Source organism: Danio rerio, chromosome 4, assembly GCF_052040795.2.
Source record: "Danio rerio strain M-AB ecotype USA chromosome 4, GRCz13ab, whole genome shotgun sequence".
Lineage (NCBI taxonomy): Eukaryota > Metazoa > Chordata > Actinopteri > Cypriniformes > Danionidae > Danio > Danio rerio.
The window spans coordinates 74,479,038-74,551,126 of record NC_141024.2 but is presented as its reverse complement, the minus strand read 5'-3'; the positions used below and the strand labels follow the sequence as shown (position 1 = coordinate 74,551,126).

The following is a 72,089-nucleotide window of genomic DNA, read 5'->3' as shown; positions in this document are numbered from 1 at the left end:
AGACAGGCACGTGCACACATAGGGCTCAACCTGTGCAGTGCACATGCCCTTTTTAGTCTTGGATAGAAAGTGCCCTTCCAAAATGATCAAAAGTGCCCCCGCGACGCGGCACACCCTCGGTCCCGCCCTTCAGTAGGCGCGCAACAACACCGCTCTTGACAACACCACGTCAACACCGCTCTTCAGTACTCGCGCAACAACAACCCCCAACCCCTAAATAGCCTAGGCAACAAATAAATAGTAGTCTAATAATAACAAAAAATGCCCTTTTCATTTTCATACAGTAGGCCTATGTGTGGGTTTTGACAATATGTGTTTAATTAAGCTATAAAGATCAGATGAAATGCATAGTGAAATATGAAATAAATGTCTCTTTTGCTGAAAATTTAATTAATCTATATATTTATTATTTTAAAAATCAACTCATTTTTGACCAGAGAAAGAGGCGCGCGGCACTAGCGGACATGGGGTGCTTTTCCAAAAAAAGACGTACAGTAACTTGCGGCTGAACTATGCACAGTTTGGGGAAAAAAGGATATAGTGATGCATGTTTCCCAAAACCCCTAGTTTCTCTGTCGCAGATCCATCATTTGAATCACGTTATAAGTAAAACGCACATAATGATAAAGCACACCATCATCACGAGGGCAATTAAATAAAGACAACCTAAACATATTTTTAATTGTTTATTTATGTAATGTGAGTTTTTATAACTTTGTTCTTTAAATTATTTCAATATAACTTAGGCTATTCTATCGTGATGACACCATAAAAGGCCTTCAATGCATTGATATAGGTAATAGGGATACAATGAAAAGCCGATTTCACTATTGACCCTGTTTTTATTCATTGACGGCTTCCAAACGCCGCAATTCTGTTGCGCGAAAAAAGCTGCTGTAAATAAGCAAATTTATGACAATACACATTTAATAGTTTCATGAAAGTAGGCTAGTAGCTGGTGTGCTTCATCTGCGTGATTCTGATTTGACATTCTTCCGCTAAACTTGCTCTGTGTTGAGGTGTGAATGGGCTGTGCTCTTTGCTATTGAGGCTATAGACATCAAGGTGTAAATGAGCTATAGTTCTCTTTGCAACTTTCAATTTTGAGGTGGGGGAAGTGGGAAGAGGCAATTCAAATGTACCATCTCTAAAAATAAAAAGGTCGCTTACGCGGAATTTGTGTTTAAAGATTATTACCTTATTTTTATTTTATTATTATTAATTTATTCATTCATTCTTCATTCATTTTCTTTTCGGTTTAGTCCCTTTATTAGTCTGTGATCGCCACAGCGGAATGAACCGTCAACTTATCCAGCATATGTTTTACGCAGTGGATGGCAGGAGGGCCAGCTGGGGCTTCGGGACGGAGTGAAAGGAATTTGCCCCGAGTCTGGGAAAGATGGCTTGCCGTAATTACACTATAGTTTTCCTATCGCACACATGCGCCAAACAAATAAACAAATAAATAAAAAGGAAAATAAAACATCTAGACTTATAGGCTGAGGTCTTTTTGCTTAAAATCGCCCTTATGTTTCCGTTTTAAATGTAAGGCTGTTGCATAGAATAATACAATTTTAATTTATAAGTGATTTTGCTGCGTCCCCCTTGATGTTTCAATAACGCATAATAATCTACACACCATATTAAAGACACAGCAGACATAAAGGTTGTGTGTGAGAGACCGAGCAAAAGAGCGCTCTCTTCACAGCTCTGTGGATGCTGCTAGCGGCTTCTTTCTTTTTGTTATTTATTTTGCAGATAATACACCATATGAATACAACAGAAAGACATAACACTTTACAAATTACCTTTTGTAGACTCAAAACAAGTGTCATATCTTGATAAGCCTAAGCCACATTGAAATATAATTTAAAGAATTACATTATCGGATATAATAATATCGCATTAAATAAATAAACCAATATAAAACAAGCAAAAGCAAGCTATAACAGTTTAGGTAGGCCTATACATAAATAAAACCGTTAAAGCCAAATCAAACTTTTATTTTACAAGATATTTTCTTTTAAAAGATTTTAGATATTTTCTAAAAACAATAAACACCAGAGAAGGTTAAGAATATTATTTATAAAGTATTTGGATATGATGATAATAATCAAATCGTGCAAACAGAGCATTTTTGGGAACACGTTTCAGGTCTCTCCAGTGCATTTGGGCTGAATGTTTGACTGTGTCTAAATGAGGATGTTATAAAATACATTTTCTACCGAGTTATTAACGGATGCACGATGCCAACACTCGGGGGACGTTCTGGGGGCTGGGTTTGCGTTACGCGCTGCGAGCTATAGGCCGACAGTGGAAATGCGACATGACTTCGGTCTCGATGCCCATTAACACCTGAAAGACAAGCTTTTGGTTATGAGACGGGGGAAGGGGTATGTCTCCACCCTCAAGTGTTTTCCACAAACATGGTTACACAAAATCCAAAACTCCCGAGGACGGATGGCGTAACCGTAGCAAAACCTATGCGTTTTAAAACCAAACCGCAAATGGGGCCTTATGAAAATAAATGTTTCTATGCACAGCAACTTCTGGACTGAACTATACTTGTTATTTAAAATATCTCTATTACGCTCTAGCATTCGCCAAAACGAATTTGTACATACAAACACCGAACATAGCCTAGCTGAATAGGGTGTTGCCTGCTGAGCCATGACAGCAGCAGACAATTCCGCACGACCATAAAGCCTTCACCCGACAGTTTCTAATATTCACAACGCGAGCCACAACAATAGACATGCCATGCCCATCATCCTTACAGACAACTTCGCTTTAAACTGTATTAAGGTCCCATTTACACTGCACAGCAGTTTTATATAAAACGTTAATGATACATATAACAGGCTACATTTTGATGGTGAAATAACCTTTTAAACGATGGCTTTTTATTTCAGTATTCAAACATTAAATAACGAATGCATCAAGTGAAATAACGAATATGCAAAAACACATGTATATAAATATAAAGGACTATTATAATTAGCAAAATGCTGCTCTATAGACAAATACTGCTTGACATTTTAGAAAATGTTTTGCGTATACCCAGTACCGAGAACAAACAAACAAAAGCACATGGCTTGTTAATCAATTTAATCAAGCTCTAGCCATGAATAAAATAATAGACTATTTTATTATTTTAATATTTTAGACGACGGGTTAGTAATTATATTATAAATGGTTATGTTCAGATCAATGAAATAATAACTTTAATAATTCTGCTTTGCATTTTTCTATGCATTACTAACATCACTAAACCATACATTTGTTTTATAAGTTAACCAAATATTTGCAGAGATTCAGCGGTTTTTTTTTTCTGACGCGTCAAATTCAAATACAAAACATACTGAGCCATTAAGTAAAAAAACAAAACAAAACAACAGTTATAGCTACTTTAAAGGAGAACATTGACGTTTTGAAAAAAAAAACTGAACTGAAACTAAAGTATTAAAAAAACAAACCTGCTAGACTTAATTTATGTCCTGCGGCAAAAATATTTTTATTATAATCTGCTTAAAATAGGTCAAATTATTTTATTTTTTTCTGCTTTTGATGAAGCTGCATTCAACTTAAGCTCAATGTCGGCAATGTCTTTAAATAAATAATATATCTAGGCCTATTTTCATTATTCATTAATTTTCATTATTCGTTTATTATTATCTATAATTGTTGAGACATAAAATGAGATAGTAAACTATAATCAACAACGAAAATTTAAGTAAAAACAGAAATAAAAACATAAATGAAAATGTCTTGTCTTAGTCCTGTCAAAATAGCAAACACTGAACATCTCTCTATATTTAGGTTAAAAGACTGCTTTATTTATTTATTTATTTATTTATTTATTTATTTATTTATTTATTTATTTAAGACTACTTATTTGTACTGAATGTTTATGCTTTCATTTTAGTTGCAAAAAGATCAGAAATTGATCTCGCACGCGCAGGGAAAAAAGGCAATTATGCCACACATGACTTGCATCGCTCTCATGCCAAGTTTTGAGGATAAATTCGCATTTAGATGCTGCTTGAAATAAAATAAAACTATCAAAAAGCACATTAAAAACTTTAATAAAAAAATTAAAACATTCATAAAGGAGTATCTTATGGAAAAACACTATGGGCCCTGCTTTCGGTTTTAAAAGAATCAAGCAGCTTTAAAAAATATCTAATTTGCTGAAGAGAAATGACACGAAAAAAAAAATAAAATAAAAAGATTAAACATATCGGGACTGTTAAAAGAAAATTCCTCTTTGATATATTCTTTCGACTCCGATACATCAGCTAAGATTATGAATGACGGAGTGTCTCTCCTGCTTCAGCAGCGTGTCCCGCTGGTTAAACGATGAGGCGGAGAGAATGCGCTGCTTAGTGAACCTAACGCGCCATTATTTTAATTCTATATTCGTGAAGAATGAGCCAACCGCATATGCTTAGTCCTGTTGGTCGGGACTCTGCTTTATAACTTAGTTTATTACAATAATCACACTTAGCTTTGCCATCGTTCTTCACATGTTGCCACTCGGCACATCTTGCGCTCCATCTTTAAACAAATGTTTACATTATTGAGGTGCTCTCCGGCGGCGAAGTTTCTGGCAGAGTAGCGAGTGAAAAAATGTGCTTGCAGAAATTGGAATCAAAATTTAAATTATATATAACAAGCATCGTATTCTTTCTAATCCTCGCCCAGTTTTAATACAAGTTGTTTTTATATTTGTGGCTGTGAAGTTTATTAAGAATATATATATATAGCCTACTTTATTTTTTTATACTTTAAGTGATCTGCTTGAGGTAGGTCACGTTTATCAATGGTAAGTTTTAGCCTAAGTTTACATCAATAACATAATGTGTATTGTCCTTTACCATACAAAAAAAAAAACAAGAAAAAAAAAACATTATTATACATAGTTGCCTGTAGCCTAAAGGCCGCAAATGCATTAAAAGGCAAGCGCATATCTTAGCCTTGAGTTTGTTCACACTCTGCCTGTATTAACATAAATGTTGTATTTTAATATAGCTTATTTTGATGAATTAGCTCTAACCTTCGACAGTTTTTTCTTCTTTTTCCGCGGTTATGCGGCATTATATTTCACACACATTTGCAAGGTGACTGAATATGAAGTTAAAATACAAAACATACTGAGCCATAAGTAAAAAAAAAAACAAAAAAAAAACAAAACAACAGTTATAGCTACTTTAAAGGAGAACATTGACGTTTTGAAAAAAAAATGAACAGAACTGAAACTAAATTATTAAAAATAAACCTGCAAGACTTAATTTATGTCCTGCGGCAAAAATAATTTTATTATACTTTTAGTGATCTGCTTAAGGTAGGTCAATTTATTTTTCTCAGTGTTTCACGTACTGTACGGCAATGTCTTTAAATAAATAATTTATTTAGGCCTATTTTCATTATTCATTTATTTTCATTATTCGTTTATTATTCGTTTATGTACAATTGTTGAGACATAAATAAGATAGTAAAATATAATCAACAACGAAAATGGAAATAAAAACAGAAATAAAACATAAATGAAAATGTCTTGTCTTAGTCCTATCAAAATAGCAAACACTGAACATCTTTCTATATTTAGGCTGCTTTATTTATTTATTTATTTATTTATTTATTTATTTATTTAAGACTACTTATTTGTACTAAATGTTTGTGCTTTCATTTTAGTTGTCTTTTACTTCTTCAATTCTATTTTCCAAAACGAATCCTCTTTGCACTTAAAAAGTTTACAATAAAGCGTGTTAACAAATTTTAAATGATTAATGAAGGAATTATAATGCTTTGACTTATTGTTTAATATCATTTACAAGCACAGTAGCTGTATGATCTATTTCTGTCCGTTCGCATCCCGTCCCTTTGCGCCCCCTGGCGGCTCATTCACAAACTGCGGTCATACACTAAAAACAGAGCGGCACCTATTTCAAACGGCGGCGGTACCAGCCGCGGCGTTAATAGCCACTTTGAACTCTCACCTACTGTAACATCAACATTTCAATCCCACATTCCACCCCATCATAGCTGATCCAACTTTGCAGGATGAAGAAACTCTGTCTTTCTTTATTGAGCAAACAGATCATTGACACAAGGGCATTCTATTTACCTGCCTAAAATACTGCCTTTTTCCTGCGCTGCTCCCCATCACAGGATACCTGTCTGCAAGACTACATTTCTAAGTGTCCTTTGTAAGTTTATTCTTTAAATAATTACTGTGAATACCGAGTGAGAGGATGATCACTTGCGCCAAAAGCTGCTGAAAAAAGATTTCATTATCGCATATGGATTAATCATCATTCTTTAAAATAACATTGCTCTAATATCAGAATACCAAAACTAACTCAGAATCGTATTATTATTAATCAATCTTTGTATATACTATTCCATATATTAATGATGTATTGTTTTTTTAACCAATTTAAGATGTTTGACAATGTTGAGATAATATGTTGCATTTTGGCATGATTTATGACTTATTTATAAACTATTTAAAGACATAAAGTTAAATAAAAAATATCCTGGGTTTGAAGAATATTGTGTTCCTGGACTTCACTGAGCTTAATAGTTTAATGTATAAAATTGTGAATGAACTTGACTGTTGATGTCGTAAATAATAATGTCAAATAACCAACATTTCTTAAAATGGAAATATCTCCTTTTGCAACTAAACTCTTCATTTACTAAATAAATAAATAAATAAATAAATCAGTAGATTTGCTATGTGTAAGTTTAACAGTTTGCAGAGTTTTATTCAGTGTACTGACTCTCACAAGTGTATCTCCAGTTATTTTGTGTGAATAATATATTTTAAATAAACATGCAAACAAAAAGTATATAAACTTTTCTCTGATTCCTTCTTGAAACTCTTCCCTCCTAGTCATATACCCGTCTGATGGCTCATTATTCAGCTCATTATGCAGGTCTTTGTCTTCTCAGGTGTGACTCACTGCATAGTAATGATAGTTCACGCCTTCTCGCATAAACCAATTTCACTTAAAAAGTGACTTAGAAATTTTAATTCATTATATTGTTTTCTGTGAGGAAGTGAACAAGATGATTCTCACATCATTTTGAAGCAAAAACACTAGACTACAAGATCCAGTTCTCAAAAGTCTTGTGCACAAATGTTCTCTGTGTGTTTCATGGCCTTTCAGTGACTTCAAAATTTTAGTTTTTCACTAACCACGCATAAATGTTTCTTTCTCAAAAACACAAACACATACAAACATGCTGCTTAGGTATTATTGTAGCCTAACTTGTGCTGTTTACAGTGTTATCACACTTTAGCCATTAATATGTTTTTAAGATACTGAAAACAACACAAATGTCAGTGCATGTCCAAACTTCTGCAGAGCCCAAAACCCCCTTAGACCCCAGAGGGTTAACCAATCAGAAGCTTCCTCTTGTGGGGGCGTGATTGTGACCTACTCCTCATGTTGGGAGTCCTGGGGGAAATCTTCCAGCCGACACTAAGAAAAAGTTCATCAAACTGGGCTCGGCTCAGTCAGTTTATGAGCTCACAGAGTTGGATACACCTCTGAAAGTACCTAGTGGACTCAGATACGGCCCTAAACGTATCAATGCTGTTTTCAGCCTTAATAAAACACATAAACACAAAGGGCTTTTACAACAACAAATCCAGACTCTGGGAAGGTAGTCATCCGATGCCTTCAAGACATACATACGTCTTAGCCAAAGGCACCTCAAAGAAGCCCAGATGACTCTCGCCAGCCATCAACCCACATCTACTCAAGGGAGAGGGCATGACCCAGCCACATTCCCTGCTCTTTTTCCTTACTTCTAGACTTTGTTTCTCCACCAGTCAAGTAGTTAATTGGAATTGCATCCAAGCCCCCTCGTCATCCCTCGCCACCCTTGGCTGTTTCCGCAGGAGTCTTCACGGCCCCCTCCCATCTATGGACTTTTGTTTATATATTTATATAGAGCGCTGTCATATATACACACACACACACACACACACACACACACACATGTATATACTCTCATATATATATATATATATATATATATATATATATATATATATATATATATATATATATATATATATATATAGAGCCCTGCCACTTCCCAGATCTATGTCCATCAGGAGTGTTCCTCGAGCATATTTTTGACTCTTAATGAGTAATTAATGAAATGAAATATTAAATAATAATCAATTATTCACAGTATTTTAAAGTGCCGACAATATCAATATTGTGTATGTTCATTAAAATTATGTATTGTATTATTTAATATCAGCTAATGTCTATTTCTTAGATGAAAGAAATAAGGACTTACAAGGCTCTTTTGGAGGTTTTGATGACTGCTGATAGTCTGATGAGACACTCGTCTGATCTCTGGAATTTGTGAAGCTCAAACTCCTCCAGCTCCTCCTCTGAGGTCAACAACACAAAGACCAGAGCAGACCACTGGGCAGGTGAAAGGCGAGCAGATGACAGACTTCCACTACTGAGGTGAGACTGAATCTCTTTCAGCAGAGTTTGATCGTTCAGTTCATTCAGACAGTAGAACAGATTGATGGATCTCTCTGGAGACAGATTCCCTTCAAGTTTCTGCTTGATGTAGGCAATTATTTTCTTTTTGCTCTGGTCTCTGTCATCCTGCTGTGTCAACAGGCCTCGTAAGAGTTGTCGATTGGACTGGAGTGACAGACTGAGAAGGAAGCGAAGGTAAAGGTCCAGATGTCCATTCTCACTTTCCAGAGCCTTGTCTACTGCTGTCTTCAGGAAATCGGTCACGCCTTTATTTTTGCTTATCTGTAAAAACAATCCATGCTTCTTGTCGCTGTCTAGAATCAGATGTTGATAAAGGGCTGCAATGAACTCCTGAATGCTCAAGTGAAGAAAGCAGTACATGGTACCAAGAATGATTCCCGTCTCCTCCTTAAAGATCTGGGTACACATGCCTGAGTACACCGATGCCTTATAGACGTCAATGCCACAGTCTTTCAGATCGCTCTCATAGAAGATCACATTGTTTCTGTCCAGCTGCTGGAAGGCCAGTTTACCCAGTGAAAGGATGAGCTTTGGATCCCAGGAGACATCTGCTGTGTTTTCTCCATCATACTTTCTTCTGCTCTGCTGGATCTGAAAGCGGAGAAAGTGTGTGTACATCTGTGTCAGAGTCTTGGGAGATTCCTGCAGTGTTTCAGCATGAGCCCTGTGTTTCAGTTTCAGTATGTTCTGGAGAACAGTGGCTGAAATCCAGCAGAAGACTGGGATGTGGCACATAATAAAGAGACTCTTTGACTGTTTAATGTGATCAATGATTTCTCTGGCCTGATTCTGATCTGTGAGTCTCTTTCTGAAGTACTCCTCCTTTTGGGCATCATTGAATCCTCGTATCTCTGTCAGCCGGTCGATACAGTCAGCAGGAATCTTACTGGCAGCTGCTGGTCTGCTGGTGATCCAGATGAGAGCAGAAGGAAGCAGATTTCCCTTGATGAGGTTCGTCAGGAGAACATCCAGAGAGACTGCTGAAGATACATCACCACACGTCTCATTACCAGCAAAGTTCAGAGGAAGACGACATTCATCCAATCCATCAAGGATGAACAGGACTTTGAATCGTGTGTTTCTTGTAAGGTTCAGTCCTTTAGTCTCAGGGAAAAACTGAGTTATGAGGTCTTTTAAACTTTGTCTTTCTTTCTCCTTTAAGTTCATCTCTCTGAATGGAAGAGGAAATATGAAGCTGATGTCTTGATTTTCTTTCCCTTCAGCCCAATCCAGAACAAACTTTTGCACAGAGACTGATTTCCCGATGCCAGCAACTCCTTTTGTCAGGACAGTTCTGATCCGCTCGTCTTGTTCAGCTGCTTCAAACAAATGTTTGCATTCAACCTGTATCTCTAGTGACTGATGACGTCTGGAAGCAGCTTCAATCTGTCTGATCTCATGTTCAGTGTTGACCTGTTCACTCGCACCCTGAGTGATATAGAGATCTGTGTAGATGTTATTCAGAAGTGTGGAGTCTCCTTGCTGAGCAATTCCTTCAAACACACTTTGATATTTCTTCTTCAGGCTACATTTAAGCTGATTATTGAAGAGCAGCTCGCCTAAACACAGGAGCAAAGAAACAGAGAGATTTAGTCTTGACTTTTCCAGCTATATTAGTAAGTATCAGTTTGACAGATGGCCATGAGTCTCCTACCCTGGAGAGTATCAGCAGCTTGATCTTGCTTCATCTCTCTCAGGAACAAGAGTGTGAGATCAAGAGCTGCTTCTGTGATAATGCTTCTGTTCTCATTAAACTCCTTCACAAACTCTTGTCTGTTTTCTTCTTTTAAGATTTTCTTAAATTTCTCCAATTCATTCTTCAGAAATCTGATCATTTTACTCTCAAGATTCTATGAGTGAAGAAAAGAGAACATGCACAAACAACTGAACAATTGAAAATACATTATACAACATTATACTACAGGACTGTGCTTTATAGGGTGTGCAGTTGTTTTCAGATGGAGTAGGTTCAGACAGGCATTGAGCACATTTATGAATGCTGAATGATGTTCATTATTTCACAGATACAGAATGACTACATGTGTGAAGTCTGTATAATCTTTGTATTGATGACTAGTCTAGATTTGGACTACTGTTAGATTTTCACCAAAAGCACAAACTCAGCCTTTAGTCAAGCCATCCTCATTTAGACATCAATTACATAAAAAATGACTTGGTGGGATTTGCAGAATAATTGACTAATCTGTTCATTTATTAGAAAATAATGCACACAGAGGTGTAACGGAGACTCCACGAGTATCACAGTTGTGCATTATTTTATAATAATTCAATGAACTGAAGTCAATTATTCCTTAATAAATTAATTGCTCGACATTTGAATTAAGCAGTATATTTGTAAATAACTGTTTTTATTTTATTTGTTTATAATAAATGAGTTTTTCCCACCTGGAAGATGGACTGGAGATTGTCTGTGAAGCTCTTGTGTCTCCTGTGAGTCTCGTCTCCTGAATCTGACTCATATTCAACACTGTTAACAGATAAAACTACTGTAATTACACATTTACAGGCAAACACATACAGATATATCTTACAAACACTGAAAATAATACATGTAGTGCTCATAATAAGGAGACAGTGGACAGATTTGTTACTTGAGTTTTCAGTTATATTTAGCTGAGAAATCACAGTCAATTGTCTCTGTCATTAGAAAGCCCTGTCAACCACAAAGTCATTATTAGAAAGTAGCTTTGAAAGTTTGATTTATAGTTCATTATTACACACATTTTTAGCCACAAAACAACACAGCTACATTTACCTTCAAAAGCTTCACCTTTATTTAGATATATTTACACAACAGTTTAGTTATAAACTTCTTCAAAACATCTTTCATGCTCCACAAATGAAATAATTGACAGAAATCTGATATTAATATTGACTGAAATATCCTCTGAATAAGACGCCAGGTGTCTGTAAATGTCTTCATGAATCTCTAAAGTCATTTGATTAATTTAAACAACTGATTTATTCAGAAATGACTCTCTCTACTGAATTGATGCTTTACACCATGTGTGAGCAATAATGTAAAACACACAATACCTTTGAGCAGATGATGCTCTTTCCCCACTGAACCCTGGTGGAGGATCTTTAGACCGGTCACTCTTCAGAGACACAGAGCTGGACACACATGATCCTGATCTCACACTGAACACACAAACACACCAGAGGAATATACTGCAGGAGAATCTTCAGTCTCCTTTACAAGAGTTTATCAGACAATATGAGTTTGTTCAGTTTAATTCAGCACAGACTAATAGTTGACTGAAGATCTGTCTGTTATCATGTTGAAATAATGGTGTAAAAACAGAGTCAATACCTGTGTTTCTCTGAGAGAGAGTCCTTTACTCGCTCCTCTGCCATACTGCAGCTAAAACACCAATGCAGACATTAGCAGAGCTTTCAGCAAACAATCATACACACACACACACACACACACACACACACATATATATATATATATATATATATATATATATATATATATATATATATATATATATATATATATATATATATATAGTCCTTAACATGAATGCAGTTGGTTTAACCCTGATCTGACATCTCAGCTGTTTCACATTTGATTTAAGGTAAATGCATGTTATATAGAGTTTATCAAGAGAAGTTCAGGTTCAGCCAATTGTTGATTTAGTGAGTATTAAAATGTCTCTCTACTAAAGAGGCTCTTTGGTTAATGAGTTACTCTGACAGTAAAGGGTTAAATGCAGTGTTGTTTAAGGATCGTCAGCTTGTTGTTTTCAGCAGCTTTTCTTCCTGTTCAACTGGAAGGTCTGCTTTAACTTTACTTTTGATTTGGTGACTCTGAATGTTTAGAGTTATATTTAATGCTGAATTATTGGACACTATTGAGTCAGTCTGATATAGAAGAGCACAAACACTGTAAAGGGATTAAAAATAAAGCTTTTAGACACAGTGTTTAAATGAGCGTGTTTGACTCAGTGTTTAATCTGTGTTGGAGGATTTGATCTTCAGGATCAGACATTTAAATCACACTCACACATATAAACCCTTCATCATCTCCACAAATCAGCGTAATGTAGAAGTGTTAAACTCACATGCAGAAGTACAGACGCTCTTGTGCAGCAGGAACACAATCTGAGCTCTTTCACTCTTTCACTTCACTAAAACACACCTGTGTGATCTACAGGTATATCCTGAAATATTATTGGCTGCACTGAGTGACACTGACATGAATATTCATGAGATTCTCCTGACTGTGGGCGTGTCCTGAAGACGACACACAAACCACTGGAGCTGAAGATATCTGTGCAGATTCTCTGAGCACGAGTGTGTTGAAGGAAGATTTATAAAAGGTAAACAACTTAGATGAAATCTGAGAGGTCTCTGAAGAATATTTACAGCAATGTTGAACCTATAAAATAAGATTAGAGATTCATATATAGGAGGAGTACAGATGGCAGCGTGAGAGGTCGGAAAGTTTTCTGCTCTGTGCATTTATTAGTATTAAATGACTTATTTGCACTTATTGAGTGAAGTGACTTGAAAATCCCATTTTCGATCGTTAAATCGAAGTAAACAACATGCTGAGATTCTAAAATTCTAAATCCTAAAAAAGCAGCTGATATTACCGAGGATGTGAGCAACACGCAGAGTGGTGACGGCGCCAGGTCGGACCAGGGAGATATCAGAGAACTCCTCGGCGGAATTAGATCTGAGGTAGCCGCGCTCAGAGTGGAAATCCTCCCTAAACTTAAATCATCCATCTCCGCGGTAAAAACATCACTATTAGAGCAAGAACAGACACTGAAGGATGTGGAAGAAAAACTTTCCGATGTTGACGGCCGCATTACTGCCCTGGAATCTATGTGTTCAGTGCTGTCGAAAGAAAATGAAAAATTAAAGGCATAACTTGATCACTTGGAGAAAAGATCCAGGAGGAACAACATACGTGTGATTGGCATTCCCGAAGGCACCGAGGGGACACATCCGTCTGCATTTATTGAAACTATGTTACTCGAGGTTTTCGAAGAGCAAAACTTTACCAGAAAACCGGAGGTGGATAGAGCCCATCGTTCTCTAGCACCCCCGCCGAAACCTAATTAAGCCAACAGGCCCTTCATCGTGCGAATGCATCACTACCAATCAGGGGAATTAATTGTTTGTTTGGCCAGGGAAAAGGGACATGTGTTGTACAAAGGAACGCGCATTCACTTTTACCCCGATGTCAGCGCTGAGGTAGCGAAATGGAGAGCGGTGTTTAACTCGGTCAAGGTTCAACTCAGAGGCGCGGGCACTGAATTCGGCTTGCTCTTCCCTGCACGGCTACGAATAAATCACAACGCAACGAGACATTTCTTTGACTGTCCGCAGCAGGATATGGGATTTGTTAAAGGAATTCTTCCCCCGTCACCAAATGAGTAGAGCCACATCGTGGTAGGAAATGGGTATTTATTTGTTTTTTACTCATTCAGTCTCAGCGGAGAGTTAAATATACCTAATCGTTCCAGAGGATGGAGAGCTGGAAAGACTAACTTTAAGTTCACTTAAATTTAGGTTTATTCTGTCACACACTCTGTATAAGTTCAAGTTCAAATGTCCCTTGTTTCTGTTATTTGTAAAAAATTAGTCCTATTGGAGCAGAAACACAAGCTGGTGAGTTATGGTTGTTTGTAGACCAGCAGACAGGTTTTGTTCAATGTGGGTTGTGACATGGGTGGGGGGAGGGGGGGTGTGGTTACACGGTGTTTTTCTCTCTTTTATTTGTACCTTGCACTGATCACATCATGAAAGTGTGACAGTAAACAAGACGTGGAACCCAAATGCAAGTAAAAAAGTCTTTATTGCTTGACTAAGCAAAACAGGGAAAATGGTGAGTGGTTGGAAGTGAGGAAACTGTAGTAGTAATTAAAGAGATGGTCCGTCTCGGCAACGCCGGATAAATGTTCATAAACTCATCAACAGAGTAGATCAAACATTCGTCGTAGAGAAACAGCAATGTCTCCGATGAAGTCATCAACAGAGCAGAAAAACACTCAGCGTAGCAGGAAGAGGGCTCATCAGAGACAGCAACAAGGAATCAACCAAACCACTCACCACCAGCGATCTCAACGGGAGGAGCCTGACAAAAACACAAAACACCGTGAACAAACAACGAACTGACAAAGTGAGACAGGAACGCTGATCATTTATAGGCACATAAAATGCGCTACACCTGTAGCGCGCTGATTATCAGCCGAGCGCGCTACGCAACAGTTCCGGTAACAAAAGATCATGTGACCGCTTAGCTGATGACATGAAAACAAACACCCACTGACAGCCACGCGACACCCACACAAACACAGAGAGAAAAAGCACACATACTTAAACACACATCATGATACTGAACTGTCACACAACGCAGACACTTCAAATAAGGAGCAGATGGATCCACAACCGTGACATTACCCTCTCCCCTAGGGACGCCTCCTGGCGTCCCCAGGCGAGCCTACCTGGCGATTGTAATCATCGATAAGAGAGTGGTCCAGTATGTCCCCGGCCGGAACCCAACTTCTCTCCTCCGGACCGTAACCTTCCCAGTCCACCAAGTACTGAAATCCTCGTCCCCTCCGTCTAGAGTCCAGAATGCGCTTAACCGAATAAGCAGTCTCCCCATCTACGAGACGCGGCGGGGGGGGAACTGGGGTGTGCGGATTAATTGCCGTATGAAAAACGGGCTTTACTTTGGATACATGGAACACGGGATGAATTCTCCTGTACGCTGGAGGTAATTTGAGGCGGATTGCCACAGGACTAATGATTCTAGTGACAAAAAAAGGGCCGATAAATTTAGGAGCTAACTTATTACAGACGGTGCGGAGCGGAATGTTCTTAGTAGAAAGCCACACTTTTTGACCGACAACGTAAACGGGAGGCTTAGACCGGTGGCGATCAGCTTTAGCCTTGGTGCGCTTCCCCACTTGGAGGAGGGTCTGTCTGGCCCTATTCCAAGTGCGGCGGCACCTCTGGACAAAGGCGTGAACGGAGGGAACCGCAACTTCGGATTCCAGACTGGGAAAAACTGGTGGCTGGTAACCTAGACTACACTGAAACGGAGAAAGGCCCGTGGCGGACACTGGTAACGAATTATGTGCGTACTCCACCCACGAAAGTTGTTGGCTCCAGGAGGAAGGATTCTGCGAGACCAAACATCGCAATGTACGCTCAAGATCTTGATTGGCTCTCTCAGTCTGGCCGTTACTCTGGGGATGAAAACCAGAAGAAAGACTAACAGTGGCCCCCAATAAACGACAGAATTCTCTCCAGAATTTAGAGACGAACTGTGGGCCCCTGTCAGAGACCACATCCCTCGGGAGGCCATGTATGCGAAAAACATGGTCAATGACAGCAACCGCTGTCTCTCTGGCTGATGGTAATTTGGGCAGAGAAATAAAATGAGCAGCCTTCGAGAACCTGTCCACCACGGTTAAAACTACCGTGTTACCGTTAGAGGATGGAAGACCCGTAACAAAATCTAGCGAGATGTGTGACCAGGGTCTCGAAGGCACTGACAGCGGTTGGAGGAGTCCAGCAGGGGGACGATTGGAAGACTTGGAAACTGCACAGACAGAGCAAGCCAAAACAAAATCGCGCACATCACGAGCCATAGCTGGCCACCAAAATCGTTGTTTGATAACAAATAATGTGCGACTCACCCCTGGGTGACAAGCTACCTTGGAGGAATGACCCCACCGGACAACGTCGGACCGTAATCCCTCTGGCACGAACAAACAACTCGGTGGGCATCCGATCGGGGGCGTTACCCCATCCAGGGCTGCACGGACCCTCGACTCAATCTCCCAGGAAATGTTCGCTATGATGATGTTCTGAGGGAGCACAGGATCAGGAGATGACTTGTGATCCGAAGGATCAAAAAGACGTGACAACGCATCAGGTTTGATGTTCTTGGAACCTGGTCTATACGAGATGGTAAAATTAAACCGTCCGAAAAATAATGCCCACCGAGCCTGCCTGGAGTTCAATCTTTTAGCGGATCTAATATATTCAAGATTTTTATGATCGGTCCAGACGATAAAAGGCACCCCCGAGCCTTCTAACCAGTGACGCCACTCCTCCAAAGCAAGCTTGACGGCCAACAACTCTCGATTACCAATGTCGTAGTTTCTTTCAGCAGGAGATAATCGATGAGAAAAATACGCGCAAGGATGGACCTTGCCATCCGAGGCGGAGCGCTGGGACAGAATGGCGCCGACCCCCACCTCCGACGCATCGACCTCCACCACAAACTGCCGGGAAGGATCAGGGGCAATGAGTATCGGAGCTGAAACGAAGCAGCTCTTTAGTTTGGAAAAGGCAGCTTCGGCTGCGCTGGTCCACCTGAACGGCGTCTTGGAGGAGGTCAAGGAAGTCAGAGGCGCGGCGAGCTGGCTGAAATTGCGAATAAAACGCCGGTAAAAATTGGCAAATCCCAGAAACCTCTGCAGGGCCTTACGGGAATCTGGGGTTGGCCAATCTACCACAGCCTGAATCTTCTCTGGATCCATACGCATCCCCTCGACTGACACGATATGTCCCAAGAACTGAACCGACTGTGCATGAAAAACGCATTTCTCCGCCTTGACATAAAGCCCATTCTCTAGCAACCTCTGCAACACTCGCCTGACATGTTGAATATGTTCCTGGAGAGAGTGAGAAAAAATCAGAATGTCATCCAGGTAGACATAAATAAACTGATCTATCATGTCTCTCAACACGTCATTGACGAGTGCCTGGAAAACAGCTGGAGCGTTGGAAAGGCCGAAGGGCAGAACGCAGTACTCAAAATGCCCTCTAGGGGTGTTAAACGCGGTTTTCCACTCATCCCTGGGTCTTATGCGAACCAAATGATAAGCATTGCGAAGATCTAATTTTGTGAAAAAGTTCGCCCCCTGCAGGCGCTCGAAGGCTGAAGACATCAACGGCAAAGGGTAAGTATTCTTAACCGTGATGCTGTTCAGCCCTCGATAGTCTATGCACGGACGAAGGGAACCATCCTTCTTTTTCACAAAAAAAAATCCCGCCCCCGCCGGTGAAGAAGACGGGCGGATGATCTTGGCTGCTAGAGAATCAGAAATATATTTCTCCATGGCCTCCCTCTCTGGAACAGACAGCGAATACAACTTGCCTTTAGGCGGAGACGTACCTGGCAATAAGTCTATAGCACAGTCATAGGGACGATGAGGAGGTAGAGAAGCAGCCCGGGACTTACTGAACACTCTCTTCAGGTCGTGGTACTCACGAGGCACGTTTGACAGATCCACCTGCTCCTCCTGAAACACAGAACAAGACACAGTGGAACAGGCAGACAATAAACAAGACTTATGACAGCTCTCACTCCAGGAAAAAACTGTGTTGTGACCCCAATTAATGTGAGGCTTGTGTAACACCAACCACGGGTGTCCCAGAATAACAGGATTTTTGACAGTGTTAGTTAGAAAGAAAGTAATAGTCTCAGTGTGGTTTCCTGAAGTAATGAGCCTAATAGGAGCTGTAATATGTGTAATAGTTGGGAGAGGTAGACCGCTAAGTGCGTGAACAGCTATGGGTGAAGAAAGGGGAAAACAGGGAATTTTTAACTTCTTAGCTAAATCAGAGTCAATAAAACTCCCCTCCGCTCCTGAATCAATGAGCGCATGACAGGGATGCAAGTTCGAATTGAATTCCAATTTAATGGGTAGGAAAGTGGAATCGGGAGAGTCCTTCCCTGTCATGACCTCACCCACCAAAAGACTCTTACCAGCGGATGATTTATTGTTCTTGGCCGGACATAAAGCCGCATAATGACCAGCAACCCCGCAGTACATGCACAAGCCCCCCGTTCGACGGCGTCGTCTCTCCTCCGATGAGAGGCGGAACCTTCCCACCTGCATGGGCTCGGGTTCCGGATCGGGGGGTGAAGCCTCTGGAAAACAGGTCTGTGAGCGAAACTCCCTGTGCATACCTCTGCGCTGCAAACGGTTGTCCACCCTTATGGCCAGGCTGATGAGAGCGTCCAACGTCTTAGGTAGCTCCAAAGCGTAAATCTCATCTTGTATATGATCCGCGAGTCCGTGAAAGAACATGTCCCACTGAGCTTCACTGTTCCAACCACACTCAGCCGCCAGGGTGCGGAAATCGATAGAATACTCCGCCACCGTGTGATCTCCCTGACGGAGCTCCGCGAGACGTCTAGATGCCTCTCTTCCTGAAGCGGACTGATCGAAAACGACCTTGAGCTCCTCTGTAAAGGACTTGAAAGTTTGACAGCAGGGCAGTTTCTTCTCCCACGCCGTGGTTCCCCATAAAGCCGCCTTGCCAGTCAAAAGGTTGATTAAAAACGCCACCTTGCTCTCCTCGGTGGGAAAAGACGATGGTTGTAGTGAGATGTATAGAGAACACTTGGCGATAAACGCTCTGCAAAGTTGGGGTTCACCTGCATAGGACTGTGGTGGAGGCAGTCGCGGTTCGGCGGTTCGGGGAATCTCATTGACAACCGGAGTGACTGGTGGTTCAACGGAGGGAGTCGGTAGAGTGGAACCGGCGCTGAGACCTGAGCTGAGTCTCTGGACTTGAGTTGTCAGCTCGGACACCTGATTTACCAGTGCTTGTATAGCCTGACTGGTCACCTTCATTTGTTGCTCCTGGTGGTCCATCCGGGCGACACTGCGTGACAGCACATCCTGTATCTCCGCCGCACTTGCTGGGTCCATGTTTGGTCAGTTCGTTCTGTGACAGTAAACAAGACGTGGAACCCAAATGCAAGTAAAAAAGTCTTTATTGCTTGACTAAGCAAAACAGGGAAAATGGTGAGTGGTTGGAAGTGAGGAAACTGTAGTAGTAATTAAAGAGATGGTCCGTCTCGGCAACGCCGGATAAATGTTCATAAACTCATCAACAGAGTAGATCAAACATTCGTCGTAGAGAAACAGCAATGTCTCCGATGAAGTCATCAACAGAGCAGAAAAACACTCAGCGTAGCAGGAAGAGGGCTCATCAGAGACAGCAACAAGGAATCAACCAAACCACTCACCACCAGCGATCTCAACGGGAGGAGCCTGACAAAAACACAAAACACCGTGAACAAACAACGAACTGACAAAGTGAGACAGGAACGCTGATCATTTATAGGCACATAAAATGCGCTACACCTGTAGCGCGCTGATTATCAGCCGAGCGCGCTACGCAACAGTTCCGGTAACAAAAGATCATGTGACCGCTCAGCTGATGACATGAAAACAAACACCCACTGACAGCCACGCGACACCCACACAAACACAGAGAGAAAAAGCACACATACTTAAACACACATCATGATACTGAACTGTCACACAACGCAGACACTTCAAATAAGGAGCAGATGGATCCACAACCGTGACAGAAAGGAGTTAAAATGTTTGTGTTGTTCACCATAAACTCGGTAATTTGTCATTTATCTACAACTACTTTTTGGTATCATATCTATGTTTAATCAATGTGATGTTAATTTCATAACATGGAACGTGAGAGGCATAAACAATGTTTTAAAAAAAGGGAGTTTTTTCTCACTTACGCAATTAAAAGGTGACATTATTTTTCTCCAAGAGACTCAGACATAAACTCAGACATAATTAAACTTAGGCGAAGCTGGGGGGGGGACAAGTATTTCATTCAAACTTCAATGCAAAGGGCAGAGGTACGGCTATTCTCATCAGGAAAAAATATTAATTTCACCAGTGAAAAGACTCTCAGTGACCCTCATGGTCATTATGTGATTGTTGTAGGTTGTCTGCTAGACAAGCAAGTGATTCTTGTTAATATTCATGCCCCAAACTTTGACGATAGCAATTTTTTTCAATGAAGTGTTCAATTCTATTTCAATAGCTGATGGTTATGAATTAATTATAGGTGGGGATTTCAACTGCGTCTTGGACACATTCCTGGATAGATCCTCTTCTTAAATTATACAGCCCTCCAAAGCAGCTATAAATATCAAGAATCTTTGTGATCAATTTGGACTATTAGACCCCTGGAGATTTATTCCCCTTCTTCCAAAACATTTTCCTTTTTTTCTCCGGTACATCACTCGTACAGCCGCATTGACTTTTTTTTAGTGGATAAGAGTCTCATTCCCCTGGTTTCATCTAGTATGTATTGAAGAAGATTTCTATTCTCTCAGTGTAAAGTATTTTCTGAGTGTAAAGCAGTTCATTTTCTCTTCTCAAAATGTATGTAGTGTTTGCAGCAAACATGCCAGCATGTGTTAAAAATACTGTGTAAGATGAGTATGCCTGCACAGGAGCAACACTAGGAGAAAGCCATGCTGAAGAATGACTGTGTAGAATAACTGAATATGTAAAGCACTGGTTATATATGTTAAATACTTGTATGAAGCTATATGTGTCAGAAGCTAGAGTGAGTAACATGTTATCAAGTGATTATGCTATCATGACAATGTATGTAAACACTTAGTCCTTTTGCATAAGTTGCGTCTATGGAGAGAGAACTTTGGTTTCAAAACAGTTGCTGACAGGACATAGACCTGTGACATCTCGCTGACCATAGCAAGCAGGCTGGGAGCCAAGAATAACAGGGTCATCTAAAGTAAAAACCTATCCTAAAATGGTTAAAAGTTAAAACAAGACACCTAGGGGTGTGGAAAATAACCTGTATAAAGATTGTTGAAAACACAGAGACTTTAGAAGGAGCAGAGAAAGAGAGAACTAAAGATAGGAATTGTCCAGGAGAGACTTCAGAATGCTCTGGGGTCTGCTCTGCTCTTTCTCAGCTTTATTATGGAAAATAAAGTCTATTTTCTGATATTCAAAACCTCCAGTCTGATCATTTCTAATTGAAAAGAAGTCGAATTACGACAGTATCATAGCATTATAATATCTGATCATGCCCCCTCTTCTTTTGTACTTAAAACACCAATTAAGCATTCCCCCTTTACGCCCTGGACACTAAACTCTTTGCTTTTGGCAGATGAAGAATTTATGAATTATTTAACCAATAAGATTAAGATTTATTTGGAGTTAAATGACACACCTGATGTATCTAGATCTATATTATGGAAGGCATTAAAAGCTAAACAATTGCTTTCTCTTCATATGTGAAAAAGAAGGAACTTGCTCGGCTTGGGTATATTTCAGAGGCTATTAATAAGTTGGATGAACGGTATGCCATCTCTCCTTGCCCTCATTTATATAAGGAAAGAATTAGTCTTCAAGCAGAATATAATTTGCTTTCAACATCACAAGAAGAGAAGAGGCTATTAAAAACCTGTCATACATTTTGAATTTGGGGACAGAGCGAGTAAACAATTGGCTGTTGAGTCTCGTCAATTAAGTAATTCAAGGATGATCACTAGCATTAAGGCTACTTCTGGATCTATGGCATATACTCTTCAGGATATTAATGAGAGCTTTGTCCATTTTTACTCTACCTCATACTCCTCAGAATATCCCAACGATCTTACACTTTTAGATTCTTTTTTTGATAAAATTGACTTGCCCACTATAAGTTCTGACTTTAATTCTGATCTGGGAAGACTTGTTATAGTCTCAGATGTCTTGAAGGCTATTGCAGCAATGCAAAGCAGTAAAGCTCCAGCACCTGACGGTTTCCCAATACAGTTTTACAAGAAGTTTGCAACTTTACTGGGCTTTCTTCTTGTGGAAGTTTATATCGAGTCCTTTGTTGCTGGAACTCTTCCCTTTACACTTACACAGGCTTCTATCTCTCTTTTAGCAAAGGAAGACAAGGATCCTACTCGCTGCGAATCATACAGGCCAATTTCACTTCTTAATGTGGACTTTAAAATTTTATCAAAAATTATTGCATTATGCCTAGAACCTGTCATGTCTTCTGTAATTTCTAATGACCAAACTGGATTTATTTGTGGACGTAATTCTTTTAACAATTTACGACGTTTATATAATGTAATATACACACATTCTACCCCAGGTGAACAAGAAGCAATAATATCTCTCGATGCTGAAAAGGCGTTTGATAGACTAGAGTGGGAATACCTTTTTTATACCCTTAAACAGTTTGGCTTTCCTACAGACTTTATTTCATGGATCAAACTGTTATATGCCTCTCCGGTTGCTTCAGTATGCACAAACAATGTATACTCTGAATATTTTCCATTGCATCGAGGCACCAGACAGGGGTGCTCCCTCTCACCGTTGTTATTTGCAATATCAATTGAACCATTAGCTGCAACGCTTCGCCAGTCCCCTGACTTTAAAGGTGACATGGTACAGAGAATAAAATTTCCCTATATGCCGATGATGTTTTGCTATATGTATCAAACCCAGTCATTTCAATACCTAAAATTGTGTCATTAATAAAAGAATTTGGCAAATTCTCTGGCTTTAACCTAAACATTAACAAAAGTGAGTTTTTCCCAATCACTTCACCTTCCTTTAGAGACTCTACCTTTATCCCCTTCAAAATTGTAAGGATCCAAAATATCAGACCCTGAGAACTGTTATGGAATTTCATTAGACAAGAGAAGTGATATAGAAACCAGCTGTTCAACTGTTCTATTCAAATCACTGTTGACAATGCAAACACAGGCTGGAGAAACAGAGCTACTCAACAGCAGGGGGTAATGCGAAGAAGTCACCCTTCTCCTTCCACTTAAACCCCCCTTCTTGACCCTTATGTTACCTTCTGATTAGAGCACATTTCACATAAAATGTTTAAGGTTTTAATATGGTGTATCTTGCATCACTATATTCATGTTTGGTATCATTTTAAATGTCTCTGTGTGATTGGTAAAGTGGTCTTAATTTTACAGTAATATTTTACTGGTATATGCTGATTTGGTTTTTGACTTCTATAAGATCTTGATAAGATACTCTCCCTCTTCAGAGATGGTTAAGTCCTCAAATTCACTAGGAAAGGGTTTCTGTGACACCTCTATTGTCTCGAATTTATGGCTGTTTGTTTTGACTTGAGTATATAAGGTAAGATGTGCTTTAGGACAGGGGGAGATCTTGTAAAAAGACACCCCATTGCAGCAGCTCTGAGACTTATGCTGCAATGTATTTCTGTGGTCAGGTATGAATCTCTTAACTCTTTGATTTATCTTTGATTAATGGATGTTGTATTGTTACAGTCTCATCTCTGAATTGGCTTCCTGATGATTTATTATGTAATTGGCAGAATACAATTTTACCTGACAAATAAAATGTTAAGTTTTGATTAATTCTGTAGTTTTGCGAAGTCATTGTATCCAGTAGATTATGTGGAGTCTCGTTATCCTTATCGTACGGCATAATCGAAATTGATTTAATTGGCGCATTTGATTATTCGTAGCCATTGCGTGCCGATAACATGTAGACCTTTTAATCATTCGACCACTGGGAATAGCAAGTTGCACAGGCTTGGCTAAAATCTGTTTATTTAGGAAATAAGGTGAGCGTTAATGCAACCAGCCTATCTAAATATTAGTTAATCCTGCATCCTCTGACTATTTTCAGCGTGCCGACATATTGTCCGTGAGAAGAAACGCAAACCCGGGGCGTGGAACTCTGAGCGATGTTGGTCCCTAATGAACGTACAATTAGAATATCGGACCTCAGAAAATATCAAAACTCTAAATTAAATCATAAATGATGAATGTGATCCGTTCTTACAATTAGAAATATTATCTAAATTTTAGGATCATTTAAATTGGAGTCAGATTGAATTCGGAGTTAATAAATTAATATAAATAAATTCTAATAAATAATAAAATTCTTTTCATAAGCACTAAAAAAGGCTTACATGCATTAAACCTTCGACCATGCTGTTAGTTTCGTCATTGAGCTAATAGATGGACTCCTACAGTTGGTGACGGTCCCTCCGTGATCTCCCAGAAAGATTAAGGCGAGTGATGTCCTATCAGTGCGATATGTAAAAGAAATGCTCCGAAAAGAGGTTTGAGTTTCTCTTCTTCCAACCACTGGGGTAAGTCAATTCTTATTTGCCTTTTAGAAGTGTTGAGGGAAAGATAAATGCATCCCATATAGACACATGTTGTAGAATGAGTCGGAAATGCTCAATATTAGATCGGAGTCCGTTACTCCGTGTGGCTGAGAATTAGACAAAACCACATTCCTCTCAGGGATATAATAGCAGCAGTGTAGCAGAAGAAGTACTAAAACTCAAAAATCTAAGATCTCTTTAAGAGATTGCATTACAAATGGAATAACACCATCCAGATTTTATTCTGATACTCAACAGAGAGCTGCAAATTAACACCTAAATTCTAAATATAATAATTTCCATTCAGGATTGTTTCTTGAATATGTTGCAATAACTCTGCAACTTCGAAAACAAGCAGCAGTTATATTTTAAGAATTTACAAAAAGTTGTAATCAGATGAACTGAAAATTCTTGCTAGAATCTTTTGTATGTGAATGTAAAGAGGGCATATACAGTACTTTTAAATTTATAAATAGGAAACATCCAAAAGAAAAACTCTCTCCAAACAGAGAACATTAGACCTGATATTTTCTTTAGAATTTGAATTCTTAAAGAAGTAATTTAAAGCATTCACTAAAAGAATGTAGAAAAAGCATGCTCTTTTGTTTTACTGTTTGGAGAAATTGTTGAAATAACCTTCATATTGGGAAATACTGCTCACATGTAGTGGTTCAGGAAACTGACCCAGTAATATTTACATCCAAAATGTAAAAAGAAATATGATTGTAATGCCATAGAAGCTTCTAACAAAGCCTGTGAATTATTTTCATTAAAGGTTAATCTTTGATATTTCTAATTTTATAAATTAAATGTAATGAAACTCTTTCAAGAGATATGTAAAAACACTGAAAATAGTTTTTTAAATGCTGTTTAAGACTCAGTCTAAATAGTTAAATTATAACACTTTTATGAGTTTCAAAACTATAAGGCAGATAAGGAAATGATCAGTGTTGGGAGTGTTACTTTAAAGACAGAAGAAACTAAATTAATTCCATCCCTACGGTGGTAGTTAATTTATGTTTCTAATGGCTTTGCCTGAAAAGTAACTCAGTTAATCAATAAGTAATTCAATTACTTGTCTAAAGATTAAAATTCCACATAAATTGCATGGTTAATAGAGATAAAACAAACTGGAATTTTTTAGTGTTGTTTTAAGAGAAGACACACTGCTTCAAATAAATGACACTATATTTTCACAAATTTACATTTCATTATTTGGGATTTAAATAAAACAGTTGAAATTTTACATAACACTTAGGTCAAGTATATTGTAAGTAGCTGCAATTAAATTACATAAGGAGAAGTGATTCTTTACTTTGCTCTTTGTGAAAAGTAACTTTATATTGCAGTGACTGTTTACTTTGTAACTAATTACCCCCAACACTAGACCTGATAAGATCGTAAATCTAGAAGGTGTAAATTCTGCATTTTCCCTGAGATACCCAATTTTCAAAACATTCCCATATCAAGGAAGATCTACTAAAGAATGCTCTTCTGCTAACATAGCTCAAAATAAGAAAAGTGTGATTAACTCACAAAAATCTTTAACCCGAGCAATGATTGACTTGTGCTCTCAAGCAGTATGTGCTTGCATTTCACTAAATGCAAGTTTACGACTGGCTCCCAGTGTAACTTGATCCGGTGCAATGACAGAATATGTAAGAACAACTGGAGCACATGGTCAAATCAGAAGCAAGACTTCTAAAAAGATCAGTAAGTTAATATGCAGTTTCTCTGATTACTCAGCAGACTCTACAGGGTACAGTAATAAAATTTATTCTAAATTCGTTCCATTTTAAGATAATATAACTTATCATAACAACATCATGATATTTTATATTACCACAGCCTATAATGGCATTTAAATCTCAAAAGTGATTCAGCATGATTTAAGAAGGGAAAAGAAAATTGAATAGGTGTAAAATGGATAAAGGCAGGTTACAAAAAAAGAGGATCTTTATTAATGTTACAGCATTAAAAAGAAGTAAGTAGATAAGAGGGAAAACTGGAAGGAAAAATAACAAGAAAGAATTTCTTAATCTTATAATAATGCAAGAGTCTTTAATGAGAACTCAACTTGCACAAAATTTGCCAGCTAAACTGATCGACCAGATTAGATTAAAAATACTCTCGGTAAATGTCAACCCACGATAGTAATGACTTTATTAGTTAACTAGGCAGGGTTATAGGCTGATTGCGTTTTCATATTTGTAATTGTGTTAGACACTTTTTCATTTCCATAAAAACATATAATAATTGTTTGTGTTACTAAAAGTACACCTATAATTTAGTTCACACGATTGTCTTACTATAAGTGAGAAACAATTATGTTTTTATGGTAAATATGCTTATCTCCTTAAAGTGGAAAGCTGTACTATCCTCAATATAGTTGCAGTTTAAACCACAAGCAGGAGTACAGTATTAGCCATGAGGCTAAAGTTTATTTCATAATTACATTAACAAAGAAAATGTCTTTATTACAGAAGTATATTGGCCTAAACTTTGCACAGTTTACCTAAAGTTGCAACTAAGTAACAAGGGGGGGTACATATCTGTTTTTTTCCCCTTGGAACTTTGTGGTAAAATTATTTTAAACTAAATCATCCCTCTTTGGGAAAACCACCTAGTATTGACATTTAATCAGGAGATTAATTTAATTGGGCATGTAATCAAAGTTGTGTGCAATATTAACTTTGGCAGAAATCTATGTATAAAATACAGAGATGTATATTCAAATTTGATCTGCATTTTTAAATTTTCATTGCTAAATAAAAGCACAGCATCCAAATTGATGAACTGATGCTTCGAACACAGATCTGACCAGTGTGAACAAAACATATCTCAGTAAATCTGAGTTTTATGAAACTCACATTATGGCAGACTGAAAGTTCAAATGCAAAATAAATTTTAAACAACATGCCCAGATTTAAATACTAATGCTCAGTTTATCTGAACCTTATGCTTTACAAAAACATGATCATGATAATGAGATGTCTTTGTAAACCAACCTAAATTCTAATGGCATTTAATTTGATGCCAAAATTCTCTTTGGCTAAGCCCATAAATGGAAAATTAAAATAGTTCCATCTATTTTAATATAATTTGTGTAAAGGCTCAGATAAAACTGTGTTTCTCTCTGCATTTATTTCACCATTCAGGTGGATTGCTGCCTAAACCTGCCTGTAACCAGACAGGACACACAGCTTGATATGAGATGGGTGATAAAGGTATAAGAGGCCAATCACACCCCACACCACAAACACATTAACAAATGTCTCTCTCCATGGCCTCCCAGCATACTGCTGGATCCAAATTTTGCAACACAGATTGTGATGAAACCTCACCCATCTCATGCACACAAACACACGCAACATACATTACTGCAACCTCACAGTATTTTTAACTGGTATATGTCGACTATCCAGGTTAAAAATTATTTATATCATTCAAATCTATCATACATGATTCAGCTCATACATATAGGACAATGTGGAAATATTACTTGAATATCAATTGTGATAAACAATTTTGTAACTTTATGGTTTTTCAAATGGCTGTGTATTAATGTAGTAATGTGCAGTAAAATTGTTCATAGCTACAGTCACATATCAAACTATTTCACTTGTGAATTAGCAAAATCTAAATGAGACTACTAGTCTCTTTGGACAAAATGTTTAATTCATTCATGTTCATTCATTAGCCCTGTTGCAAAATAGTAGGGCCCACTATTTTCCAACAGTGACTATTGAAAACTCAAAATTGATAAAAACAACTAAATCTAAAAATGCAGGCACTAGCAGTTTAACCAAATTCTTAATTATACCTGCATTATTGAATGTGACTTTAGCCTGTACATTAAATACACGAATGAGAAAAGTTTACCTGAAGATGTTAAATCTTACTTTGTCTAAAGTTTCATTCTTCAGTTAATCTGGTTAAACCTTAGATCTGCATCAATGTTTTTCAATTGAACCATTTATATCGTCAATTTTATGATTTTGATTGTGAAATTGTGTATTTTTATTATTGATGTTTTATATATTTTTATTATGCATACCACTGGTAAAAATACTGGTTATATTGGTTTTGCACCTGTCCTGAAATTTACTCATATCAAATATTTTTCTAAATTATATTGCCATCATGGGAGTGAAGCATCTGGGGATTTATTACTACTAAATTTAGGACTAATTAAGATCTTATTTACCTCTCACACTTAGAACATGGTTATTGTGTTTTGTGTTTACCCATTCCACAGTGATGCAAAGATCATTGATATACAACTATTGCATGGTCATTCAAATGTTATCCAGCTGTCTCCTATACAGTAGAGCATCATCAGTGACATTGTTCCTTAACCTGAAAAGTATGAACTGCCCTGTGAACCTCGCCTTATGTTTCATGCTAACAAAGGTTTTTCCAGTGGAACAGATAATGACCAGGGGAGGATCTAATGCACATGGATGTTTTTCAAAGTGCAATGAGACTTGCAACATGTTTGATCAATGCATTGAACTTTGTCATCCTATGGACTGAATACCACCTTAAATGGACACAAATGCGACGAAGCTGATGGCAGAAATGCCTGAGCAGCCACTTGAGCCCAAGCTCAACACCGTATGTCTACAACTAAAGAGACTGTGGGGTTCAGCAACATAACTCCATTTTAATGTTGAAGCTGCTTTTAATGTTGTGATTTCAGGTGATGACATCGCTACTACACCGCTATTACAACCAACGCTCGCCAAAACCATCTAAATGATCTTGTGTTCCCTTAGAGACTGCTCAGAATTGCTCCAAGGGACCAGGGGCGGACTGTAAGGATCCAAAATATCAGACCATAAGAACTGTTATGGAATTTCATGAGACAAGATGCAATGTTCCAATGGATTTTGTAATCTGAGAAGTGATGAAGAAACCAACTGTTCCACTGTTCTATTCAAATCACTGTTGACAATGCAATCACAGGCTGGAGAAACAGAGCTACTCAACAGCAGGGGGTAATGCGAAGAAGTCACCCTTCTCCTTCCACTTAAACCCCCCTTCTTGACCCTTATGTTACCTTCCGATTAGAGCACATTTCACATAAAATGTTCAAGGTTTTAATATGGTGTATCTTGCATCACTATATTCATGTTTGGTATCATTTTAAATGTCTCTGTGTGATTGGTAAAGTGGTCTTAATTTTACAGTAATATTTTACTGGTATATGTTGATTTGGTTTTTGACTTCTATAAGATCTTGATAAGATGCTCTCCCTCCTAAGAGATGGTTAAGTCCTCAAATTGACCAGGTCAGGGTTTCTGTGACACTTCTATTGTCTTGAATTTATGGCTGTTTGTTTTGACTTGAGTATATAAGGTAAGATGTGCTTTAGGACGGGGGGAGATCTTGTAAAAAGACACCCCATTGCAGCATCTCTGAGACTTATGCTGCAATGTATTTCTGTGGTCAGGGATGCATCTCTTAACTCTTTGATTTATCTTTGATTAATGGATGTTGTATTGTTACAGTCTCATCTCTGAATTGGCTTCCTGATGATTTATTATGTAATTGTCACATCCGTCTGTGACCACCTGAGGGCGCTGCAGTGCTCTAGGACTTTGTAGGCGCTACAGTGTCCCAGGAAAAACTACATTTTCATACATGCCCCGCGCACACACCGGAACACCTACACTGACCTGTCATCACATCTGTTTTGTGTTACCGTTGATTATCTGGACTATATATTCTACCATTCCACCTATGTTTGTCGTCGCGTCGTTTGCCTTCATTGTCTTCTTGCTCTCTGTAAGTTTGTTATTGTTCCTGATCTTGCCTCATAGTTTGCCATTGTTCCTGATCTTGCCTCGTAGTTTGCCTAAGTCTAGTTCGTGTTTATCTGTCTCGTTTCTTGTTTTGTTGTTGATTTGTTACTTTGTATTTTTTGAGATTTTGTATTTTTGTCACTGTTTTCTGCACTTTATTTCTATTAAATCTGCACTTGAATCCATAATCTTTTTGTTCCCGTTTTGCTATTGTTTTGATCACGCTAAACGTGACAGAACGATGCGACCACAATATGGATTCAGCAGGTAATCTAATAATGCTTATAAAGCAGGGTAACCGCTCCGTTGAACAATATATTAAGGAGTTTTTGGAGTTAGCCCCGAAGAGCTCTCACAGTGACCTTTCTCACAGATTTTTTTTCGGGGAGGACTTTTAGAACCAGTCCGCTCCCGTATGCCATCCTATGAAGAGGAGTGGAGCCTGTACTTTTTTATGGAGCATGCGCTGCTGATATCTGGCTCCCCTCTCTCTATCTTCTTATTGGAGCAGAACCCTCAGGAGGGAGGCCTGAGGAATGATCAGCAGCTAAGTCTATTTTTGGGGCCCGCTAATCTATCTTCGGGAGGGAGGAGAAAAGCTGGTTTGAAGTTGCGGCCTTATCCATGCCGGGCTATGCAAAGATCAGTTTTTTCTGAGCCTCTGGAGAGACTAATTGAACTTTGTGAGAACCCAGTGTCTACTATAGCCCCACAGCACCCGCCAGTGTCGGTTCCAGTCCCAGAGCATGCTTCTCTTTCTGTTGACAACACCCCTCCACTTACTCGGACGACCAGACGGAGGACGAGTAGAAAGAGGACTGCTCATGCCCCAGAGCGCCCGCCAGTGTCAGCTCCAGCCCCAGAGCGCCCGCCAGTGTCGGCTCCAGCCCCCACAGCGCCCGCCAGTGTCGGCTCCAGCCCCAGAGCGCCCGCCAGTGTCGGCTCCAGCCCCAGAGCGCCCGCCAGTGTCGGCTCCAGCCCCAGAGCGCCCGCCAGTGTCGGCTCCAGCCCCAGAGCGCAGTACAATGCCAGTTCCATTCTGGCTTCTGGCCTTACCGGCGCCACCCAGGCTCCTCGCCCTGCCGGTGCCACCCAGGCTCCTCGCCCTGCCGGCACCTCCCAGACTGCTCGCCCTGCCGGCACCAACCAGATGTCTAGCCCTGCCGGCACCAGCCCGGCTCCTTGCCCTGCCGGCACCACCCAAACGTCTTGCCCTGCCGGCACCACCCAGACGTCTTGCCCTGCCGGCCCCAGTCCGGCTCCAGGCCCTGCCGGTTTCAGTCCGGCTCTTTGCTCTGCCGACCTTGCTCGGGCTCCTTGCTCTGCCAGCTCCAGTCCAGCTGCCTCCAGTCCAGCTGGCTCCAGTCCCGCTGGCTCCAGTCCAGCTGCCTCCAGTCCCGCCGGCTCCAGTCCAGCTGCCTCCAGTCCCGCCGGCTCCATTCCAGCCGCCTCCAGTCCAGCTGCCTCCAGTCCCGCCGGCTCCAGTCCAGCTGCCTCCAGTCCCGCCGGCTCCAGTCCAGCTGCCTCCAGTCCCGCCGGCTCCAGTCCAGCTGCCTCCAGTCCCGCCGGCTCCAGTCCAGCTGCCTCCAGTCCCGCTGCCTCCAGTCCCGCCGGCTCCAATCCAGCTGCCTCCAGTCCTGCCGGCTCCAGTCCAGCTGCCTCCAGTCCTGCCGGCTCCTGTCCAGTTGCCTCTCCAGCGGGCTTGCTTGGGGTCCCCTGCCTTGTGTTTTTGGCAGAATCATCCGTGGGTCATCCCTCCCGCCCCTTCCTGGTGGTCCTCCCCATTTCAGACTGATTTCCCGGCTGCACCCTGGCTTCCTGCTGGGGTGCCTGACCCTGATCTGGCCCTCCCATCCCTCCCTTTGTTCCTGCTCCGCTCCGCCCCCCCTCTTGGAACCAGTCTGGGAGCGTCTGGAAGCCGCTCTTTAGAGGGGGGGTAATGTCACATCCGTCTGTGACCACCTGAGGGCGCTGTAGTGCTCTAGGACTTTGTAGGCGCTACAGTGTCCCAGGAAAAACTACATTTTCATACATGCCCCGCGCACACACCGGAACACCTACACTGACCTGTCATCACATCTGTTTTGTGTTACCGTTGATTATCTGGACTATATATTCTACCATTCCACCTATGTTTGTCGTCGCGTCGTTTGCCTTCATTGTCTTCTTGCTCTCTGTAAGTTTGTTATTGTTCCTGATCTTGCCACATAGTTTGCCATTGTTCCTGATCTTGCCTCGTAGTTTGCCTAAGTCTAGTTCGTGTTTATCTGTCTCGTTTCTTGTTTTGTTGTTGATTTGTTACTTTGTATTTTTTGAGATTTTGTATTTTTGTCACTGTTTTCTGCACTTTATTTCTATTAAATCTGCACTTGAATCCATAATCTTTTTGTTCCCGTTTTGCTATTGTTTTGATCACGCTAAACGTGACAGTAATTGGCAGAATACAATTTTACCTGACAAATAAAATGTTAAGTTTTGATTAATTCTGGAGTTTTGCGAATTCATTGTATCCAGTAGATTATGTGGAGTCTCGTTACCCTTATCGTACGGCATAATCGAAATTGATTTAATTGGCGCATTTGATTATTCGTAGCCATTGCGTGCCGATAACATGTAGACCTTTTAATCATTCGACCACTGGGAATAGCAAGTTGCACGGGCTTGGCTAAAATCTGTTTATTTAGGAAATTAGGTGAGCGTTAATGCAACCAGCCTATCGAAATATTAGTTAATCCTGCATCCTCTGACTATTTTCAGAGTGCCGACATATTGTCCGTGAGAAGAAACGCAAACCCGGGGCGTGGAACTCTGAGCGACGTAGGTCCCTAATGAACGTACAATTAGAATATCGGACCTCAGAAAATATCAAAACTCTAAATTAAATCATAAATGATGAATGTGATCCGTTCTTACAATTAGAAATATAATCTAAATTTTAGGATCATTTAAATTGGAGTCAGATTGAATTCAGAGCTAAAAAATTAATATAAATAAATTCTAATAAATAATAAAATTCTTTTCATAAGCACTAAAAAAAGGCTTACATGCATTAAACCTTCGACCATGCTGTTAGTTTCGTCATTGAGCTAATAGATGGACTCCTACAATACCCTCAGCAGAGAGTGAACTCTTTCATGGAACGCAAAAGAAAAGTGTCCCTCTAAACCAGGCATGTCCAAACTCGGTCCTGGAGCACCAGTGTCTTGCAGAGTTTAGTTCCGACCCCAATCAAACACACCTGGGCTAGCTAATCAAGCTCTTACTAGGCTTTCTAGAAACATCCTTGCATGTGTGTCGAGGCAAGTTGGAGCTAAAATCTGCAGGACACTGGCCCTCCAGCACCAAGTTTGGACATCCCTGCTCTAAACAAAAGAATCTCATGCACCAAAGGAACCTGAAAAGCATTCATTCAATCATTTCCTTCTTATTAGTCCCTTATTTATCAGGAGTTGCCACAGCAGAATGAAGCATCAACTATTCAGGCATCTGTTTTACACAGCGGATGCCCTGCCGGCCGCAACCCAGTTCTGGGAAACACCCATACACTCTCAGATTTCCCAACGCATTCATACACTATGGCCTACGACTGTCGGGGAAATCGGAGCACTCGAAGGAAACCCATGACAACAATGGAAGAACATACATACTCCACACAGGAATGATTCAAACCAGCGACCTTCCTGCTGTGAGGCGCTGATCCACCGTGCAACCCACATCAAAACATTATAGAAGTTTAAACAATTTCAGAAATATACTGCTGATCTACCCTCTTCATCAGTGTATCACTCCGCCCGCAGAGAGTACCAAACAGAGGACTAGAGTCACTATAGATTGACAATTACCGCCGCTGTTAGACCACAATGTATATTTGATACTTTTAGGCGGTAATGTAGTTGCTTAGACTGTAAATATGCTGTTTATTTACAGGTACAGCGTCTATTTTAAAAAGTGTTTAGAAGATTTTGGAAGTGGGACTTCTAGCATGTCGGTGTCCTACCTTGTCAGATTATCCTACCTCCCATTCAAAAGGTAGGCAGCACATTTTGATGATGCAATATGCTACCCATCTGATTTTGCCACCTATGTAGGTTTGAATGTGGAGTAGAGTGATATGAAGCTATAATGTCACCCTGACCCACCAACCTCAGAGCCTTTCAAATACAGTGTTGGGTGTTTAATCTGATGAGTAGGATACAACGTCAGGACACCGCAGACACTTATTGAAGCCTTGGATGTGTGTCTGTACAGTAGTCTGTTGTGTAGTGTAATGTGTTTAGGCTATATCTAAAGGCAGTGTTTGGTCACTTATCTGTTATTTACGCTAGAGCAAATAGATTTCACTGCAATGTTAAGTTTAACAGCTTACACTTGAAAACTTGGTCGTTGCTCTGTAGACTGATTTACGTAGCATCTTTAAATTATTGTGTTAGTGTTATTGTGCAATTAGTGACATTTGATATGAACTGCAGTGATATTTAATAATAAAAATGCTTTGTATTACAAACTGCAGCATTGAGTGTGATTGGCAGGAGGAATGTGAAGGGAGCAAACTATTTCCTCAGGACATTTTAAACTACAGCCTAAACAGGGTTGGACTAAAATAAAGTGAAGTTTATTGGAAAATAAATACCAAATAACACAATTTTAAGTGTTTAAAAATAGACAACAAAATACAGCAGCCATATGTAACATGTATTACATGTCTGAAAAGCTCCAGAAGTGTATATTTCTGTTGCACTATATATATATATATATATATATATATATATATATATATATATATATATATATATATATATATATATATATATATATGACATGCATTAACAGAATTGTTTTCTTAGGCTGTACTAAAACACATAAAAAACATTCATGTTCACAAATATTTTAAGTTCCAGTGGTTTGTGTGTTGTCTTGAAGACACGCCCACAGTCAGGAGAATATCATGAATATTCATGTCAGTGGAGCCAGTAATATTTCAGGATATACCTGTAGATCACACAGGTGTGTTTTAGTGAAGTGAAAGAGTGAAAGAGCTCAGATTGTGTTCCTGCTGCACAAGAGCGTCTGTACTTCTGCAGGTAAGTTTAATATTTCTACTTTATGCTGATTTGTGGAGATGATAAAGGGGTTTTATATGTGTGAGTGTGATTTAAATGTCTGATCCTGAAGATCAAATCCTCAAACACAAACAAACTTTTGATTTTTGTCAAAACAGTCATTTAAACTTTGTGTCTTAAAAACTTAAATTTTAATCCCGTGAAAATGTTTGTACTCTTCTATATCAGGGTGACTTGATCATTTCTGATCATTCAGCACAAAACATAATTTTAAACATTGAGAGTTTCAAACTCGAAAGTAAAGTTAAACCAGATGTTCCAGTTGATCAGGAAGAAACTCTGCTAAAAAACAACAAGCGGATGTCCCTTATACAATCTGCATTTAACCCTTAACTGACAGCTTGATGCTTTTAGTACTAAATAAATAAAAATAAAATAAAAATTATGACAAACTATTTAATCTTATTTTATAGATCTGCTTTGAGTATTCTTAAAGAGATCTCTCAGATTTAATCTCTAATACCCGTTTTACCTTCCTCAAATACTCTATTAACACACTTGTGCTCAGAGAAACAGTATAAATATTTTCAGCTGCAGTGGTTTGGGTGTTGTTTTGATGACTCGTCCACAGTTATTAATATTTCAGGATATACCTGCAGTAGTGTTGTCAAAAATATAGATATTTCAAAATGCATCGATACTGCATTATTTTAAACAATACAGTTTTGCTTTTGGTTGGTATCGATAGCGGCTTTGGTCTCTTGAGGGTTGATAAACACTGCTCATGAGCACTTTCTCTCAGCCCTAAAATGTAATCTGATGAATGGTTGAAGGGTAAATGCCTGTAAGCCTTTTCTAGTGCTTCTGGAATCTTTGTTTTCTGCTCTGAATTTAATCTGACTCCAATTTTAAGTGACAATTGAATTTAGACTATTTCTGATTATAAACAGGTCACATTAGTCGTGTATGAATTAATTTAGAGTTTTAATTTATATCTGCTCCTATACTCTTCAATCATACATTCAATCTGGGACCAAATGCCACTTAAAGTTTCATGTCCAGGGTTTACGTGTTTCTCACAGACTTGATCTCAATGTTCTGAAGTTAGTCAGAGGATGCAGAGTAAACTAATACCTCACAGTCTGGTTGCCTCCTGCTCACTTGTGTTAAGTTTATTTAGTTATTTCCACACAACTTGCTACTCTTAGTGATTAAACAGAAATTAAAAGGTCTGCCGTACTTCCTGCTCCATACAGTCATATGAGCTTAGAAATCTATAAAATCCTGTCACAACCAGTGATGTAAACAATTACAAATAATCAAACTACTGTAATTGAGTATTTTGTCTCAAAATATTGTAATTTACTAAGTTGTTTTATATATATATATATGTACTTTTACTTGGTACTTTTACTCCACTACTGTCCTTCAACCTGCAATCACTACATTATTTTCTTTTGTCTATGGGGGATATCCAGTCCAATCAGATCACATATAGAAGGTAAATCAGAGCATAATGAACTACCTCAAGACATGGGGGATTTAGAATTACATCAAACGATTTGGAAGCATTAAAATTGTCCAAGAAGATGTCCAAAATCTTTACACGCATTGACCCAGAGACTGTTGAGACGATGTCACTAATGAGAAGATGGTGGATGATTACTGTATGATGACCCAAATGGCCTTACACACCCAGCAGACATAAGACATAAACATGTCAACAGATTGACGTTGTACCCCAACGTTGTGGGGACGTTGCATTTTGTTTCCACCTCTGGATCCAATTCTCTCAAACATCCTCCAGAACATTTCCCTAACCATAGTGCCGGCCCTAACACACACCATAAACACTTCACTCCACTCTGGCACATTCCCAACCATCTTTAAGCAGGCCTGGGTAAACTCATTGCCCAAGCAGGTTCTACATAATCATTTCTGCTTTTACTGGACCCGTCTGCTGCTTTGGATATGGTGAATCATCAGATTCTTCATCAGGTCTTCAGTGAGCCCAACTGAAGTGTACCACCTCTCATTACCTCTCTACATTGGTTACCAGTAGAGGATTGCATCAAGTTCAAATCACTGATGCTCTCTTACAGGACAGCCACTGGCACTGCATCCACTTACCTCCACCTGCTGCTGAAGGTCTACAAACCATCCAGTGGCCTTTGATTAGTGAGTGAGCACTACCTTGTGGTACCATCACAAAGAGGCTATAAGTCACTTTACAAAACCTCTTCCTTCAATATTCCCACACAGTCTGCAGATTCACTGGTATTAAAACAACAAGTAAAAACCCAACTCTTCCGAGATCACCTGAACAAAAAATAAGGGCCCCCTCTTCTCTCCCCACTTCACCACACAACAACCCCAAAACATTATCAATTTTGAGTGTGCCTCACACAGGTGAGTGGACTGTACAAACCACCTATAGAAAACACACTCTTTATCCCTCTGACACGTTCCTGTAACAACTCCATATAAAAAAGGCTTTAGTTCTTTTCATTGTTGGCTGGTACTAGCTTCAGTTTTGCAACATGTGTGGAACAACACTTGTGGTGTCTGTGCTCTGAAAGGCTGGAAGACAGCAATAGTGAGATGGACTTTTGGCCTGCTGGCATAGATGCGATGTTAGTGAAGTTTATTTATGAACTAATTTAGAGAAGATCAAATGATTATGACTGTTCACGGCATTGTTAGATGATTCCTAACTCACTATAAATAACTAGCTTTTCTTAACTCAGTATCTTCATCTTGAAGAATCCCCCTTCCCACCCCTACTCCCCCTCCTGTCCAGATGGGTGACAGCGCAGGGACCAGCACTGTTGCCTCACAGCAAGAATGTCTCTGGTAAAGTCCCTACTAAACCAGTTGACATTTTTGCGCAGACTTTGCTCATTCTCCCCATGCTTGTACGGGTTTTCCCCGGTTTCTCCAGCTTCCTCATACAGTCCAAAAACATGCAGTCTAAGTAAATTGAACAGAACAAATTGATACCACAGTCAAGCTCAGGGGAGTTCATTGAGATCTGCCTGAGCTCAAACTCCCCTCTCGTCCTGCAAATGGGAGGGAGCCCAAGGCTCGAGGATCTCATAGGTTCAGGGCTCTCTCCTGGGACAGCATGACAAACAAGCTTTATTATCAATCATTAGCTGAGTGTGAACTCTTGGAAATGATGAAGAGTTTTTTTGTGTGTAAGTGGGATTTTAATGTCTGATCCTGAAGTTGTCAGCCTCAAATACCATTTAAACACAATGTCAAAACATCATTAAACACAATGTCAAAAGTATACTTTTTGATTCTTTTAAAAATATCTCTACTTTTCTATATCAGTCTTTCAGATCATTCAGTGAAAAATATAACTCTTAACAAAGAGCGTCTCGAACTTGAAAGTAAAGTTAAACCAGACCTTCCAGTTGATCACGAAGAAACTCTGCAGAAAAACAACAAGCTGATGTTCCTTACAAAAACTGCATTTAACCCTTAACTGACAGCTGACTTTAGTACTAACTCAATAACTAACTATTTAAAACTAAATAAATTGGCTAAACTTTGTTATCTTGACAATATACAGTTAAAGTCAGAATTATTAGCCACCCTTTCATTTTTTTTCTTTTTGAAATATTCTCCAAATGATGTTTAACAAAGTGAGGAAATGTTCACAGTATGTCTGAAAATGTTTTTTTCTTCTGGAGAAAGTCTTATTAGTTTTATTTTGGCTAGAATTAAAGCAGTTTTTAATTTTTTATAAACCATTTTAAGGTCAGTATTATTAGCCCCTTTAAGCTGTATTTGTTTTCAATAGTCTACAGCAGGGGTTCCCAAACTTTTCAGCCTGCGACCCCTGATATGACGATGCCAGTGACTCGCGACCCCCAATATCCTGGCTATGAATACAGAAACCTTGCATGCAATGTCACACACACACACCAATACACCCAGGGATATTCTTCGTTTAATGTCAGTGCGGTAAATGGCCCAGAACCTTTAACCTGTTGTTATAAAATCAATCTGCTGCATCTGACGCTATTGCTGTGTCTTTAATATAATGTAATTACCACTGCGGTCGCAATCCAATAGAACTAGTTACTATAAGCTACTATAGTAACTATATAGTAATTATAAATGACTTTATTTTTTCTCTTCTGTAGGTTATGGATAAAATATGGTCATTCTTATATGATTTAATAATAATAAATAGACTTTTTTAAAATAACCAGGCGACCCCCCCTTCATTGTCCCGCGACCCCTCGAGGGGTCCCGACCCCCACTTTGAGAACCCCTGGTCTACAGAACAAACAACTGTCATACAATAGCTTGCCTGATTACCCTAACCTGCCTAGTTACCCTAATTAACCTAGTTAAGCCTTTAAATGTCACTTTTAGCTGTATAGAAGTGTCTTGGTAAAATATATATCCAAATGTTATTTACTGTCATCATGGCAAAGATAAAATAAATCAGTTATTAGAGATGAGTTATCAAAACTATTATGATTAGAAATGTGTTGAAGAAATCTGCTCTCTGTTAAACAGAAATTGTGAAGGAAAAAATAAACAGGGGGGCGAATAATTCTGACTTCTTGTGTATATCATTTTATTTTATAGGTCCAATACAGCTTTATGTATTCTTCAGAGACCGCTCAGATTTAATCTCATATACTTTTTCATTCTTAAAGATATTCTATTAACACACTTTTGCTCTGAGAAACTACCAAGATATCTTCAGCTCCAGTGGTTTGTGTGTTGCTTACAGTCAGGAGAATCTCATGAATCACACCGCCACACGGTGGAGCCAGTAATATTTCAGGATACACCTGTAGATCACACAGGTGTGTTTTAGTGAAGTGAAAGAGTGAAAGAGCTCAGATTGTGTTCCTGCTGCACAAGAGCGTCTGTACTTCTGCATGTGAGTTTGACACTTCTACATTACGCTGATTTGTGGAGATGATGAAGGGTTTATATGTGTGAGTGTGATTTAAATGTCTGATCCTGAAGATCAAAACCTCTAACTCTGATTAAACATGGTGTCAAAACAGTAATTTAAACACTGTGTCAAACAAATGTTATTCCCATGAAAATGTGTGTACTCTTCTATATTAGTATGAGTTGATCATTTCAGATTATTCAGTAGAAAATATATTACTCTTAACACAAAGAGTCTCGAACTCAAAAGTAAAGTTAAACCAGTCCTTCCAGTTGAACAGGAAGAAACTCTGCTGAAAAACAACAAGCTGACGATCCTTACTCTGGATTTAACCCTTAGTTGTCAGCTGACATTTTAGTACTAATTAACTAACTAACTAAATAATAATAATAATAATAAATAATAGGCTAAAGCTGATGTTATCTTTACAAACTATATAATCTTATTTTATAGGTCCAAAATAACTTTAAGTATTCTTCAGAGACCTCTCAGATTTAATCTCAAATACATTTTAGTCTTCTTGAAATATTCTATTAACAAACTTGTGCTCAGTTAAACTGTGTGAATAATTTAAGTTCCAGTGGTTTTGCTGTTGTCTTGAGGATTCACACACAGTCAGGAGAATCATATTCATGCCAGTTTCTCGCTGCAGATGTGAAAAAAGAAGTGCAGAAAGTTTGACATCTATTATCTGCCAAAAGCTTTAAATTTTAACACTGAAAAAGTTTTTTTTTCACTGATAAAAGTCATCACTACTAATTTGCAGTTCAACATTTTCTTCAAAAAATAACCATTCATTGGCTAGTTTAGCAACATTATTTAATAAGAATCTTAAAATAAGATTTAAGAGCCCTCCTATAGCTGGACATAGTATCTTTGTACACAATTCTACAGACCTCTTAGTGTTTTCCACTTATGTTCAAGGGTACAAGTTGCGGTTTTTAGAGTGTGAGTGTGATTGTTATACCATGGTGTAGTTTTATTCTCTCTTGATTTGACGAGGTCAGCAATATTTAGTGTGTTAGTGAAGATAGCATCCATACTGCTAGTTACTACATTAAGGTCATTTGTGTTTATGGATTCATTTAGAAATAGAGAAAAATCAGGTTAGTTGTTTATCGATTCATCTTTAGTGGACGGGACGATAGATCCATCAGGGTGATATATCTGTGCAGATCTGCTCATTTCAGGTAAACACAGATTATAAAATAAGTGGTAGTTGCCCTAGATGTGGCTTAAAACCAGCTAAACTGAGTCACATGTTTTGGGTTTGCCCTAGACTGAATCACGTGGAGTGCTTTGATTGATGTGAAATAACAAAAACTATATAAGTGTGCTATCCCTCATCATGTGGTGTGTTTGAGTGCGGTGTTGTTCGTGAAGTGAACATTGATTGCTATAAAGTGTGCTGTTCTTCATCTCAGTATATTGTCATCTCCAGGTGATGGTCAGCGGCTGATTGTTTCCTGAAAGCTCTGCTAATGTCTGCATTGGTGTTTTAGCTGCAGTATGGCAGAGGAGCGAGTAAAGGACTCTCTCTCAGAGAAACACAGGTATTGACTCTGTTTTTACACCATTATTTCAACACTTTCTCTGAAGAACAAACACCAACAACAATGCACTTATTTGTGCTGCTATTGCCTGATCAAATGATGGACAAAGCTTCAGTTTACAGCTTCAGCAAATCTGTTTAGATCACTCTAGATCACAGACAGCCTAAACATGTTTACCAGAACTCAATGTGTGTCATGTGTGCTGTTTAAAGTCCTCAACAACATCAGAATTAAAGCTGACCCCAGAACAGTTTCAGCTTGTGCTTATAGAGGAGATGAAATTAAAATATACCAGAATTTCATTTAATAAAATGATTAAAAACATGCATGTTAAACTTATATATAAAAAGCATATAGTTCAGTAAATGGAGTTTTAGAATATTTTTTGTCTCTCAGATTTAGAGATTATATTAAATTGTATAGATATTTTGTGTTTTATATCTCCTCCTCTGGTTTCTGTAGTGAGTTTTTACTCCGCAGATTCTATCACAAGGTTTTGAGTCAATTGTGTTTTCAGTGAAGCTGAGATTGTGCAGAATGAGAAAGCAGCGCATCACTCGTCTATTTACCCATGATTCCTGTGTAGCAGACCTGATCAGACAGACCTTTAGTCAACAATTAGTTTGTGCTGAATTAAACTACACAAACTTTAATCTCTTTAATTTGGCGACCTGCTTCTGTGAGTCATCATCGGAGGGGTCAACTGAAAATAATCTTTCTTCAATGTTTACAATTTGAAACTAATTCTAAATTCAAACCTAGTTCAACCATAGTCATTTCGCCAGCTTACAATTATAAGGTTCTCTCTGTATTCTGAATGATTTTAAGATATTGATCTTCAAAGTTTTTGCATTGCATATAGCAGTGGTTCTCAAACTGTGGTACGTGTACCACTAGTGGTACGCGGGCTTCCTTCTAGTGGTACGTGGAGGAATGAAATATGTCATGTACATGCTACACACATTTCAAAATTTATTAAAAATGATGTATATAATATGCCATATATGGCATATAGCCTATATTTCTGAGGTAATCTGCCACGTTTTTTTAACTGTGCAGAGTTGTAGCTGCTTTACTGGGCCTACTACACTACTGAATTTCAATACTGCTCATTTTGGTGGTACTTGGAGTGAGAATTATTTTCTGAGGTGGTACTTGATGAAAAAAGTTTGAGTACCACTGGCATATAGCAAACAATATGCGCGCAACAGTTCTTTTATTAACTTGACAGAGACCCTAAGAGTTCTCTAAATTTAAATGATCAAAACTTTCTTACATTTGCAAATTGGAGTATAATTTCATCATTTTCCATTTAGAATTATAAGGTTGTATCTGGCAGATCAATCATTAAAGCATTAATAATCAAGAAATACAATAAAAAATATATGTAAGTTAGTGTTGTAACAATATGTTGATGCTGGAGAAAGTTGAATTTTTGCTTTCTATAACATTTATTTCATATTTTAGGATGAGTATTTTTTCTTGTTTAATTTTTCCAGTGCAGATGTTAATTTTATGTAATTAATATGTTATTATTTATTACATTTTATGCTTCATATGAATTATTGAACTATATTTCTTGAATTATATGCGCTATTAATTAAATTAAGTATTTTCCATTCAAGGCTTAATATTAAATTTAAAGACTTTAAAGGAAACAGACGATGATCGAATAAGTTTAATAAACACTGAAAAGTGTTTCACTGACTGTATGTAAACAAATACATATATATTCACATTTAATATATACATTTTTATAATAAATTTTTTTCAACACTGTAAAATTTAACATTTCATCTTAATGTTGCCGACACGGTGCCACAGTGGGTGGCATGATCACCTCACAGCAAGAACGTCACTGGTTTGAGCATCAGCTGAATCAGTTGGCATTTCTGTGCGGAGTTTGCATGTTCTCCTCATGTTGTTGTGGGTTTCCTTCAGGTGCTCCAATTTTTTCCCACAAGTCCAAAGACATGCCATACAGGGAAATTGAGTAAGCTAAAATTGGCCATAGTGTATGTGTGTGATTGAGTGTGTGTGTGGGTGTTTCCCAGTGATGGGTTGCAGCTGAAAGAGCATCTGCTGCGTAAAACATGCGGGATAAGTTGGCAGTTAATTTCGCTGTGGCGACCCCGGATTAATAAAGGGACTAAGCCGACAAGAAAATTAATGAATGAATGAATCTCAATGTTGGGAAATGCTTCTAAATCATTACATTTACACACATCTCAGTTTTGTGTGGTGCAGCATTATTTAGCAGACTCTGATTTTGTGTGATTTTGTCTTTCTGTTGTTTCCCGCTGTCAATGGAGCAGTCTGGCGAAATGACAAAGAAAGCTGATCCTGATTGTCCTCGTGGGTGCATTAAAAATGCTGATTGGCTCACAAAAAGAACCTTATAAAGCAAAGCTAGAGTTCGACTTTGTAGATAAAACCTTTTTTGTTTTTTTAATAAAATGTCTTAAAATGTAAACAACTTAAAAAATGTCACATAACATAAATATGTTGTCATTTAATAAGAATATGTCAAGAACTCAGTTTTGACAAAAATGTCAGATGGAACCTTATAACTCCAAGGTGACGATATGTCAATCCTGCACACTGCACCTTTAAAGGAGACTGAAGTTTCTGCTGCAGTTCATTCCTCTGGTGTGTTTGTGTCTTCAGTGTGGGTTCAGGATCATGTGTGTCTCTGAAGAGTGACAACTCAATAAGGAATCCACCAAAGTTCAGTGAGGAAACACCATCATCAGCTCAAAGGTATGTTGTGCTTCACATTATTGCTCACACATGGACTGTTTGCCAATATTTCATTATTCATCATCAGATTTTATTGTTAAAAAGATGCATGTGTGTATACGCCTAATTCTTACACATTAATTATTAAGGTAAGACTTGTGATTTTTAATCTTTGGATAATTGTCAAATGTATAAAACTTTTAATGTCAACTGTTAGAATTTTATTGTATTGATGTACACCTGATTAATGATAATAGTTGATACACTTTATCTCTGTAGAGTGAGGTCGGAAATGGGAAGATTGTTTATTGTCATTGCTGTGAAGATTATAAGTTATTGTGTGATTAATGGATAATGAAATGAGAGTGACGGTTTAGCTAATTGCACATTGTGATTGACTATGGAATAAAAGGGTGGAGTTAGAGAATTATGTCACACACTGAGGAAGGCTTTGTGCCGAAACGTCTGTTTGTCTGTTATCACCCGTAAAATGTAAGAAAAAGTAAAAATAAAAACAGTACGAAGCAATTGAGTGCGAATCATTACCTTCTTTTGAACAATAGTAACGATAAGATTAACGCAGCAAACCAAAGAAGTAACTAAAAAAAACGCAAGCGCGCAGGACAAACTTCAGTAACTTTGCACACGTAATAAAATGTCTTAAAATGTAAACAACTTAAAAAAATGCCACATAATATAAATATGTTGTCATTTAATAAGAATATGTCAAGAACTCAGTTTTGACAAAAATGTCAGATAGAACCTTATAATTCAAAGGTGACGATATGTCAATCCTGCACACTGCACCTTTAAAGGAGACTGAAGTTTCTGCTGCAGTTCATTCCTCTGGTGTGTTTGTGTCTTCAGTGTGGGTTCAGCATCATGTGTGTCTCTGAAGAGTGAACACTCAATAATGGATCCACCAAAGTTCAGTGAGGAAACACCATCATCTGCTCAAAGGTATGTTGTGCTTCACATTATTGCCCACACATGGACTGTTTGCCAATATTTCATTATTCATCATCAGATTTTATTGTTAAAAAATATGCATACGTGTATATGCCTAATTCTTACACATTAATTAAAATAAGTGAATGATCAGTAATAAAACAAAAGGAAATAAACTAATTGCAATCAATTCTTAAATGAATACAATGAAACACATACAAAGGTAGTTTAACCCTCTGAGGTTTAAGGGCATCATGTGATCACAAAGTCATGTAAAATTCCTTTTTAAAATTTTTCTGAAGCAAGAATAAATAAATACATATATATATATATATATATATATATATATATATATATATATATATATATATATATATTATACAAGAAATGTGTGAAGATTCAAAGATATAATTGCAGATAACTATATTCATTTATTCATTCTTTTTCTTTTGGCTTAAAGATGCAGTATGTGATCTGCCAAAATGCTAGCCGCTTAGCATATTATCTTTGGACGGTGGGGAGGGACTGTGATTCAAAGTCACACCCCCTGAAATCGCAAGCGCTCACCGCGTCACAACAACAGACAGACAACCCACTAGTTCATGTCATTCGCCAGTTAGTGTTTGGCCAGCGGAGTGCAGGAATTACATTTATTTTTTTTGCTACATTTACAGGCTATTTCAGAGTGAATATTCAGAGTAGCGTGGTGAACAGTATAGGCAGGCTGTCAGTAGCCGCGTTTCCACTATCGCGTCTAAAGCGAGTGAGCCAGGGCGAGCCAAGGCCAGTCGCGTTTCCACTGTCACTTCCGGGGCCTAAGCGGGCCAAAGTGGGGCTTTCTTGGGGCCAGTGGCCGGCCTTTTTTGGCCTGCCGAATACCTTGGGCCAAGGAGAGCCAACTAAAGCTTCGGGGCGGAGTGAAAGGAGAGGCGGACTTGGCCCCGAGTCTGGGAAAAATGGCTTGTCGTCATTACACTTTTCCGATCGCACACGAGTACATGAGCCAAACACACAAACAAATAAATAAATGAGGGAAAGAAAACTTCTAGCCTTATGGACTGAGGTCTTTTGCTTATACTCACCTCGAAATTTTGAAAATGGAATTAGACACTGGAGCTTCTGTTTTTTTAATTTTCAGAGATCTTTACAGTGCAAAATTGGCCCAAAAACTATTGAAAACGTATACAGAGGAAGCAGTGTCCCCTATAGAGCTTAATAAGGTCAAAGTGAAAATGAACAAACCACTTTTCGGCAGAGAATGGCTAAAGAAAATCAGGAAGGACTAGGCATGTTAAAGGGTGTCAAAGCCAAAGTGTTACTTAAGCCACAATCTCAGCCTCGATTTTGCAAAGTACGCAATGTTCCTTTTGCTCTGAAGCCAAAAGTTGAAGCCAAAATTAACCGATTAGTGTAGCTTGGAGTTATCTCCCCAGTGACGTGCAGTGAGTGGCCCACACCAATTGTACCAGTTATAGAAAGGAATGGGTATGTGAGAATATGCAGAGATTTTAAGGTGACAGTGAATCCTGCTCTGTGTGTTGAGCATTACCCATTTCCACGCATAGAGGATTGATTGGCATCCATAGCAGGGGGTCAACGTTTCACCAAATTAGATCTCTCAAATGCATAACTTCAAGTTCAAGTAGCAGAAAGTTTAAGGAAGTACCTCACAATCACCACATTGAAAGGGTTGTTTTGTTATAATCGTTTACCATTTGGAAATGCGTCGGCACCGGTGATTTTCCAAAGAGTGATGGATCAGATTTTACAAGGCCTCCCTAATGTGCACTGCTACCTCGATGATATGTTGGTGACGGGGTCCAATGAGGAACAACATCTCAAAAATGTGGATGCTGTTCGCAGCCGTCTGAACGAATTTGGACTGTGCCTTCAGCGTGAGAAATGTGAATTCTTTAAGGATTGGTTTGAATACTTGGGGCACATCATTGATGCACAGGGCCTTCACAAGTCACCAGAAAACGTCAGGGCAATTGTGGATGCACCTGAACCTAAGAATACTACACAACTTTGTTCATTTTTGGGACCACTAAACTATTACAGTTGATTTATTCCAGATCTGGCATCAGTGTTGGCCGCTCTTAATGCTGTTTTGTTCTAAGAAAAATGTGGCTGTTGTCTCAGGAGTGCAAGGAAGTTTTTGGTGAAGCTAAGAGCTTGTTGCTGTCACAGGGTGTGTTGACACATTATGATCCCCATCTGCCAATCAGGTTGGCTTGTGGTGCCTCACCATAAGGCATAGGAGCTGTTATCTGCATCTTTCCAGATGGACAGGAAAAACCTAATCGCCTTTGCCTCAAAAACGCTGACTAAGGCAGAGCAAAATTATGCTCACATCGAAAGAAAGGCACTTGTTATTGCTTTTGGAGTACGTAAATTCTACCAAAACCTGTATAGGTGAAATGTATATTACTCATGGATTACTGTCCGGTTACAACCAACAAAAGCCATTCCACCCATGAATGCGTCAAGGTTTCAATGCTGGGCTTTGTTATTAACAGCTTATGATTAACACATCAGGTATCGAGATCATGCATCATTGTAATGCAGATGGATTATCGCGACTGTCTCTGCCCACTGCACCTCAAGTTAAACAAGACACAGTGGACTTACCTCAAATCAAACAACTGGTGGCTCTACATGTGCAGTGCGCAGATGTTTGTGGAGAGACAAGGACTGACCCAATCTTGTCACAAGTAATGAAGATGGTGACAACTGGACATTTTCCACACCTTAGGGATGCTAGTAAGGTTTTTGCCCCACATGTGAATAGAAAGGATGAGTTGACAATCCAACAAGGCTGTCTTATGTGGGGAAGGAGGGTAGTTATTCCTCCTAAATGCAATCCAGGGTGCTGCCTGAAATTCATACAGGACATCCAGGTGTCGTGCGAATGAAGGCAGTTATGTCTGGTGGTCAGGCATTGACACTCAAGTAGAACAGTTGTCAAACAACTGTCAGTCCTGCCAACAAACACTAAAAGCACCTGGACCTTCTCCCTTACACCCCTGGAAATGGCCAGAGTCTCCTTGGCAATGTATGCATGTAGACTATGCTGGTCCATTTGAGGGACAAACGTGTCTCGTAGTAGATGCTCACTCAAAGTGGCCTGAAGTGTGTGATGAACTTTTTTTGTTGGCTTTACTGTAGCTTGTGTAAAATAAACTGTAAATCAAACACTTCTTACTTTAATATCTCTATCAAAAAATATGTTCTACTCTCTGTAAAGTATTTTATATGCTTAATAGAATAATGACATTTCTGTAATTTCTCAACTAAATTTAATATGTAACTAATTACACAGGTAGCAAATCTGTCCACTGTCCCAACTGTCTCCTTATAATGAGCACATGTATTATTGTCAGTGTTTGTATATCTGTATTTCTTTTTGCCTCTAAGTGTATGATTACAGTAGTTTAATCTGTTAACAGTGTTGAATATGAGTCAGCAGATTCAGGAGACAAGACTTACAGGAGACACAAGAGCTTCACAGACAATCTCCAGTCCATCTTCCAGGTAGGAAAAACTCATTTTGATTCATAATTAAGATTCCTAATATTACAGACAAAATGGTAATTGAAAAAGATCCTGCTTCAGCAACACATTTTTATTGTTATTTTTCATTTATGATGTCTAAACAAAGACTTAATTTGAACTGTCAGTAAAAATCTAATAGACGTCTAACAATATTCCAAAACTATTACCAGACTAATCATCAAATAAGACAGACCTCACAATCAGCCTTGTTTTAGCTAAAGCATATTTTATCTATGTTTAGATGTCTATCAGACTTTTTTTAACCACACAAAAGGTTATGTTGTTTTTGTTCTCAGATTGCTTCTGTATGTAGGACTTCTTTCTTAAACATCTCATCCAAAGCTTCTGTTGTGTTTTGTTGTAATTTTTGCCTGTTGTAGATTTAAAATATCTTAAATCATTCAGCGTAGGGATATGGAAGTGTAATGTGCTCAAGACCTGCCTGAATCAATTGTAGCTGTGTGTTTATCTGAAAATAACATTTGAATATTCACCAGCTAATCAGAATCAAGCATTCAACAGACACTTAGTACAATGCATTATTATGTAATTGCAAATATTGAGTTGTTTGTGGACCTACATTGAATGTTTGTGAATGAATGGTTAAATATTGTTCTCTTGTCTTCAATCATAGAATCTTGAGACTGTAATAAACAGATTTCTGAAGAATGAACTGGAAAACTTTAGGAAAATCTTACAAGAAGAAAACAGTCAAGAGTTTGTGAAGGACTTTAATGAGAACAGAAGCATTATCACAGAAGCAGCTCTTGATCTCACACTCTTCTTCCTGAGAGAGATGAAGCAAGATCAAGCTGCTGATACTCTCCAGGGTAAGAGACTCATGACCATCTGTCAGACTGACACTTACTAATATAGCTGGAAAAGTCAAGACTAAATCTCTGTGTTTCTTTGCTCCTGTGTTTAGGTGAGCTGTTCTTCACTAATCAGCTTAAATGTAGCCTGAAGAAGAAATATCAAAGTGTGTTTGAAGGAATTGCTCAGCAAGGAGACTCCACACTTCTGAATAACATCTACACAGATCTCTATATCACTCAGGGTGCGAGTGAACAGGTCAACACTGAACATGAGATCAGACAGATTGAAGCTGCTTCCAGACGTCATCAGTCACTAGAGATACAGGTTGAATGCAAACATTTGTTTGAAGCAGCTGAACAAGACGAGCAGATCAGAACTGTCCTGACAAAAGGAGTTGCTGGCATCGGGAAATCAGTCTCTGTGCAAAAGTTTGTTCTGGATTGGGCTGAAGGGAAAGAAAATCAAGACATCAGCTTCATATTTCCTCTTCCATTCAGAGAGATGAACTTAAAGGAGAAAGAAAGACAAAGTTTAAAAGACCTCATAACTCAGTTTTTCCCAGAGACTAAAGGACTGAACCTTACAAGAAGCACACGATTCAAAGTCCTGTTCATCCTTGATGGATTGGATGAATGTCGTCTTCCTCTGAACTTTGCTGGTAATGAGACGTGTGGTGATGTATCTTCAGCAGTCTCTCTGGATGTTCTCCTGACGAACCTCATCAAGGGAAATCTGCTTCCTTCTGCTTTCATCTGGATCACCAGCAGACCAGCAGCTGCCAGTAAGATTCCTGCTGACTGTATCGACCGGCTGACAGAGATACGAGGATTCAATGATGCCCAAAAGGAGGAGTACTTCAGAAAGAGACTCACAGATCAGAATCAGGCCAGAGAAATCATTGATCACATTAAACAGTCAAAGAGTCTCTTTATTATGTGCCACATCCCAGTCTTCTGCTGGATTTCAGCCACTGTTCTCCAGAACATACTGAAACTGAAACACAGGGCTCATGCTGAAACACTGCAGGAATCTCCCAAGACTCTGACACAGATGTACACACACTTTCTCCGCTTTCAGATCCAGCAGAGCAGAAGAAAGTATGATGGAGAAAACACAGCAGATGTCTCCTGGAATCCAAAGCTCATCCTTTCACTGGGGAAACTGGCCTTCCAGCAGCTGGACAGAAACAATGTGATCTTCTATGAGAGCGATCTGAAAGACTGTGGCATTGACGTCTATAAGGCATCGGTGTACTCAGGCATGTGTACCCAGATCTTTAAGGAGGAGACGGGAATTATTCTTGGTACCATGTACTGCTTTCTTCACTTGAGCATTCAGGAGTTCATTGCAGCCCTTTATCAACATCTGATTCTAGACAATGACAAGACACGAGCAGAAAAAAGCAGAGATGAGTCCATGATTGATTTGCTGAAGACTGCAGTGGACAAGGCTCTGGAAAGTGAGAATGGACATCTGGACCTTTACCTTCGCTTCCTTCTCGGTCTGTCACTCCAGTCCAGTCGACAACTCTTACGAGGCCTGTTGACACAGCAGGATGACAGAGACCAGAGCAAAGAGGAAATAATTGCCTACATCAAGCAGAAACTTGAAGGGAATCTGTCTCCAGAGAGATCCATCAATCTGTTCTACTGTCTGAATGAACTGAATGATCAAACTCTGCTGAAACAGATTCAGTCTCACCTCAGTAGAGGAAGTCTGTCATCTGCTCGTCTTTCACCTGCCCAGTGGTCTGCTCTGGTCTTTGTGTTGTTGACCTCAGAGGAGGAGCTGGAGGAGTTTGAGCTTCAGAAATTCCAGAGATCAGACGAGTGTCTCATCAGACTATCAGCAGTCATCAAAACCTCCAAAAGAGCTCTGTAAGTCAAAGTGCTTCATTCTTTCATCTGTAGGAGTCCATCTATTATCCCAAAGATGAAACTAACAGCATGGTCAAAAGTTAAATAAATGTAAGCTTTTCTAGTGCTTCTGAAAAGCATTTTATTTATTATAATTTATTTATATTTGTTTTTTAGCTCTAATTTTAATCTGCCTCCAATTTTAAGTGATCCTAAAATGTAGCCTGTATTTCTAATTGTAAGAACGGATCACATTCATCATTTATGACTTAATTTAGAGTTTAGATTTATATCTGTTCCAATACTCTTCAGTTATGTGTTTACTAGGGACCAAACATCGCTCAGACTTTCACAGTCCGGGTTTTGCATGTCTTCTCACGGACAGTATGTGAACATCCTAAAGTTAGTCAGAGGATGTTGAGTTAGCTAATACTTAAATATTCTGGTTGCAAATTGCTCACTTCATCCAAGTTGACTTAGCCACTTCTAGACAACTTGCTAATTTCAGTGATTAGATGATTAAAGATCTCCATGCTGTCGTGTCAAAACGGCTCTGTACAGTCAAATGTGTCTCTAGAATCAAAAGTCTAACCATGTCACATCATAAAGGTAGCGCAGACTCCATGTAATCTACTGGATATAAATGATTTCAGCAGGTCGCACACCAGAAGTGTCGCTCGGCGTCGTGCAGCGCCTTGCATTTTAAAATTCCAAACATAGGTTTCTATCAGGGTACACACTGTCGCTGCAACTCGGCTTCTGTCGGCAGCGCCCAGCCACGACTCAGGTCGCAGTTCATATTTCAGCTGTGCCACAGAGCGCCATCTGATCAGTTTCATGTTAAATATTATGCGAATGTGCGCGTCTGGTGTGTAATACTTTATACTGGCATGTGTGCGCCGTGTTGCGGCGCTTCTGGTGTGCGACCTGCTTTAGGGTGCTTTCACACTAGCACTTTTGGTCTGCACCTGGGTTTGTTTGACGTCATAGTACAGTATGTTTAGCTAGTGTGAACATGTTTTCTGAACTCTGATGCGCACCCATGAACCGTACCTGAGTCCGCCTGAAAGAGGTGGTCTGGGCTACGGTTCATGCGAATTCTGGTACAGTTCACTTCTGATGTGAATGCAATTGTACCAAATAACGAAAGTGAACCGCCAACTGTACAACTAACTATCGTTCTCATAACGTTCGTTCGTGTATGTGTGTGTGTGTGTCACGTTTCGTATCTTGGTGACAAGTGTGACTGAGACAGGGCAAACACAGTGATACTCAGTGATGTTTGCTTGTCTCCTCCAAAAACAGCTCCTGCAGACACTGTGTGATGTTCTGAATGTTTATAACATGTTTGTGGCAGATAGACGCGAGTCGCTTACTGTATATCCAATACTAAACGACTCAGTAAAAGCAGAATGACTGCGATGTGCGGTGCTTGCTTGCGTCACCTTCACTTAGAAATGGTCGTAAACAAAACAGCAGCTTGATGACGCAATCGTACCTGGTTCAGAAGGAAAAAAGACAGCGTCAACACAAACCAACTGAGGAGGTGGCAAGGGGGGACAATCGAACTTGGGCACGGTCCAGGCAATTGAACCAAGTGTAAAAGCACCCTTAATGGAGAGTAAAGGTTTAGGAGAACTATCTCATAAGAAACCAGTAAGCCAGTAAATTACATTGTTTATTAGTGGAAATTGCACAAAAGTCAGCTATAAAATGAAACAGCACCCCAAAAGTTCTTCCTGGTGAGAGTTGAATGATCACACTGATGTTTTTTTTTTTTTTTTTTCATTCTGAAATGAATGAGTCCGCTCTGATTGGTCAGCTAATGTATTGTGCTGTGATATGCAGATCGGCTCCACGTCACCAGGAAAAGTGTCACGGCTCTACAAGCACACACTTTTGCGCTGTGTAAATCCTATCAGTCAGAGTAGCTGTTATCCGTATCAGTGTGAGCCTGAATCAGACAGAAAATGACACAGAGGACACAGCTGAAGCTCACGCCTGCTCTCTAAAATATCATCTGACAAGAGTCTTTCACATATATTCAGAATAAGCATGTGTGAGTCATATGAAACATTCTCATATCTTTTGCAGCATTGATTGGGCGGGTTTCATTAGCTTTTGGGCTGGAATCAGTCAGCTCCATCTGGCAACACTGATCTTTTGTGAGTTTATTATCTGAGATGAAGGATGCATTTAAAAAAACCTGTGTTAGGAGTTTAATAAAGAGTTGGGCTATTGGAACATCTGAAGGAAGCCATTTAATTGTGTTTTATTGACATTAAAACTATTAAATGCTAAAATCAGCAGATGTGCTCACTAATTAGTGAAGTTAAACCAGTCACTACAGTCAGATGTGCTTCTGTGATATATAGAATAACAGGTGAACAGCTGTCACTCATGTTAAGGGTATATTTTAATTGAGATCTATTTTATAAAATGGATATTTCTATAATACTGGTGAAACGTGTTTAATTGCATATTTATACATAGAGAAAGATGCTATGTGCATTTATTGAATTAATTATTTTGGTTTGCCGTGTCTGCGTCATGACGTCACCTCGCGCTTCAGTGGGTGACGCGGCCGTGATGTGCTTTATTCATAGTAAAGACACCATTGAAGAAGCCATCTCTGGACCGCTCTCTTTTTCACCTTTTTTTTTCTTTATCTTTATAAACTTCTTTACAGGTAAATGTAAATTAAGATGCACGTAACATTCTTTCGTTTATGTATAAACACTGTGTAGGGTGATATTAATGATTGATGGGTTGAATGCAGATCGTTTTATTCGACTTGGAGTATCACGAGGTTAGCATATCTGGAACACGTTAATATGAGTGCCTTGCGATTAGCGTGTTAGCCGCTACATGTGACCAAATACCAGTACTGTATGCCAACACAGTTTGTGTGTTTAAAATTGTAATGTTGTTACATGTTTGTAAGTTCTTCTAAACAGATACTTGTAGATAATTGATGTATACAGTGCCTGAGTTATACATAATGGTTAAACAAATTAACCCTGTTGATGCCTTTTCTTTCTAATGAAGTATCTCAGATACTGGATAGCAGTTTGTACAGTTTGTAGGGTTTAACATGTTGACATCCTAGATTTAATGTCATGACAATGTTATATATATATATATATATATATGGAGTTTATGTGTGCATTTTCAATAGCTTTTTCAATTTATGAGAATGTGTGCTTGTTGAACTGCATAGAAAGAGAGAGAGTTTAGCAAATAACTTTTTGATAATATTTACGTATTTCCTTTATTCTGAATTAGTGTGTGTGAACTCATTCATGTCTACATTTAGTGATCACAGGAAAGCAATAGCACTGTTATGTGTTGAGTTTTTGTTATAGTCTTATGCTTTAAAAATTCATTCATAGTAAAGACACCATTGAAGAAGCTATCTCTGCATCGTTCTCTTTTTCACTTTTTTTCTTTATCTTTATAAACTTCTTTACAGGAGTATTAGAAGTATTAGGAGTATCTTTACAACATATTGTGTTTGTCCTCTACACAGGCTACAGGGCTGTTATCTTACTGTTCGGTCCTGTGAGAGTTTGTCTTCAGCTCTACAATCCTCAAACTGTGTGCTGAGAGAGCTGGACCTGAGTAACAATGACCTGCAGGATTCAGGAGTGAAGAAGCTCTCTGATGGACTGAAGAGTCAACACTGTAAACTGGACACACTGAGGTAAATGATTCTCCACTCTACAATAACTACAGTCAGACAGTTTCATATTGTGTTACCAAATGTGGAGCCCCTTTCAGGTAAATTGGCACAAGAATAATAAAAAGGGATGCAGGGATGTGATTTTATTCGTTTCTGCACATTGATAATGATTATATGATCATATCTAGGAGTTGACTCTGAATAAAAAAGACAAATCTATTTAAATGTAAGCTATCGGTGATACTTGTGGATCCAGGCTGTCTGTAGAACGAGTTTTCTCCACTGCGTCTGTCATGGGTCAGCTGTGATCAGCGCAGTCATCAGCATCATCATCTCTGTAGAGGAACACGATGACCAATCACAGGTGTTTAAGAACTCGCTCAACAGTGTTTAAAAAGCAAACAGGAATAATTAATCAATGACAAGTCAATACAATGTTTATTTATAAAGTGCTTTTAAAGACAACAAGTGTTTACCAAAGTGTTGAACAAGCGTGCACCATATAAACAAAGGACACATAAAGGACACAAGACTTAACACAAGAAGACAAGAGTATTGTTGAACTCCAGCATAACACTGTATGACAACACTTCAGATGACTGATCTAGAGCCTGCAGCTAATCAATCTGACAGATTCTGGAGCACATTACAGCTCTAAAGAGCATTTAAATGTTGAATGATCTTATACAAAACAAATACATTTATAGAGAGGCTATATAAGTATATCATTTCACTCACCTGGGAAACGGAGGCCACATGAACGGTTTGTGAAGTGCACACAGCATGCCATATCATCTGATACTTGTAGGAGACAATTCCAAAAGACAACTGACTGTGTAAAGCCGCATAAACAACACAAAAATACATCGAGTTCAGCAGCTAATCAGCCGGAATCAGCTAAGGTGAGGAGACGGAGACCAGCGAGACCTAGCTGTCACTCAAGTGGCCACGCCCTTAATTATGCAGACTTAATATCACCTAATACAAAGGAAACGGATGAGTCATAAAAAACATCACCCCCTCACAGTTATCATGAAGGCTAATATTAGCCATATGAACCAAAACACCTTTATTCTGCTGTAAAGTCGGCCATTTTAACAGTGGGCTCAATAGAAATCTGCTGTATATGGAGCCAGGACTAGTGGGGTTTCCATGAATTGCAGTTGCAGGTACTTCTGTGTTAGCTTCATGAGGGAGAGTGGGAGTTTACTGCTTGGTCATTGCTCTACTTATTTACTCAGTGCTATAGCTGAGCACCGTGCACTGTAGCACCATCTACAACAGTAAATCTACACTGCAGAATTCAGTGTTAAATATTAGACATTATTTATAAAGACAGACAGGCCTACAGAATTATCATTAGAGTGTATGAACGTGAATAGCAGCTGATGTTTTTGATAACGGCCACAAAACTTGATGCTGAACGCTGTGAGTTTGTGTCAGGATGATGATACATGAGCCGACTTTATGAGCAATGTTGTACAGTATTACAGGACGTGATGCTGCTTGGCTTCTTTCATAAAATTGGCAACAAACATTTTACATACAAATTGTAAATGTAGGTTAGTTTATAATATTGTATCAATAGTATGAGAGGACTAGTTACCTACCTATCTCACTCACTATCCTTCAGCTTAGTCCCTGATTTATCAGGGGTTCCTACAGCAAAATGAACCCCCAATTATTCCAGCATATGTTTAACACAGCAGATACCCTTCCGGCTGCAACCAAGTACTGGGAAACACCCATTCACACACACACTTATACACTACTGCCTATTTTAGTTACCTATTATTCCCCTATACTGTGTGTATTTGGACTGTGGTTGAAACTGCTACGTTTTACTTTTTAAAAAAAAAGTGTACTTTTTTAAAAGTGTAGTCAGTTCTTCTACTTTTACCAGAGTCATTTTAAACATGAGTATCTGTACTTCTACTTAAGTAACGGATGTGTGTACTTTTGCCATCTCTGCTACAGTCAGATGTGCTTCAGAATATTAAACACACCACATCAACAATATTCAATCAATATTGTGTTTGTCCTCTACACAGACTACAGTTCTGTAATCTCACTGTTCAGTGTTGTGAGAGTTTGTCTTCAGCTCTACAATCCTCAAACTGTGTGCTGAGAGAGCTGGACCTGAGTAACAATGACCTGCAGGATTCAGGAGTGAAGCTTCTCTCTGATGGACTGAAGAGTCAACACTGTAAACTGGACACACTGAGGTAAATGATTCTCCACTCTACAATAACTACAGTCAGACAGTTTCATATTAGAGCTCTTCATGCTTGAACATGTTAACCCTGGGTGATACTAAACCCCAGATAACAGGAATTATGGTTTATCAGTGATTGTGTTTCACACTGCTCATACTATACCTGTAGTTAACCCTCAGGGGTCTGAGGTGATTTTGGGACCCCTGAGATGTTTTGACATGCCCTGACATCTGTTTTGTAGAAATAAATATTATGTGTGGTTAGTAGGTTTTAGAGAAACAAATGTAGCTGAAATAAGATCCATAAACCAGACTGAATGTGCCTGAACAAGAGTTTAGAGTAAGCAGTCTTGTAGACTAGAATATTTACTGCACAATTATGTGAAATTATTCTGTTCTCTCATTCAGAGAAAACATTACAATGATCTACATTTTGTTAAGTGTGTTTTGGGTGATCTCAGCTGTATGTGTGAGTGACAATGCTCATGAATAATTCACACCTGAGAGACAACAGACACTCCCCCACTCACCCATCAAGGGCAGTGTACAGCAATGTCCATCTGCAGAAGCTAGCCCAAACTCAATGCTTGTTGTGTTACTGCTGTGTGACCATGTAAACACTCTGGGTAAACAATATACAGTGCTCAGCATATATAAGTACAGCCCTCACTAATCTCTCTTTTACATTCATAATTTAATAGGAAGCTCTACAGTATTATATTTGTGCATATACAATAGATTAGCCAAATCTGGAGCTCATCTAACAAAATAATTCATGATAACAGTGTAAAAACTAGTGCACTCATATTTATGTGTTATAGAAAAATATTAAATACAAAATTAAACAGAGGAAAAATCAAGAGAAGCAAAACAATAAAAAAAAGGCGAAATTTTGTAGGGTTTTTGCAATATTTATTTTAATTGTATTATGTTATATATTATTATTATGTTATTATATTGTATTATCTTTCAATTTCGAAATGTGTTTTGCTGACTATATGAATGTCATGAATAAATCAGTTTAATAAATGTGTTCTGTTTAAATGCAGCAGAATACACTGCCTATATTGACTGAGAAATGGAGGAAAGTCTTGGTTTTCAGAATGGGCTGTCCTCCATTATGCTGAGCGCTGTATGTGACTTATACAGCCGCACATATAATATATATTTGAAATGGTGTAAAACGTGTTCGCCAAACTCTCTTGTGCATTAATCCAGCATTTAATAATCATTTCTGAATGAGTCTGAGACACTGAAGTAGAGGAATGACAAACGCTTTAAACACAAGAATAAATCAGATTTAAACATGAAAAACAATTACTGTAAATCTAAATCATATTTGAAGAGCTTTAATATAGATTTCACTAATGGTTGCAGTCTCAGTTCACTGTTTGAAAACTTTACCAGGTTGTGTCTGTCTGTGGGTGTCAACATTCAACATTTCTGTGTGAACAGCCCTTAAGTCTTACCAGATGTGGAGCCCAAATGTGCTGGGTAATATTTTGCTTATATTGATATGAACTTCTACAGATGATGTCGAGTCCTTGTTGAGTGTGTGAGTGTGTGTGTGTGTGTGCTGATGTGATCAATAAGGAGAGCTGATCAGGATGTGTGTGTTCATCACTGCTGTTGACATGAGCAGAAACAGCAGTCAGCATCTTCACAACACAAAGAGATGTGTGATTGTCCAACTGTGTGATGTGGACTATTGCTGTGTTTGTAGATTGTCTGGCTGTATGGTGACAGAGGAAGGCTGTGGTTTTCTGTCTTCAGCTCTGACTTCAAACCCCTCACACCTGAGAGAGCTGGATCTGAGCTACAATCATCCAGGAGATTCAGGAGTCAAGCTGCTCTCTGAACAACTGGAGGATCCAAACTACACACTGGACAAACTCAAGTATGTGGAGCAGCACTGATGTCGTAGCGCTGAATGCTCTTAACTCTTTCCTGACAGACATTTTCATTTATTTGTTTTTGTGAGTTTTACTTAATTGTGACAGCCCTCTGAATAATCTTTAGGCAGGAATATCTGACCATATTATATATTAAAGAATCATCCTGCTTTCAGACAACAAACAGGTTTAATCTATTTTCTCAATCATCTGTTTGTGTTTTATACACACTTAACTGCAGGAACAAGATGTATAGTATATAGCACACACACACACACACACACACACACACACACACACACAGCACTAGTGTTTGTCGTTGAGCTCCACAGTGAATCAGATTTGTCATCACAGTTGTGAATGTGTAAATGAGTGATTCCAGCAAGTCTCATATCACTAATCACACACTCTCAGCTCAGAATGATGGAGTTCTGAGTCTGTTTGGAGATGATGAAGAGGCATTTGACAGAAGATGAAGATCTCCATCATATTTCAAGTCATTTAACACTGAATTCTGCTTTATTATTGTGCTGCGCTTTTGTCAATTGATCATTGAATGAATCCTTCAGTCTTTATATCTGTCTGTTTCTGTGTTTCCATTCTGTTTTCTGTTTCCACATCTGATCTAAAAGCTCTGTGTGTCATTCAGAAGCTGATTTGACAGCTCCACACACACTCATGTTGTTTTACTGCAGTTATTAATGCACTGAGATCAGCCAATCCCAATCCAGCATTCAGCACACACTCCACATGTCTTATTGTGTGTGTGTGTGTGTGTGTGTGTGTGTGTGTGTGTGTGTGTGTGTGTGTGTGTGTGTGTGTGTGTGTTATAAGCTGATGTTTGTGTACTGACTGAATGTAAATCTGTGTGTGTTTACAGTCTGGATCATGGAGGAGAGACGAGGATTACAGCAGGACCACGCAAATGTAGGACCACACACACACACACACACACACACACACACACACACACACTCTCTCTCTCGCTCTCTCACACACACTCACTCACACACACACACACACACACACACACACACACACACACTCTCTCTCTCGCTCTCTCACACACACTCACTCACCAACACACACACACACACACACACACACACACACACTCTCTCTCTCGCTCTCTCACACACACTCACTCACACACACACACACACACACACACACACACACACACACACACACAGCTGTGGTTGTAAATGTGTGTGTTCTTGTGTTCAGATGTCTGTTTCCTCACTCTGGATCCAAACACAGCACACACTCGACTCATTCTGTCTGAGGAGAACAGAGAGGTGAAGAGTGTGAGAGAGAATCAGCCGTATCCTGATCATCCACACAGATTTGATGGTTATCCTCAGGTGTTGTGCAGAGAGAGTGTGTGTGGACGCTGTTACTGGGAGATTGACTGGAGTGGAGATGCTGGTGTGCGTATATCAGTGTCATATAAGAGCATCAGGAGGAAGGGAGGAGGTGTTGAGTGTGTGTTTGGAAATAATGCTCAGTCCTGGAGTTTGTTCTGCTATTCCTCCAGATTCACATTCTGGCACAATAACACACAGACTGATCTCCCAGTGGAGGCGCTCAGCAGGAGAATAGGAGTGTTTGTGGATCACAGTGCAGGAACTCTGATCTTCTACAACATCTATAGAGACACAATGAGCCTCATCCACTCAGTCCAGACCACATTCACTGAGCCGCTCTGTGCTGGCTTCTGGGTTAATTATGGATCATCAGTGAAACTGAGCTGAAGACTGACGAGAGATTTACCCAGAATCCTCTGCAGGAGCAGTCAGCAGCAGTGTGTGTGTGTGTGTGTGTGTGTGTGTGTGTGTGTGTGTGTGTGTGTCTGTGTCTGTGAGTGTGTGTGTGTGTGTGTGTGTGTGATGCATGTGTGTAAGAGAAAGAGTGTGCGTGTGTGTGTGTGCGCAGGTTTACTATTGTTTGTGCATGTGTGTGCGTGTTCACTGCTGCGTGTCTGTGTGTGTGTGTGAGTGTGTGAGTGAGAGAGATTTGATTTTGATTTTAATTGCAGTTATTGAGTGATTGTTCATCTCATTTCCACATGTGTTATTATTGACATCAGTTGATTTATAAAGCAATTCTTGATTGATGACAGACACAGTCCAGCATCACAACACCATTCACACTCAACAACAGTCACTGCATTTGTCAAGTTACAGTCATTAAATCCTCAACACTTCTAGATGTTCTCCTGTGTTTAATAATAGATGCAGTGTTTTGTTCATGTCTTTGTTGATTTCATTTCTCCTAGAAACACAGATTGCTCATTTTGCTCGGTCAATAAGAACTGAATTAGTGGACATTTGTATTTCTGCATTTGCTTTACTGAAAGCCTCAAATAAAAACCTGTTTTGAACAGAAATGAGGCATTGGTGAAAATAAAGCAGTCAGGATATTAAACAGTGGAGAAAGTCTCGTACACTCTGTAAAACAATGAACAATAGTTTCTCTCTCTGGACAAAATGGACACGTCTCACTGATATTAGGGCTCATTTGTGTTCACAGCTACAGCAGCATGTAATATTCTCCACTGCAAGTGTCCTCCTCTTCTCATCAATGCTGCTTTATAGATCATTCTCCATTCTGCTTTCATGACTTCTTCTACTGCCAGTGTGTTTCTCCATACCATGTCAGTTCTGTCTTTTAAAATGTGCTTGTTATTTATTTCCACAATATCTCTGTCAAATATTTCACCTTCGGCTGAACTAACATCAGCACTTTCATTACAACACAGCGATGGACTATTATCCCCAACATCTCCAACAACAGCTTCAATTCTGATATCAGGGAAAACTCCTCGTCATCTGGGATAAAAAGATCCCGACTAGAACTCTCCAGCAGTGTTTTTCATTCAACATCACACTCAGTTTATCTCAGAGTTCCTGTGCAAACCTTACTGATCCTATTCCCATACATTTAGCAAGATTCACTCAGTCCAGTGTCTGCTTCGTCAACAATGTCTCTCAATCGTGGCATTGTTTTGGATACTGATATGTCCATCAATCCTGGAGTGTCATCTCCTGACAAAAACCACCGGCTCTTCTAGACTCTTGGGCCCAAACAATAGTCTCTGGATGACCTGCAGTCTATACGCTGCTCCTCTACTCACAAGATCAACCAAGCCTTGACCTCCTTCATCTCTTGGTGAGAAGAGAACACTTTGAGGGATCCAATGTAGGTTGTCCCAGAACAAATTGACCATCTCTCTTTGAAGATTCGGTAGTAAACCAATAGGGGGGTCTCCACACGCCAGCTTGTGCCATATAGAGGATCCAGCAAGCTGTTAACTATAAGTGTGCGGCCTCTATACGATAACTGGGGAAGTAACCATTTCCATTGTTGTAGAAGTCTTTGGATTTTCTCAAGCGTGCCATTCCAGTTCTTCTGAACACAGTCATCTTCACCAGAGGTATTTCAAGCCTCCTTTCTTCCATGTCAAACCTCCAGGTAACTTGGGAGGGACACCGCTCCAGCTGCCCACAAGCAGGGCTTCACTCTTTCCCCAGTTGACTTTAGCAGAGGAGATCTTCTGAAAATCACTTACAATAAAATCCAGTTTCTGAATATCTTCCGGATTCGATATGAAACAACAACATCATCAGCACAAGCAGAAAGATGCAGAGAAACGTCACAATGAGGAACACACACACCCTTTATCTCAGAGCTTAGTTTATTCAGCACAGGTTGGATAGGCAGTGTGTACAACATCCCCGACACAGCACATCCCTGTCTAACTCCTCTCTGTACTGTAAAAGCAGCGCTCAGACCACCGTCGACTTTTAATACACTTTGAATGTCTCTGTACAAAACATTGATCATATTTACAGAAGCTGGGCTCAAACCAAACATTTCTAAAAGCTTTATTAAATATTCATGTTGTATACGGTCAAACGCTTTCTCTTGCTCTAAAGAGATCAGTCCACAATTAACACCCAATTACTTCTAAAACATCTCTAACCAAATAAATATAGTCAAAAACTGATCTATTCGCTATACAATACTGTTGATCTTGGTGTATTACTTGACCTATTACCTTACTCAATCGTGTAGCTGATGCCTTTGACAGTATTTTATAATGGGTGCAGTAAAGTGATGCTGGTCTCCAGTTGCTTCTTCTTTGCAAGTCTCCTTTATTGGGAACACAGTAATTACAGCTCTTCTGCAGCTTAATGGGAGTAAACCTTTATTCAAACTGTCATCAAGAACCAAAAGAACAGCATCACCTATCACAGACCACAAAGATTTACAGAAATCTACTGGGATTCATCAATAGCTGGAGTCTTTCCACTTCCCATACTCATTACCGCTGTGTATAATTCACTCTGTGACGATGAGAGCTCAAGCATGGCATTAGAGTCTTCATCAGTGTTTGGGAGATCTTTAACTTCTATATGATCTGTATAATTGTGAATAAAAGTGAACATCATGTTTACGTATGTCACTGGATTATAAAGTTCCTCTCCTGCATTATTGTTTAGTGAATGAATAATTCCACTTTGGCCATTTTTCTGTTCTAGACTAATAAAGCTTAGAAGGAGCCTCCATTTGTGTGATGTTTATTAAACCTGAATGAATGAATGCTCCTTGTGCTTTCACTCCTCAAAAATCAGCCAGCAAATCTGTGTTTGATTTCCGGGTTTCAGATTGATCACTGCTTGTAGCTGCTGTTGTGTTAAACAGGTCTGTTAGTTCATCCTCTAGTTTCTTCATGGATTCAGGAACTCCTTTAGTGACATTAAAAGTATTTTCTTGGCATAATTGTTTAATGTGAATCTTGCCACAATCCCACCATTGCTGCAGTGAAGAATAAAGATGTTTTTCTTCTTTAAAAGTCCTCCAAAAAAAGAAAAGATTTCAATAAATGTCTCATCTTTTAAAAGGGACGTATGAAAATGCCAATAGGCACTCCTAATCTCCACAGAATGAACAATTATAGTACAAATAACAGAAGAGTGATCTGAAAACCCAACAGGAATTATTGTACAATCTTTGACACAATCTGCTTGAAAATGAAACATGTCAAATCTATCAAGCCTTGCCATTGAAATAAAATGATTCTTACTATGTGCCCAAGTGTGCTGTCTATTTTCATGATGATCATTCCTCCACACATCGCATAAATCAAACACTCTTACTCATTGTGGAAGCACTTTTAGTGAAGCAGGATGTGTTTCTGAGTGATTTGGATCTCTCTTCTCATTCTCTGTGCTGTTCAAATGAAAAACTCTTCTGATTTGATATCTTTAAGGACAGCACTAAAAGCATTGGAGAAATCTATTCTTTCATCTGCTTTTGTAGGAGCGTAAATATTTAAAAAAGTCATTAAAATATTCTCAAGTTTTGCTTTAATTTGTAATAAACGTCCTTTGACTATTTCTTTCTCTCCACATAGAATTGGTGAAAACTGCTGTGAAAGCAATAGAGCTCCTCCTCCACTATTAGAGGACATGTGACTCATGAACACTTGAGCATCTCATTCTGTTCTCCAGTCTATTTCATTAAATAAAGCACTCTGAGACTCTTGAATGAAGGTAACATCAATACGTTTCATCTTTATAAACTCAGACAGACACATTCTCTTCTGACTGTTTCTAGCAGCATTCAAGTGTAGAGCTCCAATCTTAATGTCTCTCATAAATGATAGAAACAGTCAAAAACAGAAGAAGCTATCACACCATGTCCTGTTCTTCATCTTCACGCATTTGTTTTCTCATTTTTATCATGGATTTTCTAAGACGGTACACTTCCTGATCACAGAAAGCTCCTTCCTTCATGCACCTCTTTACATCTCTTATAAGAGCAGATGGATCTGGACAATAGTCTTCAGCTTCAGTCTCTTTGTTTCTCTTGAAAGCGGAGTTAGTTGTTCAGTGTTGTACACCACTGGCTGCTCTTCATCCTCATTTAGTGATGAAGAAAAGAGCAGCCTGAATCATTGGAGTCTGAAGAATCGCTGTCAATGTCTGAAACTGCACTTTCAGTCTCGCTCTTGTCTTCTTTGGCCTGTGTTATTGTCGTCTTACCTCTGTCTTTTCTCCTTTTTATTGGAGCTTTGAAAAATGTCTCAGTTTGCATTTCCGCTTCATTTCCAGCCTCGTTGCTTTTTCCAGTGACTGCTATATTTTCTGTCAATACTGGCGTAACAATGTGACCTTTCATGCCATCTATCTCAGAATTAACTGAAGCAGGTACAACAGAAGCGCCTGCAACAATTTCAGCCAGAGTCAATGTATTTGATTCAGACTCTACTGCAGCCTCAGAGACTGGAGCATCAGCAGAAGATGCCACAGTCTCTGCAGCAGTGCAGCATCTACCTGCTTTCAATCTGAGTGTTTTCCTAAGGCACTGAACACGACTCTTCCAAACACCGAACATGCGCTCGACTAAAGCCCTTGTGCGCATGTGAGCCTGGCTGTAGCTGAAACCCTTCTGGGCATGCCCACTGTCACCAAGCAAAACTCCATTATGATCTCTTCTGTCAAACTGAGTATACAGAGATGAGCTGAGGAGGATCATGAGTTGCACATTTCCACCATGCAGCAACGTTTGAAAACTCTAACTGGGGAGTTCATACACCTTGGGCATTGATGGAAACCCAGTTCTTTTGGTTCCTGTATTCCTCCGCATCTGGAGTAGAGGGACGCTTAATGGGAATATGGGTTCCCTCTATGCAACCGATGACTCCTGGAACATTTCTATATTCATTGAACAGTACCTTGTAGTTAGCCTGGGTTCCAGCATCAGGGTGGTTTACGTGATGTGCTTTAAATTCACAAATGGTTTACTTTATGCATCTCGAACACTTAATTCATCAAAACCTTGCACTGGGTCACTTCTGTCTGCAAGAACTTGCCTGGCTGGTGGAAAGCGCTGATCATCATTGACATAGTCCAGGTAATCCATGTGTCGTCCAAATGAAATGAATCTGAAGTTAAACCTGCCTCCTGATAGATTTAATTTAAGCCTCAGATTAGTCCTGAAGTTGCTCTAGTGTTCCTCCAGGAAATCAGCCTGTTCAGTTCTGGACTAGACTAAGTCTTAGACTTTTAAAACCGTGACAGAGAAAGCACATTTCTGTTAGTCTGATCTAAATGGCCATTTCAGTCTAGGACTACGCTTAATCTTGGTCCAGGAAACCACCTCTTAATAAAGTGAAGGAAAGCCATGTTTAAATATTACAGATATATATTAGCCATGCAATGATTTATGTGTTAGATTTGTAAAATGAGTCAGACACTATTATTAAATGACTGTTTCAGTTGTGATTACACTAAACTATTCTGGTTTCTCGTGATCTCCTTATTATATTTCAGTGTTCTGTAAATTGATCATTATAACTGATTAAGATAATCTTGTTTATGGATTGTGAACTAAAACTCTTACACTATTTGGGAAACATCACATTCACTAAACACAATGTGCTAACTGATCCTGAATCTGTCAACTCTTTTTCACCCATCTAAAGGTTTTAATCATTCCCTGATTTCAATACAGAGTTACTGTAAAGATCTATTCAGATGATTAAGTTATCTGTATTTAATTTAACATTCCCTTTTATAATGATTTGTGTATAACTATGCATTTACTTATGTTATTTCTCATTAAACAAATAATAAAAAGAACAAATAAATAAATAAAAGCCGCTAAGTAAGATTTTTTACTGATAATAATAAATCATTTGTCACAACCAAAACACATCAACCCCGTTTTCCAGCTTCTGAGGGAAATTATTCATATTTTTATTGAATTTTTATCCTGAATTTTGAAAAATGACCATAACAAATAGTATTAAACATCTGTACTGTAATAGCGAGTATCGATAAACAGATAAATTGATTAAAATAAGAGTCTGAAAACACCTTCAGAAATAGAGAGATAACACATGTACATTAAAATTATGTGTTGCAAACAATAAATAAAAGACAAACTACAACATTTGAACTGAATGTAATGCTGTTTAATGGTTTTCTTGATTTGTCCTCTGGTTAAACATTATTCATTTATATAGAAATCTCTAATCTTATTTTAAAGGTTGAACATTGCTGTAAATATTCATCAGAGACCTCTCAGATTTCATCTTTAATACCTTCTCAAAATCTTCCATCAACACACTCGTCTTCAGGACACGCCCACAGTCAGGAGAATCTCATGAATATTCATGTCAGTGTCACTCTGTGGAGCCAGTAATATTTCAGGATACACCTGTAGATCACACAGGTGTGTTTTAGTGAAGTGAAAGAGTGAAAGAGCTCAGATTGTGTTCCTGCTGCACAAGAGCGTCTGTACTTCTGCATGTGAGTTTAACACTTCTACATTACGCTGATTTGTGGAGATGATGAAGGGTTTATATGTGTGAGTGTGATTTAAATGTCTGATCCTGAAGATCAAATCCTCAAACACAGATTAAACACTGAGTCAAACACGCTCATTTAAACACTGTGTCTAAAAGCTTTATTTTTAATCCCTTTACAGTGTTTGTGCTCTTCTATATCAGACTGACTCAATAGTGTCCAATAATTCAGCATTAAATATAACTCTAAACATTCAGAGTCACCAAATCAAAAGTAAAGTTAAAGCAGACCTTCAGTTGAACAGGAAGAAAAGCTGAAAACAACAAGCTGACGATCCTTAAACAACACTGCATTTAACCTTTGACCGTCAGAGTAACTCATTAACCAAAGAGCCTCTTTAGTAGAGAGACATTTTAATACTCACTAAATCAACAATTGGCTGAACCTGAACTTCTCTTGATAAACTCTATATAACATGCATTTACCTTAAATCAAATGTGAAACAGCGGAGATGTCAGATCAGGGTTAAACCAACTGCATTCATGTTAAGGACTATATATATATATATATATACAGTTGAAGTCAGAATTATTAGCCCCCCTGAATTATTAGACTCCCTGTTTATTTTTCCCCCAATTTCTGTGTAGCGGAGAGCAGATTTTTTCAACAAATTTCTAAACATAATAGTTTTAATGACTTATTTCCAATAGCTGATTTATTTTATCTTTGCCATGATGACAGTAAATAATATTTTACCTGATATTTTTAAGACACTTCTATAAAGCTTAAAGTGACATTTAAAGGCTTCACTAGGTTAATTACGGTAACTAGGCAGGTTAGGGTAATTAGGCGAGTTATTGTATAACGATGGTTTGTTCTGTAGACAGTCGGAAAAAAATAGCTCAAAGGGGCTAATAATTTTGTCCTTAAAATGGTGTTTAAAAAATTATTAACTGTTTTTTTTTTTTTCTAGCCGAAGTAAAACAAATAAGACTTTCTCCAGAATATATATAATATATACACTGTTAGACCTTACCAGGCTTTTTACAGTAGAACACTGGCAACACTGTTGCCAGCTACTCACTGTAAAAGTTTGGTTACAGTAAGTGACTGGCGACAGTGTTGACAGTTAAATACTGTAACTGAACCATTACAGTGAGTGGCTGGCAACAGACTTGCCAGTTATTTACTGTAACTGAACCGATACAGTGAGTGGCTGGCAACAGTGTTGCCAGTTAATTACTGTAATAGAGCAGTAGTGGTGACTAACTGGAAACCTTGTACAGTTAATTGTTGTATTGTAGTGTTACAACTCACAGCATTATACTGCACACACATTAATAGTATGTCAAGGTGTTACTAAAATTAATTAGTATTCTTACCTGTTATTAAAATAGAAGGCATAAAAATTCTGACAAATATATTTTATTGTTTTGGCAGCAAACAAATATACAACAGAAAATGTGTAACAAAATTAAGAAATCAGCAGATATAAATATCGTCTTACATACTACTGAGAGCCACAGGTCTGCACAGTAAGGCTGCGGTCAACGCTTGAGCATGTGAAATTCTGTCATATGACACTGCAAAAAGGAATGGGATTAAACAAAATAATTAGAGATTGAAAAAGCAAGCGACTGGTCCATAATTTTTGTTCAGAGAGGTCATGGTTTGATCTTTGATTGGCATCAAGCAATCACATGATGTGATTTCGCAGGTCAGAGTTCTCCAAGCTTGAATTTTCCAATGCTGCAAACTGTAAAACTTGTCGCTTGAGCTTGCATTCCAGGTCTGCAGTATTCACATGCGTTTGAATGGAAGTCTTTAGGGAGAAAAGTGCAGTGTGACCGGGACTTTAAGCTGTAACTCTAATTAAACACACCTGATCAAACTAATTAAGGCTTGTTAGAAATCTACAGGTAATGTTGAAGCAGGGTGGGAGCTAAACTCTGCTGCGCTGCAGTTTTCCAAGAACTTGGAGTTTGACCCCCATGTTATAGCAGGGGTGCTCAATCCTGTTCCTGGAGATCTACCTTCCTGCAGATTTCAGTTGCTACCCATATCAAACACACCTGCCTGTTATTATCAAGTGGTGTTCAGGTCCTAATTAATTGGTTCAGGTGTGTTGCAGTGAAATGTGTTACTCTCTCCTCAATGCGAACCATGCATAAAAAACTGAACAGCAAAAAACACAAAATAATTATGCTTATTTTTTAAATAATTAAAAATAAGCATATGAAACGAACACATAGATAGAAACATGTTTGTCAAACACAGGCACATACTGTCAATTCTCAATAAAAAGTTTTAAATAATTCTAAAAAAAAAAATAAAATAAAACACTGAACAACACAGAATATCCAAAGGATCCAATCTTTTATTGTTATAATTATTATTTATTTACTTTAAAAATCTCATGACAACAAACTTTTCTATTGTTTCTAATATAAATTCATAGGTGGAAACACTGCTCTGAAAAATACTTAGCAACAAACTCACAACCTGGGACCTGACAGTGGAGCTTTTGTGTGTGGATGGTTATGTGTATCATGTTTTTGTGATTCCCTGTGATGATTTCTGTGCACATGTTATCTTACTGAGGTGATGGAATTTAATGGTTTTTATGTGCATTAAAACTGCTTATTTGCTAGAAAGATAAATGAAATGTTAGCATCTGTACATTATGACAATATGCAATATCCAATAAATAAATATACTTAAATAAAAGTAATGTAAGAAGTTATATGAGGAGAGGCTAACTAGCTAACAATGTAGCTTTCAACACAGTTCAAGATAACAACAGTATAACTTAAAACACAGCCTTATTTTAGAAACCCTCAAAAACATTTGAACACATTTTACTTACTCATTGTAGATTCTTATTTAAAGCCTAAAACATATCAGACTCTACATCTGAATTGACGGACAGAGAATAGAGCGCACAGCAGTAAACAAATCAAACACCTGGCTCCCTTAAAGGGCAGCATTTTCTGAAAACTAAAACTTTTAGTTAAGAATAAGACAGCCTATGGGAGTGTCTGGTGATGCCTAAATCATTGTTTTCTGCTTTTAAAATGCACATCTCTATAAATAGCAACATAAAGCATCAGAGTAGATGGGACAGTACTGGTTGAACAGTAATTTGCCATTTATTGTCACAGTTACTACCTGTAATGTGTACGTAAAGTAAGTTACTGTAATTTATCATTTGCACTACACAATTTCATACAAAGTCTGCTCCTTTTACAGTAAAATACTGTTTCTTTCATTACAGAAAAACACTGGCTATTTTGCAGTCATTTACTGCATAATCTACAGGGTAACAGTGCAGTTGAGCTTTAACCTTAATTAAACACACCTGATCAAACTAAATCTAAAGATAACGTGTTGAAGCAGGGCTGGAACTAAATTCTGCTGGACTGCGGCCCTCCAGGAGTTTGACATCCCTGGTACATAGCATATTTTCAAAGCAACTGCCTACATGCATCACAATTATGCACATATCGTTTAATAAAAACAATAAAAATATACAAACTTTATCCAAAGCAAAAAAATAAATAATAATAATAAATAATCTGATTCTCATGTCTTTCCAAATCTGTAGTAATAATAAAAAACACAACAAATAACATGATTTATACATTTATTTAGGAAAGCCTTTATACTATACTTTTAATGCCACTTTTACTTACTTCATTTGAAGTTTTCCAGACAAATTCATTGCGTCTCTGCAAAAATGTATGTGCGTGCTGTTTAAGATATATATATATTTTATAAACATTTTTACTAGTTATTTAGCAATGTTTGTTTATGGTTGAACAGTATTTTCCCATTTATTATCACAGTAAATATCTGTAATGGTATATAGAGTAAATTACTGTCATTTATTCTTTGCACTACAGAATTTAATACAAATCCTGCTCATTTTACAGTAAAATACTGTTTCTTTTCATTACAGCTAAACACTGGCTGTTTTATAGTTATTTACTGCATAATCTACGGTAAGGGTTAACAGTGTATAGCATCCTTGAATGTAAGGGGGTATTCGAGAGAACACGAAAAGGAAAGCTTTATTTCTTTATTTCTTCTTCTTTGAAACGAACTGATGCCGACTTTGTTTTTTGTCAAGAGACTCATTCCTCGGTCTTGGATGTGAAATTTTGGGAATCACAATGGGGAAACTCTGTTTACTTTAGTCATGGAACTCCACAATCA

The 72,089-nt window shown here is 38.7% G+C and overlaps 2 protein-coding genes across 5 annotated transcripts in view; one reads left to right on the top strand and one right to left on the bottom strand.

Moving 5' to 3' along the window:
* Positions 1 to 12,712, bottom strand: part of si:dkey-27n6.1 — a 22,312-nt gene extending 9,600 nt beyond the window's left edge. For 2 of the 3 annotated variants that reach the window (XM_088649589.1, XM_088649590.1), the window contains exons 1-6: positions 12,632 to 12,712; positions 11,875 to 11,925; positions 11,598 to 11,702; positions 10,947 to 11,028; positions 10,195 to 10,390; positions 8,323 to 10,099 (exon numbers count right to left, since the gene is read on the bottom strand). In XM_088649589.1, the coding sequence (XP_088505715.1) occupies positions 8,323 to 10,099; positions 10,195 to 10,390; positions 10,947 to 11,028; positions 11,598 to 11,702; positions 11,875 to 11,918 (2,204 nt within the window). In that variant the 5' untranslated portion in view covers positions 11,919 to 11,925; positions 12,632 to 12,712. Of the gene's footprint in view, positions 1 to 8,244; positions 10,100 to 10,194; positions 10,391 to 10,946; positions 11,029 to 11,597; positions 11,703 to 11,874; positions 11,972 to 12,631 lie in introns of those variants that run through there. The other variant, NM_001144051.2, reaches the window with a different exon arrangement.
* Positions 12,713 to 35,274: 22,562 nt separating this feature from the next.
* si:dkey-71l4.4 lies at positions 35,275 to 64,127 on the top strand. Of its 2 annotated transcripts, none has more exons than NM_001114315.2 (12): positions 35,275 to 35,394; positions 41,742 to 41,853; positions 44,521 to 44,613; positions 45,460 to 45,552; positions 48,990 to 49,074; positions 49,730 to 49,925; positions 50,021 to 51,788; positions 55,297 to 55,470; positions 57,501 to 57,674; positions 59,388 to 59,561; positions 60,437 to 60,483; positions 60,784 to 64,127. In NM_001114315.2, exons 2-12 carry the CDS (start codon positions 41,810 to 41,812, stop codon positions 61,308 to 61,310), a joined length of 3,375 nt encoding a protein of 1,124 aa, NP_001107787.2. In that variant the 5' UTR covers positions 35,275 to 35,394; positions 41,742 to 41,809; the 3' UTR covers positions 61,311 to 64,127. The 2 variants fall into 2 exon arrangements, with proteins under 2 accessions (NP_001107787.2, NP_001429606.1); NM_001442677.1 differs by lacking the exon at positions 35,275 to 35,394 and adding an exon at positions 40,202 to 40,282.
* The last annotated feature ends 7,962 nt before the right edge of the window (positions 64,128 to 72,089 follow it).

Excerpts from the sequence above, each read along its gene's own strand:
- si:dkey-71l4.4 (NM_001114315.2), top strand. The coding sequence starts at position 41,810 with ATGGCAGAGGAGCGAGTAAAGGACTCTCTCTCAGAGAAACACAG. Across the intron at positions 41,854-44,520 it reads TCTCTCTCAGAGAAACACAG|TGTGGGTTCAGGATCATGTG; the intron begins GTATTGACTCTG and ends TTGTGTCTTCAG. Across the intron at positions 59,562-60,436 it reads TACACACTGGACAAACTCAA|TCTGGATCATGGAGGAGAGA; the intron begins GTATGTGGAGCA and ends GTGTGTTTACAG.